The sequence below is a fragment of the Peromyscus eremicus genome, chromosome 1, assembly GCF_949786415.1.
Source record: "Peromyscus eremicus chromosome 1, PerEre_H2_v1, whole genome shotgun sequence".
In the NCBI taxonomy this organism is placed as follows: domain Eukaryota; kingdom Metazoa; phylum Chordata; class Mammalia; order Rodentia; family Cricetidae; genus Peromyscus; species Peromyscus eremicus.
This window is the reverse complement of record NC_081416.1, coordinates 74761068-74822449: the sequence shown is the minus strand read 5'-3', so window position 1 is coordinate 74822449 and position 61382 is coordinate 74761068. Positions and strand designations below refer to the sequence as shown.

Genomic DNA, 61382 nt, shown 5'->3' with positions numbered 1-61382 from the left:
CAAATGCTGGGATGGAGCTCGAACCTTCCAACTCCTCACTTAGGCTAGCACCACCATCCAGGAGCCCTGACACCAATAGAGAGGCAACGGTGAGCAGTTCAGAGCAGACGTGAGCCAAGTAGCTCAGGTGGACTCAGGTTACGAGACGGGCTAGAGCATAGGTCAGTGCTAGAGCGTTTGTCTAGCATGTGCAAAGTCCTGCCGTGTGAGATGTGGGATGTGTGTTCATCTGAGATTTCCTCCCCCAACTCTTTCCCAGTACTAGACGTGTACTCTCAGGCACGTTAGTTTCTCTGTACCTAAGCTTCCTCACCAGTATACAAATAATGGTAGTAACTATCTAATTAACTATTACAGGCTTTTAGTGCTTGGGATGTCAAGTCCTTAGTATACATTAGGACAAACAGAGAATCTTCTCCTGGCCCTTTGCAGGGGTTAAGACTGGCTTGGGATGCTAGGTGAGGTAGTTGCAGGGATTCAAGTTGGACTATAGAAGACGTTCCAAGCAAGTGTTCCAAGGGTGTGTGGCAGACCCTCCTACAACAGGACGTCTGATGCGTGGGCAGCAGACGTAAGCTTGTTTCCTGGACGTGGGGGCTGATGTGGCAGATTTTGCTGACTACACATGCTAGAGATGATGCAGCCGCCTCTCCCCACTGGCCTTCCATTCTCTGACTCATCTCAGTTCCAGAGAAGGCAATAATAGGGAAAGACCAACACCCCAAAGGGTCCCTGGCACACAGACGCTGCAAACTTGACCAACTCAGGAAAATTTATTGTTCAAAACCATTCTCTTTAGCCAAGAGCAGAAAGCAGCTCTTGGGGACAGAACTTAGAGGCACACGTGGTCATTGTCCTGGGCATGGTTATGGAGAGGACTGGAATGAAGAGTAGGGCCTTCTAGGGACCCACACATGACCCTCTTGGGCAAGGCTCATGTGCCAAGGCAAAGCAGGTTACGTTAGCCTGGCATGAGGTGGGACCTCAGTGCCTTTTGGCCTTGTGTTCTGGCACTTCCCGGAAGTTCAGCAACAACAAGCCCACATTGATGGCATAAGTGGTGATGCAGACGATACAGAAGTCATAGAGCACAAAGAAGAGAATCCAGGCCAGGTAGACAGAGCCAGCCAAGGACAGCAGGGAACTCAGGACTAGCAGGACAGAGGCCCAACGTCCCCTCAAGCAACCTGTAAAACAAGAGAGATCAGTAATGGCACATCCAGAACTCTGCCATGCCTCCCCAGTGACAGACAGCAGGTGCATCTAAGACAGGACCTGACGGCGGCCTTATCTGTCCAATAATGCTTGGGACCCGAGCAGTAAATTCTCCTGCTAAACTCTCTATGAGATGAAACACAAGTCACCTGTGATGTCCCTTCTAAAAGAATTTGTAAGCTAGATGTATTAACATATGCCTATAACCTCAGCACTTGGGAGACGGAGGCTCAGGAGTCCAAGGTCAACCTGGAATGCATGAGAACTTGTCTTAAAAAACAAAAACTGGCCGGGCGGTGGTGGCACACGCCTTTCATCCCAGCACTCGGGAGGCAGAGCCAGGCGGATCTCAGTAAGTTCGAGGCCAGCCTGGGCTACCAAGTGAGTTCCAGGAAAGGCGCAAAGCTACACAGAGAAACCCTGTCTCGAAAAACCAAAAAAAAAAAAAAAAAACCAAAAAAAAAAAAAAAAAAACTGGGGCTGGAGAGATGGCTCAGAGGTTAAGAGCACTGACTGCTCTTCCAGAGGTCCTGAGTTCAATTCCCAGCAACCACATGGTGGCTCACAACCACTTGTAATGAGATCTGGTGCCCTCTTCTGGCCTGCAGACATAACACTGTTATATATAATAAAAACCTTTAAAAAACAAAACAAAACAAAACTGCTGGGCGGTGGTGGCGCACACTTTTAATCCCTGCACTAGAGAGGCAGAGGCAGGCGGATCTCTGTGAGTTCGAGGCCAGCCTGGACTACAGAGTTCCAGGACAGCCAGAACTGTTAGGCAGAGAAACCCTGTCTCAAAAAACAAAACAAAACAAAACAAAAAACAAACATCAGGTGGTGGCGCACGCCTTTAATCCCAGCACTCAGGAGGCAGAGGCAGGCGGATCTCTGAGTTTGAGGTAGGCCTGATCTGGAGTTTCAGGACAGCCAAGACTACACAGAGAAACTCTGTCTTGACCAAAAAAGAAAAAAGAAAAACAAAACCAAATAAAAAGATAAAAAAGAATTGAGATCGTAGGAAATCTTTGAGGGCCCTTCAGCCTGTGGTTACCTAAACTACCATACTCCTGCTAGTGTTCTCCTTTCCCGTCTCCTCATGATGAGGCTGCTCAGTGGTTAGCAGCTGCCTGTCTGTCAACTGTCTGGGTCACCATGACGTGGGGTGAGTGAGGCTGATCTGGATTAGGGCAGACAGGCCATGGAGGGACAAAGCCACTCACCTAACAACAGCTGTATGGTGTAGAACATGCAACCAAATATGCTGTTGGATTGGTTGAGGACGCTGTCAGTTCCTAGCACCTGTTCCACCAGCCCAAAGCCCTGGCCCCACCTGGTGGGAGTGAAAGAACCCAGGTAAGTGTGGTCAGCCTAAGCCCCTTGGGCTTTATCCCGGAAAAGTGATTAGCAACACTCTCCACCCACCAAGAATCCAAAGGTCAGTGACCTTCTGGCGTGTCTGACAGACCATCAGTAACTTCGGGAGCTGGTGAAATGCCAAGCCTATCAACTGAGTTCGATCCCCAAGATCCACAAAGCAGAAGAGAACCACCTCCGACTTCCACATGCAAGTAGTGGCATGCACATGCCACCCTACAAGTGTAAAAGTTTTTAATTTTTTCAGCTTGGTCGCGCTTTATGGGGACCACACTGGGAAATCTGGAGCACAGTCTATCTGCTCTGGACCCTCACCACCCACTAACATCCGGTGCTCCAGCACCTTTGGCCCCTAGCACAGCAATGCTCCACCACCTCCTCCCACTTTGTGCCATTCCAAATCATCCTCAATCTCTATGTATTATTCTGCCCTGCCTCCTCCAGTTTTCCAATCACAGTTATTCACTGGCACCCTCAGAAAGCGATCAAACACAAGTATCTCTGAGTGGTCCAGCCCCTGTGCACGTCTGATTACCCACCAAAAACTCCTAGGCCAATCCGCTCTCAAAGTGTCCGTTCTGCGGACACTGCGATCCCAGACTCCAAAATCATCCGGCAACCTGGCCATCAGGTACACCTGGCCTTCAAGGACCCCATGCTTTCCATTTCTGCACGCACCGAGAGGAGAAGACGCGTGAACAGCTGATGGCCGTGCCCACGTCGCAGAACGCGCGGTAATCCTCGTCGCGGGCACGCGCCGCCTTCACGTGCAGCGCGTACAGTGAGAGCGCTAAGCCAGCGAGGCAGAGCGCAAACCGCACGCGTCCCGGGCTCCTCCAGGCAGTGCCCATGTCTACAGTCCAGACCCGGAGCAGGAGGGAAGAACCCGCCACGGGGCGGGGGCGGGGCCTGCGGTGGCCACGTCCCTCGACCCGCAGGTTGGCCCGCCTCGGTCGGCATTCTCCTATCCCATTGGTTGTTCTTAGGCACGACAGCTAGGAATGCTGGGCGAGTAAACTGGATTAAGGGACGTGGGGGAATCATTGGTACGGCAGCTGCCAGGCATGATGGGAATCGTAGTCGGAGAAGCTGCAAGACATCAAGGGAAATGGAGTCTCTAGAGTCGTAAAGCTACTATTAATGTGACGGTGCTTAGCGCGTTCTCTGTGCCAAGTCCTGTTTTATGCATTTCGCATGTCTAGAGATTAACGGACTAACGGAACCTAGCGAAAACTGTGATGCGATTCAGGAAGCATTTCCCTGAAATAGTTTCAGATGCCATTCGGCTATAACGTGAGCTTCCAGGTAGCCGCCAGCCATCCCTCCTGCCTATCTAGCGCCCCTTGTGGCGGAATGCGCCTCTCAAAATAAATTCCGTTATCTAGGCCACACTGCGACCGGTTTCCCAGACCTTGCTACTGTTGTGGTGCCCTCTTGGCAAAACCTGAGCCTGAATCAACCCATCAACCCCTCTCATATTATTTCCCTTTACAGATATCCCAGCTGTCGAGGACTGTCTATTCTACATTGTCCACCTCTCCATCCTTCCCACTTGCATGGAGTTCCTTCACCCAGCTCCCTCTACCTTTCTCTCCTACTGTCCTTAATCTAATCCCTTCACAGTCAAGTTTAGATTTTACATTCCCAGTCTCCTTTACTTCTTTCTTGCCACTCATATAATAAACTAGCTGCCCCTCAACATTCCCCTGACACCTAGTTGCAAGTAATAACCAGGGACGTTAGTCCAATGGTTTCTTGTAGACACTTATGTTTTGACCTCCAACTGGTACTAACTGCTGCTTTCAAGTAACTCTTTCTTTCTTGATGCTGCCCTCCCTCCTTGGCTGTTCCTTCTCAGATCTACTACTCTTATTTCAGAGAATGTGGTGGGTACAGCATCAGTTTCCAAAGATGCTTAGAACTCATGTCTACCTTAGGCTGTATGGCAAAAAGGAATTAATGTTGCATAGAATTAAAGTGGGCACCTGGTGTTTCATTTTACTCGTGTTGAGGCCAGCCTGGAGGAGGACAGTCAGGGCTGTTACACAGAGAAGCCCTGTCTTGAAAAATAAACAAACAAAAGTATTTATTTTATTATTCGTGTCATAGGACTTTTATTATTGTTTTAGGATTAGCATACAGAGTAATGGGTTTTTTTATGCAGGAATAGAAATCCACAAATACTGATAATGAATCTATTTATTAAGGGGTTGTATGGGGTATCAACTCACTGATACAGGATAAAGCAAATCCGTTGTAGAGTCCTGCAAGGCTGAAAGCTAGTCCCACACTGTTTCCCAATGCCTGAGTCAGTCTTCACTGTCCAAGAACAGGAGAGAGAGAAGGGACCCCGTGTACATGCTCTTCAGGTCTTAAGCTAGCCAAGAGGCCATGTCCTAGGGGCTGGTACCCCAAGGTCATAGGTGGAACAAATACCCACTACAGGTTTTATTGTGGCATCTCTGTACATATGTACTTATACTTCACTCTATTTATATCCCCATTTCTTCTTCCTGTCCCCCTCATGCCTCCCAAATAGTTCCCTTCTTCCCCCAGTCAGCCCCCTTTTCGCTTTCCTATTATATGTATTCTGTTTCCCTTTCTATTTCCCATCTCCCTTATTTAAGATCTCTTCCTTTTATTTTAGTAGATGGGGTCTGTCCTAGAACTCTCCACATAGATCAGCCTGCCCCTGCCTCCAGAGTGCTGAGATTAAAGGGATGCACCACTATGCCAGCTAAGATCTTTCCCTTTCTTTATCAAGATCTCCTTTCCAGTTATGACCTACAGAGAAACGAGCAAAAATAAATACATACAAGATAAGCTAGGCATGATGGTAGACTTGGGAGGTTGGAGGCAGAAAGATCAAGAATTCAAGGTTATCCTCAACAGGAACTACAAATAAATAATCCAGAGATACTACCCTGGATTATTGTGTGGGCCCAATAAAAAATGAGAGCTCACAGGAAAGAGTCACAGGGAAGTGACCACAGAAGCAACAGAGGGAGTCCTGAGCTAATAATGAATGTTAGTAACTTTGAAAAGGAGGGAAGGGCAAAGAAACAGAAACAGATCTTTCTTCCCTAGAGTTTCTAGAACAGCCTCTCCATACAGCCGTGGCTAACAAAACTTTCCCCAAGACTCCTACCTCAGCTTCCTGAACATTGGGGTTACAGACATGTGTCATCACGTTTGGCCAGAATTAACTAATTGATCAATTAGTACTGTGCTGTGGGGAGCCAAGGAAGCCTTGAATAAGTGTGTAAGGACTAGTTGAAGTCCTGAGTGAATGTGTATTGTTGGCATGGTCAAGGCCATCTCAAGGACCAATGCCCCAGACCCATGGGAATTTGGCAAAGCTTCCTCAGTCCTGGAGTGAGGCTCAGAAAGATGCCAAAGTCTTCCTCTGGTCCAAGTGAACATGCTGATAGTATGTATGTGCAAGTATGATTGTTTGAGAACAACTGACCAACGTGGGCAAAAAGTAGCAACTGTAGCTTCCACCTACCAGATGTTACAGAGACTGCTCACCTACAGATGCCTCCTACTGAGACTAGCTAACGCCTGTCCCTCTGCTGCACATAATAAACTCTCTGAGGTCTGAGGTTTTGGTATCGAAGGTGCACTCCGTCAGAGCAAGCCCAGTACCTGTGTTTGTGTGTCAATTCCTTCTTCCTTCCCTCACTGCCCCAGTCAGGTTTCTGGGAGAAAGCCATACAGGATTCAGTGATGTGGTATTGTGCCAACCAGTCTCATTCCTTTGACCCCCCTCAATTTTCTTGCCTCCAGTTCCCTAGTTACTAGGATCACACACCTGGATCACCAGACCCAAAAAGCTACTGATATTTTTCTTTTAGTCTAGTGACACCTATATTAGACTTCTGCACTAAAGAACAATTAGAAATATTTAGCTACATGAGATGGCTCAGCAGAAAAAGGGTTTCCTACTGCACAAATCTGATGACCTGAGTTTAATCCCCAGAACCCATGTGAAGGTGATGTGGGTTCCGAATAAACCTTGAACTCTGCAAGACCCTGACCGATGAACTTTCTGTTCCCCTAAGGCTTGCTGAAATCCCTGCCCTGTGCTGACACTCCAGCCTCTTCCCCATCACTGCCACTGCCTGACTCGATCACCCACCATCACCTGCCAGGCAAGGCAGTTTCTAAAGAAAAAAATGGCGTCATGTGCACAATGGACAGATGTAGCCCCTTGAAACTGCATTAACTTCCTCTTCCCAAACCTTTCACTTGCCTCCATTAAAGGCCCCAACCAACTTTCTCCTTTTGCAGACCCCCTTTCCCATGGGAGAGAGTCTGTTCTTTGATGTTTGACATAAACAATCCTGTCTGTTGAGGTCAAACTCTGGTCTCTTATTATGTCTTTTTACTCTGCACCCAAAATCTAACAGGTGGAACCAACTCCACAAAATTATCCTCCGATCTCCACATGCATGTGCACACTTGTACACACACACACACACACACACACACACACACACACACACCCTTTTTAAAAGAAAAAGAAAATTACTTTTTGATGTTGCTAACTACCAAACCTGTTGTAATTTGTTATAATAGCTCACGGGAATGAATATAAACAATAGGATTTAGGTCTTTTCTCAACTCCTGTTATCTACTGCTGACTTCTCCTAGATTAGAACGAGTGATATAAGTAGGAGAAAGACAGAAGCCACAGCTGAGCATGATGGTGTGTGCCTGTAATCCCGGCACGTGGGAAGCTGAAGTGTGATCCTAATTAGTCTTAACAATAAAAACCTAGAGTCAGATATCGAGGGTAAAAGCTGAAAGATCAGAGCAGCCAACTACCAGAGAGACTTCTTACCTCTAGGAATCCTCAGACAGAAAGGGCAAGATCCTGTCTCTACCAGTCCTCAGACTGAAATGGGCTGTCCTGTCTCAGACTGAATGGGGGAAATCCTGTCTCTACGAATCCCCAGATTGAATGGCGGCTGAGATCCTGTCTCCACCTCCCTAGTGCCGGGATTAAAGGCATGAGACCTCAAGTGCTGGGTTTAAAGGTGTGAGCCACCACCGACCGCCTGGCTCTGTTTCTCTTTTAGACTGGATCAATCTTGTGTAGCCCAGGGTGGCCTTGAAGTCCCAATCTTCCTGCTTCCTCCTCCCAAGTGCTGGGATTAAAGGTGTGTGCCAGCACCGCCTGGCCTCTATGGTTACCTAGTGGCTAGCTCTTCCCTCTGATCTCCAGGCAAGCTTTATTTGTCATAACACAAACAAAATGTCATACAACAGGAAGCAGAGCCAGGAGGATCACTGCAAATTTGAGTCTAGCCTGGTCTACAGAGTAAGTTTCAGGCTAGTCAGAGCTACATACTGAGACTCTGTCACTTAAAGTAAAACAACAACAAGGAAAGGTTGGAAGACACAGTTACTTTATGATTCAGCCTCACGGGCCAGTTCTATTCAGCATGGGAAGAGTTTACACAGCAGATAAGGTCGAGGACCTATCAGTACCTAGTAAATAACCACAAAACAGCAATAGCAACTTAACAATAATACGTTAAAGCAATAAGAAGTCATGTTGGGCCAGGCGGTGGTGGCGGTGCACGCCTTTAATCCCAGCACTCGGGAGGCAGAGGCAGGTGGATCTCTGTGAGTTTGAGGCCAGCCTGGTCTACAGAGCAAGATTCAGGACAGGCACCAAAACTACACAGAGAAACCCTGTCTCGAAAACAAAACAAAACAAAAATAATAAATAAATAAAATAAAGTGTGTGTGTGTGTGTGTGTGTGTGTGTGTGTGTGTGTGTGTGAGAGAGAGAGAGAGAGAGAGAGAGAGAGAGTTGGATTACTAGATTAGGGATGTGGCATAAAACAAGGTGTGCACACATTTTTGTTGTTTTGTTATGTTTTGACTTTATGTGTATGGGTGTTTATGTCTGCATGTATATCTGTGCACGGTGTGTACACAGTGCCCTCAGAGGCCAAAAGAGGGTGTCAGATCCCCTGGAACTGAAGTTATAGATGGTTGTTAATTGCCATGTGGGTGCTGGGATTCCAATCAGGGTCTCCTAACTGCTGAGCCGCCTTTCCAGCCCTGTCAAACAAATACATGCTGTCTTCTTGTATTGTTAAAATTAGGGAATTAGCAACTAGGAAATTTGGTGGCTGGAGGTGGAGATCAATTGTCTTGCCTAGTATGTATGAGATACTGGGTTTGATTCACTATATTTCCCACATGCACATGTATACACACGTGTGTGTGTGTGTGTGTGTGTGTGTGTGTGTGTGTGTGTATTTATAAAACCCTCAGTACTTTTGATATATATAATCTCCACAGTGTGTGTGTGTGTGTGTGTGTGTGTGTGTGTGTGTGTGTTAGTTATTAGGGAGAATGGTACAGACAAGAAATGGGTGATGGCTGGGTGGTGGTGGCACATGCCTTTAATCCCAGCACTTAGGAGGCAGAGGCAGGCGGATCTCTGTGAGTTCAAGGCCAGCCTGGTCTACAGAGCAAGATCCAGGACAGCCAAGGCTACACAGAGAAACCCTGACTCAAAAAACTAAAACTAAAACACAACCAAAAAAATGGGCAAGTACAGACAAGAAAAAGCAGAGTGAGGGAGGTGGAAGTAACCGCAGTTTTAATTAGGATGGACAGTGTGAGCTTCATCCAGTTGAGTAAAATCCCGGAGATGAGGAAACACATTATGAGGCTGTCTAAGGTAAGGGTGTTGCATGCAGAGAGAACAGCCAGTGAGAGATGGAATAAGCCCAGCATGTTTGGTGAACCACTGAGAGGCCACCAGTGTGGAACAGAACGAATGTGAGGAGGCGAAGACAGAGAAGGGAGGGAGACGAATCTTCTCATCTTTCTGTGTCCCGATTCTTGCATCTGTAATAGGAAGATGAAAACAGTGCCCACCTTATAGAACAGTTACAAAGATAAAAAATCAACACATATAAAGCAGTGCCGAACCACCTTTAAGCTACCTATGAGCTGGCAGCTTTGTGAACAAGAGCTAAGGACATGTGTGCTCAACCTAGGCAGCCGGCAGCTACAGCCAGTTCAGATGAAGCGCTAGTCAGGTTAAATGAGGTGAAGCGGTTGCCAGACGCCTCCGCCTACCGGCTGTCGGCTGTCGCAGTCGCCGCCTGGGGTGGCTCCCATCCACGCCGCAGCCACGTGAGCGGCAAGTCCAGGAACCTAACAGTCACTCAGAGTCCTTTGCTTGTGATGAAGGCTGTCACCCTTCTCTCCCTCTTCTTCCACGTGCTCAAGTTATGCCTGCCAGCCAGAGCTGAATGGCCTCCTGGCTTTGCACCAGGATGTTGCCAGGAAGTTGTAAAAAAAAGTGGGAGAGGGGGAGGATCGGAGTAGGGGAAGAATCAATTAGGTGACCCAGAGATTCTCTAAGTCTGGAAGGTGTCTCTGCAGACCTTCCCCCACTTCCTCAGGCAGGTCAGCCATGTGAGGGATTCCACCCCCAAGGCAGGACGTTTTCAAAGGAAACCACTGCCTTATTTAACATATAATCTTTAATTATTAAGAAATCAGTGGGCTGGAGAGATGGCTCAGTGGTTAAGGGCACTGGCTGTTCTTCCAGAGGTCCTGAGTTCAATTCCCAGCAACCACATGGTGTCTCACAGTCATCTATAATGGAATTTGATGTCCTCTTCTGGCCTGCAGATGTATATGCACGTAGAGCACCATATACATAAAATAAATAAATCTTAAAAAAAGAAAGAAAGAAAGAAATCAGTACACACATTCTGAAAAACTTCCCCTGATCATCTTTCTGCTTAATTGTCTTCTCCGTTCTTTTTGCCACCTGGTCCATGTTTCCATCACTACAGCCAGAGGGTTCTAAGGAGGAGGGGATAATTAAAACCCTTATTGAACCCAGGTGTGGTGGCACTTGCCGGTAAACTGAGGCTGAGGTAGGCAGGGCCAGATTCTCAGGCTTGAGGCAGGAGGATAGAAAATTCCAAGCCAGTCTGTCCACAATAGTGAGATTCACTATTTGAGATTGGTCTCAAAACACCAATCAAAACAACAAAAACAAAATCATTAGGCGGTTCCTAACTTCCAGCTGTTGGGCACTCCATGAATCCCCTCCCTCCGAGATTCTAAAGGGCTCCAGCCATACCTTCAAATCATCCAGGCTGTTCTTTATCCGGTCCCCAGTCTCCTTCCCTGGCCATGTTCTACTCGTATCCTACACCTGGATCTCTCACAAGCTCCTGTGCAGCCACTAGACAGCTGTCACACCGTTCTCCTCCTCAGAGCAGAGAGCTATTTATTTGAGACACCCTACCTCCCTTGTGCAGAAAAGTCACCCAGTCATGTAAACTTGCCGGCAGGTAGAAATAGTAACGCCCATGCTAATTCCACACCTACCACTGTTCTAGGCAGCTTAAATATATAAATTTATATAACCTACAGAGTTCCTGGTTTTGCCAATACCAAAATTAGAGTACTGAGAAATTAGCTTACTTTCCTCGGGTGTTAAGGAAGCTGAGCTGGAGTTTGAACCAAGCAGACCATGAGTGAGTTAGGAGCTTGAAGGATGGGACCCTGGGATCTAAGGATCTAAGGGTTTTTCCTGCTCTCAAAAACTTTGCTCCCAGGGAGCTCATTTTATTAAACAGAAGGTAGAGTCGATGATTGGCCACTGGTAACTTCGGGACCACCGGAGGGAACTAAACTACTTATCTGAAGTGGGTGGGGATAGCCCGATGGGCAGGAGCCCACGCAAGTCCTCGTGGCCAAACTACAACTCCCAGGAGGCACTGGGCACACACAGCCCGCGCGATGTTACATCGGAGGAGGGCGCAGGCGGGCTCGGCTAGCCGGGCGGGTCGACTGCTTCGGCGGTTCCGCTCGGACCCGGGCCCATCGTCTGGCTTCGCGGTAAGTGGTGTAACTCGCGCAGAACCCTTCGGTGGACGCTCGGCAGCGCAGGTCCTCAGTCTCCACCTCTGCGCGGGAGTGCGCATGGGCGGGGGCTGGCATCTACCATATGGGGGGACCCCGGCCGGACTAAGTGACCCAGCGAAGGGGGGATCTCCGATGGGGAACCCTGGGACCGCAGTTTTGCTGCATGCACCCTGTTCTCCCATACGCTATGCTTGTCGCACGGACGCAGGCCAGTCTTCAAGGGCTGGGGTCCCCTAATGCCGATTAGGGGTCAGATCCACCCCTGAATGGGGTTGTCCGGAACCTGAGGGAGCTGGGGTGAGGTTTTATGGCTAGAATGAACTGGAGATTACTCCACCCGCTTCCTTGAGCGCGCATACATACCCCCAGGTTGAGTTTCATGTAGAAGAGTACAACCCCCCGGAAAGTGTTGTCCAGTCTCGGCCTGAGTGTCTGGGGAGATGGTGGTTGTTAAGGGTTGGGCAAGGTTGTCCAGGTCTGAGGATACTGGTGTGCACTTGGAGAAATAGTGCAGACCATCTGGATTCGGATCCTTACAACTGTCTTGCACCACTCCGATAGATGGAAGCTGTTGTGCCTGCGCGGAGCATGTCAGCAGCGTTGAGGGACCCACATCCCTGAAATCCGAGAAAAGCCCTGCCTACTGCCTCTGCTCCGCTTTGGGGTCACCACTGCCTGTCGGGTCCTTAATCCTATAGTGGCAGCCTAGTCCAACAAAGAAACAGGACAATGATATTGACTTTGGTGCTGGGCAGCGGCCCTCGGAGAGGGCCTTCACTTCGGCCCCTCTTAGGGTCCTCACTGTCACTCCGGGCTCGATCAACATCAGCCACCGATACACACCATGTGGAGCTGGCCAGAGAACGCTCCAAGACTGTCACCTCCTTTTACAACCAGTCAGCCATTGACGTGGCAGCAGAGAAGGTAGGATGCTTGGGTGATTAGCAGAAGTCAAGTTGGAATAAGTCTTAAGGGAAAGGGCTGAGCTAATGTGGTGGGGTTGGTGGGATCTCGAATGTCTGGTGCTCAAAGTCCATCTTCCCTTTCAGCCCTCGGTCCGCCTCACTCCCACCATGATGCTCTATTCTGGCCGCTCACAGGATGGCAGCCACCTTCTGGTAAGGCTCTCTCTTTCCTTGCTGCTCCAGAGACTCTAGCCAGCTGCTTAGGCCCTCCCCTCTTTTTCTTATAGAAAAGTGGCCGCTACTTACAGCAGGAGTTACCAGTGAGGATCGCTCACCGCATCAAGGGCTTCCGTAGCCTTCCCTTCATCATTGGTTGCAATCCTACCATACTGCATGTGGTAAGTAGAGGGGACTTTCCTGTCAGCATGCACCCTGCCCAAGAGGCAAACGGGGGGAGCTCCGGCCTGCTGCAAGGTGTGAGGTCCAGACGGGACTGAGCCTCAGAACATCAGAGGCCACGACTGCCTATCAGTGGGAACTGGAAGGGTCTGTTGGGGCTTGGACCTTACTAATTGAGTCGGGTGGTGAGCCCTCTGGTGACTTCTCCTATTCGAGTGTCTGTGACAGCTCTGTGCATTCTCATACTTATTCCACGCAGCATGAGCTGTACATCCGGGCCTTCCAGAAGCTGACCGACTTCCCTCCGGTGAGGCTTGGCTGAGTAGGGTGAGGGGCCAAGGTCCGGTTGGACCACTGTGCTTATGACTCTGTGACCTGCAGATCAAGGACCAGGCCGACGAGGCCCAGTACTGCCAGCTGGTGCGACAGCTGCTGGATGACCACAAGGATGTGGTGACCCTGTTAGCTGAGGGTCTCCGCGAGAGCCGGAAACACATAGAGGTCAGCGGCAGTAGAGAATGGGGCCCGGCGAAGTAGGATGGTTGAGATGGGACACAGGATTTAGAGGCCGACTCTTTATAGGATGAAAAGCTGGTCCGGTACTTCTTGGACAAGACTCTGACTTCGAGACTTGGGATCCGCATGCTGGCCACTCACCATCTGGCATTGCATGAAGACAAGGTGGAGCCGACGGCCAGCACTGACTGACCTGGGAATGTTAAATGGGGACACATGAGCCACGAGCCCCCTCGGGGCTAGGGACGGACGGGCTTTGGGGCTGCTCTGGCATTCCAGAAACCCTGGGCATTTGGCAGCTGGGGTGGGTCTTGCTAGCTCCGACCTTCTTTCTTCCTGCCAGCCCGATTTTGTTGGCATTATCTGCACTCGTCTGTCACCCAAGAAGATTATTGAAAAGTGGGTGGATTTTGCCAGGTGAGACTAGCATGGAGCAGGGGGTTGATGTCCAGGGGCAGAGAGAGTGTCTGTCTGAGTCCTCGTGTGGTCCAGGGCAAGGGCTCTTTTTTGTTTTGCTTTTTTAAAAACAGTATTTTATGCGTATGGGTGTTTTGCCTGCACGTGTGTCTGTGTGCCATGTGGGCGCTGGGAACCAAACCTGTGTCCTCTGCAAGAACAGCAGATGCTCTCAACTACTAAGCCATCTCTCTGGCCAGTTTTGGTTTAAATTTTATTACATTTAATTATTTCTGAGGGTATTATAATAATAATGTGTGTATTCATGTGCCACAATTCTGTCAGAAGACAACGTGATGGGGTCAGTTTTCTCCTTCCACTGTGTGGGATCAGGGATTAAGCTCAGGTAGTCAGGCTTGGCAGCAAGTGCCTTTACTCATTAAGCCATTTCTTTCTTTTTTAATAATTTATTTATATTGTATTTTATGTACATTGGTGTTTGGCCTGCATGTATGTCTGTGTGAGGGTGCTGGGTCCCCTGGAAGAGGAGTTAGAGATAGTTGTGACCTGCCATGTGGGTGCTAGGAATCGAACCCAGGTCCTCTGCAAGAGCAGCCAGTGCTCTTAATCACTGAGCCGTCTTGCCAGCCCCTACAAAGCCATTTCTTCCTCTTTTTTTTTTTTGAGATCAGGTGTCACTAGGTAGCTCTAGCTGTCCTGGAACTCTCTTATGTAGACCAGGCTGGCCTTGAACTCAGAGATTCACCTGCCTCTTCCTCTCAAGTGCTGGATTAAAGGTGTGTGCCACCACTGCCAGGCTTGTGTCAGTCTTCCTTAGTGCTGGGATTACAGATGTATGTCACCGTGGGCAGTGTGGGCAGGGTTCTCAGTGGCACTGTTGACATCTCTGTAAGGATTTACTTGTTCTCTGTGTGCATGAGGGTTTGTCTCCATGGGTGGATGTGTGCCGTGTTTGTGCTGGGTGCCCACAGAGGTCCCCCTGGAACCAGAGTTATCGGCAGTTGTGAGCTGCCCAGCATAGGTGCTGGGAACTTGAATCCCCTGCTAGGATAAATGTTCTTAAGAACCAGTGAGGGGGGGCTGGAGAGATGGCTCAAAGGTTAAGAGCACTGACTGCTCTCCTAGAGGTCCTGAGTTCAATTCCCAGCAACCACATGGTGGCTCACAGCCATCTGTAATGAGATCTGGTGCCCTCATCTGGCCTGCAGTCATACATGCTGTATACATAATAAATAAATAAATCTAAAAAAAAAAAAAAAGAACCAGTGAGGGGTTGGGGATTTAGCTCAGTGGTAGAGTGCTTGCCTAGCAAGCGCAAGGCCCTGGCTTTGGTCCTCAGCTCTGGAAAAAGAACCAGTGAACCATCTCTCCAGCCCCATGACTGACATCTTAAGCTAGTGGAGGGCTTTTGTGCATTTGACATAGGCTGTTTAGTGCAACCTTTGATTTCTACTCATTTGACAGCAGGAATGCCCTTCCATGTGATGAGCAAAACTATCTGTGTGTTGCCCAATGCCCCTTGGGAAGAATTACCTCGGTTAGGAGCTACAGCTCTAGAAATACCTACCGGACCTTTGTATCCACAGACGCCTGTGTGAGCACAAGTATGGCAATGCCCCTCGAGTCCGCATCAACGGACACGTGGCTGCCCGTTTCCCCTTTATCCCCATGCCGCTGGACTACATCCTGCCTGAGCTGCTCAAGAATGCTATGAGGTAGGCAGGCTGGTTGTGTTGGGTGGGGGAAGACAAACTAGGGTGCCACCATCGACTGGTCTCTCTCTCCTGAACAGAGCCACAATGGAGAGTCACCTAGATACTCCCTACAATGTTCCAGATGTGGTCATCACCATCGCCAATAACGATATTGATCTCATCATCAGGTTTGCTCAAATTGAATTGGGCTGGGGTGGATGAAGATTCTGGGCGCTATTTCTAACTTGCTATAGGACCTCAAGCCAGAACCTACCCACCTCTGGGGCTTGGATCCTGAGATTGCCAGGACCTAGGCACTGTGGATTTGGGGCCAGCTGAGGAACCTGGAGTTGGGCAAATGGTGTTTGATAAGTGAGAGCAAATGTCAAATGGAATGATCGGGTGTAAGCAGTCTGTGGCCCAGGCAGAGGTGGTAAACGTAAAGGAAGCCACTTTCTACTTTCATGGAACAGGAAGTCATACTCAGCACTGTCTGCTTAGAGGGCTAGTGAGACCTCATCAGACCTGACCGAGTCTGTGTTGTCAACATCCTGCCAGGATTTCAGACCGGGGTGGAGGAATTGCTCACAAAGACCTGGATCGGGTCATGGACTACCACTTCACCACAGCTGAGGCCAGCACCCAGGACCCCCGAATCAGCCCCCTCTTCGGCCACCTGGATATGCACAGTGGCAGCCAGTCAGGACCTATGCATGGGTAAGGCCCCCTACCTGCCCAAGGTGGGGGGAAGGGTAGACCAGGACACTCAAGCTTCTGAAGCCCCGTATCCTGTCCACTGCCCCCAGCTTTGGCTTCGGGCTGCCCACGTCCAGGGCCTATGCGGAGTATCTCGGTGGCTCCCTGCAGCTACAGTCCCTCCAGGGCATTGGCACAGATGTCTACCTGCGGCTCCGCCACATTGATGGCCGGGAGGAAAGCTTCAGGATCTGACGGCAGATGTTGGCCTGCTAGCCTGCCACACTCCTCCTAGGACCTTCTGGGCCTGGCAGGGGGCCACTGTGCTCCACACACTGCTGCTTTGTGGAGCTTAGGGCCTCAGACAGACGGACTTACATGGAGCTGGGCACCACTCCTCCTCAGCAGGGCCCACTGCTTTCTACCTCCGAGTCTTGGAGGGAGGAAGTGGAAGCCCCTGAGGCCTCTCATACCAGTTCTGCTGTTCTCACTCTTGAGGAATCCTTATTTGACCTGCTGTTTATTAAAGTCTGCATTTTGAAGGCCCTCTTGGGCCCCAAATGTTGGGAGGGCAGGTGAGCTTTTGTTTCTGCCTCTTGGGTTCCCTGGGCCCTGGAAGTTAACGTGGGCCATGTCCCAGCCTCTAGCTGGCACCCTGGCAGGAGGAGGACTGGCCCAAAGGTTCTTGCCTATTTGACTTGGCAGGAGTAGGGGTGACTTTGGCAGCTTCTGCTTATTGGACAAATCTTTCTGGGCCCCAGATGATGTTAGAGGCCCAGATGGAGCTCTCCCCTTTCTGGCAGTCACGGAGTTTAGAGGTGAAGGTCACTAGACTGGGCAACCTTTTAGGCCACCTGATTCCTGAGCTTGAGTGAGGTTAAAAATACTGCCTGCCAACCGTGGCTGCTGTGGCTGCAAAAAGAAATGCCTAAGGTTATGCAGAGACCACTTCACACAGATAAAGAAGTCTTCTTAGGGAGGGCCTAGGACTTGGGGAAAAAGCACGAGGAGAACTGTGGTGGAACAGAACTTCTGATAGAATTTCAACTGACAGCATCTCTCCCCCTTGTTTAGGACCTAAGGGCTTGCCTGGTGGGACTGGATAGAAGAATCAGATCTTTCTGTTTGTTCTGCTTTGAGTCAGGGTATCCTATAGCCCAGGCTGGCTTGCCTTTGCTGTCAGTCAAGGTTGACCTTGAACTTCTGATCTCCATGGAAATACAGTCACCCGGTACCATACCTGTTTTTAGGCTGTGCTGGGGTCAGAACCAGACCTTCTTTCATGCTAGACAAACGGTCTTCCGAGCGAGTTACATCCCCAGACGTTCCTTTTTTGAGACTGCTTCTCTGTAGCCTTAGCTGGTTTGAAATTTGACTTATAGACCAGGCTGGCCTTAAACTGGCCTCAGTCTCTCCTGCCTCTGCCTTCTAAGTGCTGGGATAGACCCATCTCTTGATTTCATGTCTGACCCCCGTCAGATCTCTTTGTGAGGTTAGTTGTGGGCCAGTACCATCTCCTGCCTCTCCTGGACAGAACTGTTGGATTGAGGGGAAACAGGAAATTACCTGGGGACCAAATGGCAGGTAGGAAACTACAAAGGTTTGCCACACTGAAAATCCTGCTGGCTTGGAACTTGGGCCTTACCCTGAGGCAGCAGGGCTCTGTGGATGGGTTTTAAGATAAGAAGGGATGGTTCAGGTTGGAGTCTTTTTTTTTTTTTTTCATTTTTAAAGATTTATTTATTTATTATATAAGTATTAATTTACAATGTTCTGCCTGCATGTATGCCTGCACACCAGAAGAGGGCGCCAGATCTCAGTATAGATGGATGGCTGTGAGCCGCCGTGTGGTTAATCTCTGAGCCATCTCTCCAGCACCCCAGGCTGCATTCTTTAGGAGCTGGTCTTGAGGAAGATTTGTGTCCAAATAATTAGTTAAAGTGGTTCAGGGCGGGAGACTAATGTCCTCACTTCCATTGTGTGTGTGTGTGGGGGGGGGGGGTTACTTCCAACAGCGAGTAGGGGAAGCAAGAAAGGAAATGGGAGACGTCAATCAAGGGATCTTACTAAAAAGTCCAGAGCTAGCACACTATTCCTCAGAAGTAGTCATGAGCATAAGCTCCATGGTAATTCCCTGTTTGGGGACATAGAGATGGGAAGGTATTTAAATTCCTAGACTGAAAACTCTTAGCCAGAGGTGGTGGCCCACACCTTTAATCCCAGCACTTAACCCCAACATTTGGGAGGCAGAGGCAGGCAGATACCTGTGAATTTGAGGCCATCCTGGTCTACAAAGTGAGTTTCAGGAGCCAGAGCTGTTACACAGAGAAACCCTGTCTCAAACAACAACAACAAAACAAAACTCTTTAGCCTTTTCTGGCAGAATCAAATGTGATACACACCTGGGATCCTGGCACTTGGGACACTTAAACACAGGAGGATCGTGAGTTCAAGGCCTGTCTGGGCTGCTTGGCAAACCCTGTCTCAACAAATCCCTTAGGCAGCTGTCAGAGAAGAGTCTCTAGTCTTTGAAAGCACAGAGAGCTGAAGCACCCAGAGAAATAACACACATCTAATCATCAGCAACAAAAAGGATCTGGGCCCGGTGAGATGGTTCAGCAGGTAAAAGCACTTGACACTGAATTCTGCCCTTGGTTCATGACAGAAGGAAAACTGAATCCTGAAAAGTCCTTACCTGCATGCATGTACGTCTACACTCACACACACACACACACAATAATAATAATAAGGGGGTGGTCTGAGTGCAGTCCCTATACAGTTTTAGGAAGAACAGTTGGATTTGCATGTTAGAATCATGGTGGACATTGGCATGAAGGCAGCATGGGGGTGTGAGTGTGTGTTCACATCTGATCAAAGGATTTACTGTGCCTAGGCTAATCCTTACCTAGGAAGGACATCATCTGTAACTGAAGATGTCAGGTGAAGTATTAAGTGAGGTAACGGAAGCCTGAGCAAATGCAATCCTGAAAAGGGTTTTTTGGTTTTGTGTTTTTTACTCTTTGGGGTCCCACCATCCAGCTCCGAAATAAATACACAGAGACTTATTACTTATGAATGCCCGGCCTTAGCTTGGCTTGTTTCTAGCCAGCTTTTCTAACTTAAATTATCACATTTCTCTTTAACTACACTTTGCCTCTGGGCTTTTTTTATCTTTCTTTCCTTCTTAATCTGTGGGTGGCTGGCCCCTGGCGTCCTCTCTCCTCCTTTTCTCATTTCCCTCTTTTTCTTTTATTTATTCTCTCTGCCTGCCAGCCCTGCCTATCCTTTCTCCTGCCTTGCTATTGGCCGTTCAGCTCTTTATTAGACCATCAGTTGTTTTAGACAGGCTAAGTAACACAGCTTTAGAGTTAAGCAAATGCAACATAAAAGAATGCATCACATCTTTGCACCATTACACAAATATTCCACAGCATAAACGAATGTAACACATCTTTTTTTTTTTTTTTTCTTTTTTGGTTTTTCACGTATAAATCTTTTTTCTTTTTCTTTTCTTTTTTTTTCTCAGAGCTAAGGACCGAACCCAGGGCCTTGCACTTGCTAGGCAAGCACTCTACCACTGAGCTAAATCCCCCACATCTTAAACTATACTCCACAACAGGGTTGTAGTGGGAGAAGGTATCTTTTAGTTGTCTGTCTTTTCTGTCTTAGGATGCCAGATACCTGGTGCTGTCTGTCTTGCCCAACAGCAAAGCAACCAGTCTTTCCTAGTGCCCTCTCTTCCTTTCATGTGTGTCTGCCTGTGGGTTTGTGCATGTTACTGCAGGTGCCTGGAGTCCTGAAGAGAGTGTAGGATCCCCTGGGAGCTGAAGTTACAGAAGATAGTGAGCTGCCTGATGTGGAAACAGAACTCAGGTCCACAAGAGCACTACATGCTCTTAATCGCTGGGCCATCTCTCCAGCTCCCCACTCCCCAGAAAAGATTTTATTCCCAGTGCCATCTCTCATAGAGACCCAGTGGTCAGATATTTCTTGGGATACAGTTTCTGAATCCCAACCTCAAGCTGCATCTCTCTTAAGAACTATTGTGAAGACCGATAACCAAATTATGAGTCTAAGAACTTTCAAAGAATGTCTAAATGAGATGCTTACCAAGTTCCTACTCTGCCTTACACTGTGCTGTGTGCTGCTGTGGAAGTTACCAGTAGTGCTGGGTATGTTCATGCGGCACAAGCCAGTTAGTCTAAATGATTGGGAATGAGAAGAGGAACTTTATTCCAGTAAGCCAGCTGATGAGAAGCTGGATGCCAGGCATTATCCCTAGAAAAGCCATCTTGCAGGGCTAGAGAGATGGCTTAGAGGTTAAGAGCATTGGCTGCCCTTCCAGAGGTTCTGATTTCAATTCCCAGCAACCACATGGTGGTTCACAACCATCTATAATGAGACCTGGTACCATCTTCTGACATGCAGGCAGAACATTGTATGCATAATAAATAAATGAATCTGTTTTTTTTTTTTTAAAGCCATCTTGCTAGGAAGCTAATTTAATGACAGCTTGTATAAAGGTAATCGAAGACTGGTGGTGGGCACCATGTCACAGATGCACGCCAATTCCTAATCACTATGTGTTTCTCAGTTCTGCAAAGCTCAGGAACTACGGTGTTATATGACCAACAGTTATTCTTTTCATCTACTAGTTTTGCCTATGATACAGTTCCTAAAATACTTTGCACTGGGCAGGCTACTGCAAGTGTTAGGTGGCCTAGCAGTGATGAAGGTCAACGTACTTGATCATTGTGGGGAGGACGGTGAAAGGACACGTGTTGCTCCACTTCATCTACCAATAAGAAGTGTCGCTTGAATGCTGCTATATGGTTTACATAATTCTATGACTTGACCATATGGATATATGGCTTAACCTTTACTGAGTCTCGGTGAATTTGGTACACTACTCAGAAAAAGGTCACTACTCAAGATTCTTCAGTCACTGCCAAAATAGCTCTTTATTGTATCCCTGCTCAGGACCCCCTTTTTAAGAGCTGCCGTTCTGGCTGAAGATGTAGTTCAGTGGTAGTGTTTGCCTAGCATTGATGAAGCCTTAGGTACAATCCTTAGCAGTGCATGAACCTGGTGTGGTAACACACATCCTACCCTCAGCATTCAGGTGATGAGAGCCCAAGGTCACCTCTCGAGACATTACAGGTTTGAGCCCTGCTGGGACTACATGTGATTCTTTAAAAAAAAAAAAAAAAAAGTTTATTCTGAAGGTAGTTTATTTGGCACACCTGTTCTTTCCCTGTCTCAACTGTTTTTACTCCCACCCCGAACAAGAAGAAAACAAGGGGTAGGCGGTATGCATAAAGCCCTGGGCTTCAGTCCTCTGCATCCCATGTAATTGGCTATGACGGAGCACAACTGTAATCCCCAGAAAACTGCCACGAATTCTAAGAGTTTGAGGCCAGCCAGTGAAGAGCATTTCTCCAAAAAGGAGGTGGTGGTGCCAGTCTTTAATCCCAGCACTTGGGAACCTAAGGTGAGACGAGCAAGGCCAGCAAGTATGAAGCCAGCCTCAACTACATGGGACCATGTATCAAAACAAACAACAAAGCCTGGTGGTGGTGGCGCACGCCTTTAATTCCAGCAAACGGAGGCAAAGGCAGGCGGATCTCTGTTGAGTTCGAGACCAGCCTGAGTTCCAGGACAGCCAGAGCTACACAGAAAAACTCTGTCTCAAAAAAAAAAAAAAAGAAAGGAAAAACAAAGGACAAACAAACAAACCAAAACCTCAGATTGAGTCCGGGCGTGGTGGCGCACGTCTTTAAATCTGAGCACTCGATAGAGGCCAGTGGATTTCTTGTGCGTTCAAGGCCGGCCTGGTCTACATAGCGAATTCCAAGTCACTCAGGACTATATAATTAGACCGTCTCAGTAAAAGAAAGGGGGGAAAATCAGATTGACGGGTTTCTAGAGTATAACTACAAATAGCCTTAGGGGAAACCACCCCGAAACAGAAACCACATCACAGTCTCCCACCTCCAACACCGAGACTCCGCCCCCTCCCCCTGACCCGGAACTAAAAGCGTAAGGCTCTCCGGTCTCCCTCATCACTTCCGGTACCACAATGGCGGCACAGGCAGCGACAGCCGCAGTTGCTGCAACGACTTCGGGAATTGTGGGGGAGGGCGAGCCCGGGCCCGGGGAAAATGCAGCTGTCGAGGGGCCTGCCCGGTCCCCGGGCCGCGTCTCTCCGCCGACCCCGGCGCGTGGCGAACCAGAAGTCACCGTGGAAATCGGAGAAACGTACCTGTGCCGGCGGCCCGATAGCACCTGGCGTGAGGGCGGGGCCCAGGGCCTAGAGGCGGGGTTTAGGGATGGGCAGGGCTTAGGAATGGGTGTTCCATAGGGCGGAGTTTGGGGGCTAGGAGTCTTGGGGTGAGGGTGGTGACTCAGGTAAGGTAAGAACGCAGACTGTGGGGAGCTGAGGAACTCCCTCTGATGGGAGACTGTAGTCGGGGATTATGCTTGTTTTCTCTTGTAAAACCATCAGTAAGGTGATCACATTGTAAGCGTATGAGCACTCATTCTTGCCCGATTCCAAGCTTCATTTTTCTTGCTCTGTTCCTTCACTGGTGTTTTTTGTTTTGTTTTTTGTCTGTCTTTACATTTACATTTCTCTGGTCCTCTACATCGCCAGCAAAGAGGACACCCAGTTCATAAAAACACGTTTCCCCTTTACTTATGTTCCTTTTCCTTCCCCCTTCAAAATAAACCCAGGCTCCTAGCTTTGAAATAAACTCCAAGCTGAGATGGCTCAAAAGATAAAGGTGTTTGCCACCAATCTTGAGGATCTGAGTTGTAGCCCCAGAACCCATACAGTTGAAGGAAACAATGACTCAGTGGTTGTCCTCTGACCTTCACATGTGAGCGCCCTCCCCACTCCCCCTAATAAGATAAATGAATGTAATTTTAAAACTAGAATAACCGTGGGGCATGGTATGCACACCTTTAATCCCAGTACTGAGAAGGCATACCTGTGAGTTCAAGGCCTGCCTAACTTGCTTAGCAAGTTCCAGGAGAGCCAGGACTACATAGAGAGACCCTGTCTCAAAAACAAAACAAAACTCAGAGTATAGGTCATGTCTGAGACCTCTCCTGTTTCTAGGCACTCCTTGTAAAGGCTGTTACCAGACCGGGCCTTGCTCCGCTCTCCAAAGACTGCCTTTATAAGCCTTTTATCACTGTACTTTCTTCTTGGAATGCATTAGCCTTTCTCATGTTTGCCTATCTAGCTCTTAACTCACCTCTTAACTTTATCTCCCATGGTGATCCCATTCTTGAGCCCTTCAGGCAAAGTTAATTACTTATATGTTCTGTAGTATTTTTTCCGTACCTCAGCCATAATATATGCAACATGCTAAAATCATCTGCCTTCCTCTGTTAAATGGGGAGCTGCTAGAGAGCAAGTCCTCTTGTGATTCATTACTGTCTCCGCTTTCTCCATCCAGCAAGAGCAGAGCAGAAGGCCAGACAAGCATTTGTTTCTAGACAGATCTGCTGGGTGCCTGTCAGTGTGCTAAAAAATTTAAGTCATTCTTTTTCGGTTGTAGGTAGGCACTCTTCTTACTTTCCAGATGAAGAAACTAAGGTTCAGAAAGTCAAAGTAATGTGATCAGCTACATTCATTTAGGAAATGTGAAGGGAGAATCATATATAAGCTTCAACTGTCGTAATCCCCAGCCAGCTCCCATGTCTCCCAAATAACTGAATGACTGAAATGATCACTGACTTTGGAGCTGGACTTAAACACACATAAAAACACACATACCAGGTTTCCTCAGTTTTCAGATCTCTGGCCCTGGGTAAGCCTCACTGACTCACCCTGTCCCCAAAACTTCAGTCCTAACCTAGCTCACCTTTACAGGGTGAATAAGTGCCATAACGGGTATGTGAATCTGGAAATTATCCCTCAGTGCGTCAGATGCCTTTTTTTCCTTTACAGATTCAGCAGAAGTGATCCAGTCTAGAGTGAATGACCAGGAGGGCCGGGAAGAATTCTACGTACACTATGTGGGCTGTGAGTGTTTGGGGCCACTGGGCCTGGGTGGAAGGAAGAGGTAGCAGGGTCACTCCCTCATGGTCCATCTTAACAGTTAACAGGCGACTGGACGAATGGGTGGACAAGAACCGACTGGCATTGACCAAGACTGTGAAGGATGCCGTGCAAAAGAACTCTGAGAAATACCTGAGTGAGCTGGCGGAGCAGCCGGAGCGCAAGATCACTCGAAACCAAAAACGAAAGCATGATGAGATCAACCACGTACAGAAGGTCTTGGCCCCTCCCCTTTTCCATAGCACCTCCCACTTAAAATCTTGTGTGCCAGGGATTTTATCTCTCATTTATTCTTCATATGTTAAAAAACCTCAGCTTATAGAGAGAAGAGACTTGCTCTGTCACAGCAAGGAAATGGTATAGTTAGGACTGGAACTCTGGAACTTGAAGCCCAAAGGGAAGGAAAAGAAAACAAAATTACGTCAGTTACTTGTTTATCTAGCACCATGCTGAGTGCTGTAAAAAACTTATCCTCCCCAGTAGTCCATCACCACAGGGAAAATTTGTTCTTAGGCTCAGAGAACTTAGCATGTCAAAGTTAAACAGCTGCTTAAAAGGTGGGCAGGAGTTATGCCATACATTATGGTTTGTGAGCCAAAGTATTCGGTTAAATAGACTTCATTCCCTCTTTTCAGTGGGGCCTTTGCTGATCATCATTCTTAGTTTACAGAGGGAGCACAGATAGGTTTAGAAGTCTCATTAGGGGACGGGAGAGATGGTTCAGTGGTTAAGAGCACTGGCTGCTCTTCCAAAGTACCTGGGTTCAATTCCCAGTACCCACACGGCAGTTCACAACTGTCTGTAACTCCAGTTCCAGGGGATCTGGCATCCTCACACAGACATGCATGCAGGCAAAACACCAATATACATAAAAAATAAATAAATCTTCAAAAAAGAAAGAAATCTCATTAGGAAGTACATTGTCTTAGGGTCCAGACCCTAACCATGGTTTTGGATACATTTGTAGAATTATTCTTTAAAATGTGTGTGTGTGTGTGTGTGTGTGTGTCCCCATCTGTGTGTGTGTCTGTGTGTCTGTGCCAGGGTTGCGTGCTATGATTGGAGAATGTGGAGGCTAGAGAGCAACTTTGTGAAGTCAGTCCTCTCCTACCTTTAAGTAAGTTCCAGGGATCAAGCTTAGGTCTCTAGGCTTACACTGCACATGTCACCACCCACTGAGCCACCATAATGGCCCCTTTTTTTGGTTTTTCAAGTCAGTTTCTCTGTAGCTTTGTAGACCAGCTTGCTCAGAACCAGGCTGGCCTCGAACTCACAGAGATCCACCTGGCTGGGCCTCCCGAGTGCTGGGATTAAAGGCGTGCGCCACCGCTGCCTGGCCCCTCAATGGCTTTTTTTGTTTTTTGAGACTGTCTTATGTAGCCAGCCTGGCCTTAAGACTTCTACATAGCCAAGGCAGATCTTGACCTGATTCTCCTGTGCCTACTTCCCAAGTGCTAGGCTTACAGGAGTGAGTCATCATGCTTGGCTATCTTGGTTTCTTGTGACTGTGTAGCCCAGGCTGGCCTTTCCTGTTCCTGGGGATTATGTTCCGCCCACTCTGAACCTCCATTTCTTTTCTCTTTCCCTCCTTTCTTTCTGTTTTGGAAGTTTGACAGTTTTATTAGAAAAACCCCAAGGCAGGCAGGGTGTAAAGTTTAGGAAAAAAGAGTCATGCCATTTAAAATGGCATGAAGGTCAGATACATGGTGGATAGTCAGCCACATGTCAGGGAGCCAAGTTTTAGAGGAGTAAAGAAGCTAAAAATGTTGGAGGGAGGCCCAAAGTGTTAAGGAAAATATGCTTAGAGAAGAGATAGAAGGAAGAAAAGGAAAAGTTACATTTTTCTGAATAATTCCGAAAAGAGCAGACCTAGAGTCCTACATTGATTTCCAGGCTAAGGCACTGCAGCAGCTGTGAGCCTCAGCATCCTAGTTCTGCTTACACACTCTTGGTGAGCACAGTGCACAGTGCTTTTCACACTGTGGACACAGTGTGTTAACAAGTCCACAGGCTGGGAACTTGTTTGGTTGTGGCGTGTATAACATTTACATTTTGTAAAAGCAGCTTTTTAGATTTATGTGTATGAATGTGGCCTGCATGTGTACCACATGTACATCTGGTGCCCACAGAGTTCAGAAGAGGGTGTTGGATTCCTTGGAATTGCAGTTACAAAGGCTGTGAGCCACGATGCAGGTGCTGGGAACCGAACCCAGGTCTTCTGCAAGAGCAGCAAATACTCCTAACCCCTCAGCCATTTTTCCATCCCTTTAAAATTGTTTGAATGGAAGAAAGAAATAGGATAATGTAGACAATATTGGTGTTTTCCATGTTCTTAGGGGTAAGTACTATTTTGAGGTAGTTGTGTTTGACTTGTAATCCATACATGTATATATACACAGACATTTCAACTGGGTACAATGCCAACTATGCTTTAATAAGAAATGCTTTCAATACCCTAAGCTAGAAAGGCTCTCCAGGGTGAGGGTAGCACTGTCTAGTTGAATTGTTATAAATGGATTATGGGCTGTTCTAGCCAATACAGTAGCTCCTCTAGTCACCTGGGGCTTGTCAGTACTAATTTGTGCATGTCCAGTTTGACTAGAATTTTTTTTTTGGGGGGAAGGGTGAGATAGGGTTTCTCTAACAGTTCTGTGGAATTTTTTTAATTGTCATGAATTTGCATTTAAATAGTACTTGTGATTAATGGCTGTTCTCTTGGACAGCACAGGTTTAAAAGGCTGGCCTCTGATTTGAATAGAGTGACTCTCAGTCAGCAGGTAGATAATGGGTGGGCTGAGTAGTGATGGATGAGTGATAAAACTGTCAGCAAGGTTCTTTAGAAGCTACATAATTTTTGGAGATTTTTGCCTGTTCATTGGTTGGGTTTTTTGAGACATGGCCTCAAACTTGATATATTGCAAAGGATGACCTTGAACTGATTCCCCTGCCTCTACCTCTGAAGTGCTGGGATACAGGTGTGTACCACCATCCTATTCTAATTAATGTTTAATTCTAAATAAATTGCAACATTTAAGAAAAATAGTGGTTTTGTAATTCTTTAATGTATTTGCAGAAAAGAATTGTGCTTTGTGAAAATTGAGAAATACAGTTTAAAGAGATATTTGAAGAGAAAAATCTTTGTTCCTTTTGTTTTTCCTGTCTTTGTTGGAATTGGGCAGACCAAAGCTACTCTGTTCTGTGTACCAGTTCTGTGACCTTGGGCAAGTGACTTTGCTTCTTTGTACCTTAGGTTCCTCTTTTGTATAATGGGAATAACAAGTGCTCTTGTTTCAAAGATTCATTTAAAAGCTAAATGAAATAATATCTATAATATCTATAGAGTGCTTGGCAGTTGCTGGTACCCACAGGCAAGTGACCTCATCCCATTCTGTCTGTTTACTACTCTCTAAAATTGCAATAAGAATTCCCTGTCAAGGCCAGGTATGGTGGTACATACCTGTAGTCACAGCACTGGGGACCTGAGGTAGGAAGGATTGTTCAGCTGAGATAAGAATTTCCTGTAAGTTTCGAGTTCAAGGCCAGTCTAGGATACAGGGCAAATTCCAGACCATTGTGCTATACATCCTGAGACCCTATCTCAAAAACAACATAATTAGGGGCTGGAGAGATGGCTCAGAGGTTAAAAGCACTGGCTATTCTTCCAGAAGTCCTGAGTTCAATTCCCAGCAACCACATGGTGGCTCACAACTATCTGTAATGAGATCTGGTGCCCTCTTCTGGCCTGCAGGCAGAACAATGTATACATAATAAATAAATAAATCTTAAAAAAAAAAAATAATAAGCCGGGCGGTGGTGGCGCACGCCTTTAATCCCAGCACTCAGGAGGCAGAGGCAGGCGGATCTCTGTGAGTTCGAGGCCAGCCTGGTCTACAGAGCGAGATCCAGGAAAGGCACAAAGCTACACAGAGAAACCCTGTCTCGAAAAAACCAAAAAAAAAAAAAAAAAAAAAAAAAAAAATAATAATAATAATAATAATAATTAGGAACAACCCAACACAAAAGTGAATGAATTTAGTCAGATTTACTAGAAGATGCTTGGGAATGATGTTGGGCCTTGAACAGCCGGAAAGAGCAAAATTAATCATACATGATAGTTCACAGAGCTCTGTCATAGATTCACCTGACCCGTGCTCTGCCTCGGTGAGGTGAGCATATAGAGCATGAGGAGAAGGAAGGGCATTCTCAGAGTGGAAGTAACTACAGTGTAAAAGGTTGAAGGCTGGAAGAAACGTTTTGATAGCTGTGGATTTGAGGGGCTGAGATATAGCAGGGAGTTTAAGAAACCCTTGTCAGTTGTCCAGACCTAAAGTAGCAGTGATTGTTTGGAGTGCGTCAGAGAAAAGTTCTACTGGAACCGATTCCAGAGATGCCATGGAGATAAGAGCTGGCGTCCACTCAGTTGGCCACTGGTTAGGTCAGCCACCAGGGTGAGGAGTCTTAAGAGCAAGTCAGCCAGTGACAGGCAGTGATGTTTAAGAGAGGGCCCCAGAGGAAGAGGAGCCTGGAAGTCCTTTCTGGACACCTACTGTCTGACATGACAAGGCGGGGGGAACCCCATGGAGCGTCCTCAGGAGCTGCTGAGGTCTGGTGTTCAGGAGGGGGACCTGAGCCAGCAGCTGATCTTACTCTGGACGTGCATGGCCCAGTGTACAGCTGAAGCTCTTTGTTTGTTTGCTTGTTTTTGTTGTTGCTGTTGTTTGTGTGGAGACATGGTTTCTCTGTGTATCCCTGACTGTCCTGGAACTCATTCTGTACACCAGGCTGGCTTCAAACTCAGAGATCTGCCTATCTCTGCCTTTTGAGTGCTGGGATTTAAAAAAACGTGTGCCACCACACCCTGCCTCAATCTGATTATTGTTGTTGTTGTTGTTTGTTTTGACAAGGGTCCCACATAGTCCAGACTGGCTTCACACTTACTGATTTAACTTCTCCTACCTTAGGTTCCCAGGTGCTTGGATTCAAGGTGAGCTCTACCACTGCCAGGCTGAAGCTCTTAACCTAACCACAAACCAGGCCTGACCCCAGGCCCTGCTTATGTAGCTTAAGGTCCAGGCTGAGGCATCTGGATGTGTGGAGAGGTAGGCAGACAGGAGAGGAGCTCAGAAGAGCCAGCCTCCCAACAAAGTAAAACAGATGAGCTATTGGCGTGATTCCTTATTATTACTGTGAGGTCTTATTATTGTAGACGACAGTGGATAGCACTGAGTTCTAGGATGCAGGCCCGTCTAACCACGTCTGTTATTACTGTGAGGTCTTATTATTGTAGACGACAGTAGATAGCACTGAGTTCTAGGATGCGGGCCAGTCTAACCATGTCTGTTCATCTCTGTGCACTTCTTGCCCAGACCTATGCAGAGATGGACCCCACCACAGCAGCCTTGGAAAAGGAACATGAGGCGGTAAGAATAAGCAGGGTCTGGGGACCAGCTGGGGTCCTCCCTGCCCTCCTCGTTCCTGCTGAGCTCTGAGCTGTGCCTGCCCCCTGCTCTCCCTGTCTGCAGATCACCAAAGTGAAGTATGTAGACAAGATCCACATTGGGAACTATGAAATTGATGCCTGGTATTTCTCACCTTTCCCAGAAGACTATGGGAAGCAGCCCAAGCTTTGGCTCTGCGAGTACTGCCTCAAGTACATGAAGTACGAGAAGAGCTTCCGCTTCCACCTGGTGAGGCTGGGCCTGCAGCAGGGCGGTCGCCCACCCAGGGATGAGTCCAGAGAAGCTGGCAAAAAACCACCAAGGGACTAGAGACCTGGAGTCCTCTGGGTGTGGCGATATTTCCTCTATCCTGGTGTCTAGGGGATGGCCATAGGAAGATCAGAAGTTCAGGGTCATCCTCGGCTAGATAGTGAGTTCTAGGGTGGCTTGAACTGCATAAAGAAGGAAAGCGGGACTTGGAGAGATGGCTCAGGGGTCAAGAACATTGAATTCTCTTGCCGAGGACCCAAGTTCAGTTCGCAGCACCCATGTCAGGTACCTGTAACTCCAGCTCCAGGAGATCTAAAGCCCCCTCCTGTCCCTGCTGGAACATGCACTCAAGTACACACACACACACACACACACACACACACACACACACACACACACACACAGAGTTGTAAGCTGGCCTTAAACTCACAAAGATCCATCTGCCTCTGCTTCTGCCGCTACCTTCCGAGTTCTGGGACTGAAGATGTGCACCACCATGCCCTGCTAGAAAATAAAAGTGTTTTTGTTTTTTTTTTAAGTTAGTTTGAAGAAAAGAGGGAGAGATGAAAAGAGAAAATAGAGACAGCTTTCCCACTGCTGGTGGGGTAACTTTGCCCAGTTTACTCCACTCCTCAAGACCTCAGTTTCCTCTTCTACAGAGTGGGACCAAACTATTCAAGTTCCTTGCCCTTTACTATAAAGCCTGGTGTTGGGCTCCTCAGGACAAAAGAGAAAAGGGACAACAAAGAGCTCCTGAGCAATGATGTCAGCCGTAGGAAGGAGTGCTGTACTACAGCGGGCAGGAAGGGGGCGCTCTTCACTAGCACAGCAGGATGTCTCCCAAAGCGGGACCCAGGTGAACACATGAGGTTTAGGTCATGGCCACACCCAAAATCAGTTGATTGTGATGCTTGCAAGTTATTAGCCTCTTTGTGCCTTAGTTAGGAAATCGATTGTGTTCTGGTGAGGAAACGGTTACTGAACATAAAGCCGTGAATGTAAGCACATGGCAAAACGAGAGACTCGGCCACACAGTGCTGAGTGGAAGTCACTTAGCAGAGAGTAAAGGTCTGAAGCTTGTTCCCTCACCCTGCTCCCCAGGGCCAGTGTCAGTGGCGGCAGCCCCCAGGGAAGGAGATTTATCGAAAGAGCAACATCTCTGTGTATGAAGTGGACGGCAAAGACCATAAGGTGAGTGGTAGCCCAGGGCGTGTGGGGAACTGGCTATCTCCTGGGTAATTCTTTTTTTTGTTGTTGTTTTTTGAGACAGGGTTTCTCTGTATAGCTATGTCCTCTTGGCCAAGTGAGGTCTCATGTCCTTGGTGCTTGGCCTGTGTTGGTGCACAGTGAACATGGCCATGTGGTGTACCCCCTCAGGCCAGGGCTCCCCTCTCTTTCTGGGGACTCCCTTTCTAACAGGGTGGTTCTGGTTTGGCTAGTTCTGGAGCCTCAAGTGGAGACTGTCTTACCTGAGGCTGCTCTTAAACAGCTTCCTCTTTCTAAGTGGCCCAGAGATGTTTGCCTGGAAGGGGAAGTGCTTTTGTAAGAGATTTCCTATTCAGTTCTGAGGCTGCAGCTGAGTTCCTGCTTCCCAGAGGAATGCAGGGAGCAGGGATGGACTGTGGTGGCTTGCTTTGGCCTTGGCCTGCTGTGTAGGAGGGCTTTAGCAAGTGTTTTAGTCTCCCCTGAAGGGCCATGTAGTACAAGCTGAGGCGAGCAGGCTTCTTAGATGACCATGTCACTTCCTGGCTGGTCTCAGACTACTTACTTCACTTTGTTTTGTTCCTGTTTCCGCATCCATAAGTCAAGAGTCATAATTGTTTACCTCATCTGTTTGGTAGAACAAATGAGACCACAAATGTCAGGTATGTGGCACGTGCCTGGCATCTAGTAGGCTGTTGGTAAACATGGCCTTTGTTGTTATTGGAGACCTGTTGGGACTCAGGTGGCCTTGTGCTAGGGGAACACCGAGCCTGCTCCCTGCCAGCTACTCTGACTTCCTTTAGTTGAACTGGTAGAATGACAGAAGGGCCTCCCCTGGAAACAGGGTGGGGGTGGTGTTTACCAATTCCACCTTCTGCCAGTTTGGAAGCCTTAAATTAACACCGCACTCCCCACTCAGGCCCCTGAGTCACATCAGAGCAGCATGCTGGCCTCACACAGTATTAGATTGGATAAGGGAGTAGAAGAGGTCTACAAGCCAGACATGCAGTGTGTGCTGACTCACACCTATAATTCGAGCACCCAGGAGGCTGAGAAAGGAGGATTGCCACAAATTTGAGACCAACCTGAGCTGTAGGCTGTCTAAACTCTGTCTTGAAAATTAAAAGGGCTGGGTGTGATAGCACATGCCTTTATTCCCAGCACTTGGGAAGCAAAGGTAGGCAGGTCTCCAAGAGTTCAAGGCCAGTCTAGTCTATAAGCTAAAGTCTTACTATAAGGCCATAGTAAGACCCTTTCTCAAAAATAAAAATAAAAAAGTGAAAAACAGAAACCAAAAACAGAAACCTTTTAAATCTGTACTAGGAAGCCAGCTGCAAGGCACCATGGTCTCTCCTAATGCTGGCCTAGGCAGGCCTGTCTGCATCAGTTAGACTGAGGCCCAGCAACTGTGACCAGTTGGGCAGCAGACAGCTCAGGTTTTTGGTCTGGCTGCAGGCCTCTCCGGTTGGCAGTTACCAGCTTCTGCTTAGCAGCTTTTCATTGACTGTGAATGGGACAGAGCCTGGACCCAGCTGAGTTCTGCCCTGGCGTTCACCGGCCGTGGAACCTAAGCCACTCCTCTTTCTGGGCCTCAGTTTCCTGTTCTAAAACACAAGTTAGTGTCTGGAAAGGTTGAAGCCGATCATGCGTGTCAAACCCTACCCCTTCTTTGGCCCTCAAGAGTGGTCCCTTGACAGGGAAGGTGCTCACTGTGCAAGCCCGACAGCCTGAGTTTATCCTGGAGCCTTGCTCTCCAGCATTCACGTGTGTGCCCTAACGTGCGCGCGCGTGCGTGCCTGTGCGCGCCTCCTCCCCACTAACAAAGTGTCAGCGAGTTGGGCATGATGGCAGGGCATGATGGCACATACCTTTAGTTCCAGAATGCAGGAGGCAGAAGCAGGCAGATCTCTCTGTGTCTGATGGTCTGCAGAATAAATTCCAAGTCAGCCACGACTACATATTGAGACACTGTCTCAAAAACAAATAAATAATAAAGGAAGCAATGATCAGCTCTCCTGTTACTGTTAGCGCTAGTGGACTTCACTTTGGGTCTCCTTCCGTCCACTTCGCTGACTGCAAGACTCCTTTCTGCTTTGAATTCTGTTCCATCCTGAGGAGGTGCTTTCTCCCCTACCTGACCCTGGCTCCTCTGTGCAGCCTAGCACTTAAAGAGCTGCAGAGTGATGCCGGGCGGTGGTGGCGCACGCCTTTAATCCCAGCACTCGGGAGGCAGAGCCAGGCGGATCTCCGTGAGTTCGAGGCCAGCCTGGGCTACCAAGTGAGTCCCAGGAAAGGCGCAAAGCTACACAGAGAAACCCTGTCTCGAAAAACCAAAAAAAAAAAAAAAAAAAAAAAAAAGAGCTGCAGAGTGGCTGCTGGTCCCCAGACAGAGCGGAGGCATTGTACTGTTTGCTGAGCATGTTTCTACCTCTTGTCCCTAGATATATTGTCAGAACCTGTGTCTGCTGGCCAAGCTTTTCCTGGACCACAAGACCTTGTATTTTGATGTGGAACCCTTTGTCTTTTACATTTTGACAGAAGTAGATAGGCAAGGGGCCCACATCGTCGGCTACTTTTCTAAGGTACTGGTTCGGGGAGCCTGGGAAGGTGTTATAAACTAGATTGGGGGCTGGAACCTCCAAAGGGCCTGAGTACCCCATACTCCACAGGAGAAGGAATCTCCAGATGGAAACAACGTGGCCTGCATCCTGACACTGCCCCCCTACCAGCGGCGCGGCTATGGGAAGTTCCTCATTGCTTTCAGTAAGTAGCTGCTACAGTCTAGGAAGTGGGTGTAGTTGGGAATGCTGGGCTGGGGGCAGGGCAAGGCTGGATCTTTAAGTTCTTTCTGTCACTGCCAGGTTATGAGCTCTCCAAGCTGGAGAGTACTGTAGGCTCTCCAGAGAAGCCACTGAGTGACCTGGGCAAACTCAGCTACCGAAGCTACTGGTCATGGGTCTTGCTGGAGATCCTGCGAGACTTCCGGGGCACATTGTCTATCAAAGATCTTAGGTAAGAGCCTCGGTTTCCAGCCAGGTCCAGGATACACCGTCCATCAGGGACCCTGTGAATGGTCATCTTGGAATCCTGCGGGAGTGGGCTCTCCTAAGAGTGTCATGGGTCTTGTCTCTTTCCCTGTCTCCATGTATTCTATTCCTTCTCTACAGCCAGATGACCAGCATCACCCAGAATGACATCATCAGCACACTGCAGTCCCTCAACATGGTTAAGTACTGGAAGGGCCAGCACGTGATCTGTGTCACACCTAAGCTGGTAGAGGAACACCTCAAAAGTGCCCAGTATAAGAAACCGCCTATCACAGGTGTGTGGGGTGCTGCTGTGTGCAGTGTGTGTGTGTGTGTGTGTGTGTGTGTGTGTGTGTGTGCGCGCGCGCGCGCGCGCGCTCGAATGTTTGGCAGGGTGGGATAAGAGCCAAGGCTTCCCTTTTTTTTTTTTTTTTTTGGCTGTTACAAGATCCCAAACCAGTTGGACCAGCTTCCAGGACTGCGACCTAGAGCAGGTTACTCATTCCTGGGATTCCCTCCCCCTCCTCAGGACTGAGGTTGCCCTTTTGTTCTCACCCTGAGAAGGTGAAACCTGGCCTGGGCCCAGGAAGAGCAGCCAGCCAGGTGTAAGCAGGCTTGACCCACGGCCTCTCATACCTCTTTTCTCCCACAGTGGACTCTGTCTGCCTCAAGTGGGCACCCCCTAAGCACAAACAAGTCAAGCTTTCCAAGAAGTGAGTGGCCTGTTCCCAGCTTTGGACCTACATTTCCTGGCCTCTAACCTGTAAATATGTGTACAGACCTGTTTTGTGTCATTTTTTAATAAAGTAAATTCTGCTGGTGTGCAAAGGAGATACCAAAGGGTGATATTCTTCATTTCATTTCACATACAGCCAGTTGTGTTCAAAACATTTACTCCTTGCTCCTTTTATCCCTCACCCTGATCCAAGCCCCAGCCAGCTCCGGTGGGGGCTCAGTCCTCCGGAGTCCAGGAGTTGGGCTCAAAGCAGGCTTGGCAGCTAGTGGAGTAGGCTGAGGTCTTCCCTACCTGAAGGACAGACAAAGCCCAGGAGACAGGAAGAGGCCAAAGTAATGGGCTCATCAGGCAGAATGGGTAGGGCCCTGAAGCTGGTCTTCTGCAGCACGCAGCTAGGCAGCCGCGCTATGGACTAGACACAGGTGGAAATCAGGGCTCATTTTCCTGGTTGAGGCTTCTGGGAGTTCCATAGGAGCCTAACCAGTAAACTGCAGACAGTAGAGAAAGGGAGCTCGCATTTCCGGCCCATTCCACAGGCCGTAAACTTCTTGGCCCTTGATTATAATCCCAAAGAGCAATTGAAGAAGAATGGGCTCAAAGATAACGTTGGTGCACTGCCCTCCGGAACGGCACATGTCCTTGGGTGTGCTGTTGGTTTTGGAAGAATGGTCAGTTTTGAGGGTTAAGTAGCTTAATGTTCAAACCAAAGGCAGAGGAGGCCCAGGGCCAGGCCCAGTGGCAGGAAAAGTATGGGCCTTAATCCCTGGGCTGGAGCTGAGTTGAAGACAGGATGGTGGTTGCAGAGGTGGCCATCTGGCTGGGACTCCTGGGTTTGGGGAACCATACGAGGCTGGAGTTCTGCCACATTGTGGTGGATCCAGGAGGCATAGGTAGAAGTTAGAGTATACACTCCAGGCCTGTTGGGGGCTCCACAGGCATCACCCCAGCTCACAATGCCTGCCAAATACCAGAGGCCTTCTATGGGACAAGAGAGTGGGCCCCCAGAGTCACCCTAAGGAAAAAAAAGCTCTGTCAGGACATACGTCTGGCCAACAGTCATCCATACCCACTCCACCCAGCCCTCCACCTCTCAGGGTATACTTGTCTCTGGGCCCTGGGCCCTTGCCCTTACCTGACAAGCATCTTTGCCTCCCTTCACATAGCCAGCACACAGCATGTCCTGCTGGATAGTATGGGGTTCTTCAGGCACGGCATTGATATTGTATAGGCAGCCACAGGTTTCACGGCTGATTAGTGGTACCTCAAGTTGCTGCAGTGGCCTGGGCATCTGGAGGCTCACTGTGGGAACAAAATGTTTTTACTCAGGGTCCCCAACCCAATCAGCTTCCCCTTCCCTGTCCCTTGGCACCCAGTGCCTCGCCTCACCTGAAGGGGCCACATGCCCCCATCCTGTGACAGTACACTGGAGGCCGTTGGGAAAGGAGGCATTGGCTGCAGGGAGGCAGATGGGTTTGATGTAGCGGGAGAAGGTGACAGGGCTGCTGAGACGGACGAGTGCAATGTCACCCTGGGAGCCCTCTTCACGGTAGCTTGAGTGGGCGATGATCTGGGCCACTGTGCGGTCCACGGTCTCGTTGTTGTAGGAGTCCAGCTGGTGGGCCCCCATCTTCACCTCATACTGTTCCCTGGAGTGTTCTCTGCAGGCAGAGGCAAAGGGTAGGACCTGAGACACCTCTTCTTTCCCCTGACCCTTGGTGCCTTATGCTGTCCTAGCTCACATCCTGTATGGCACTGAGGACCTAGTTTTACCCATGCCCCTAACCGCACTTTGAACTTTTTCGTGTGTGTGTGTGTGTGTGTGTGTGTGTGTGTGTGTGTGTGTGATCTCATTATCCCTGGGCGTCCTGGAACTTTATGTATACTAGGCTGGCCTTGAACTCACAGAGATCCACCTGTCTTTGCCTCTTGAGTGCTGGGATTAAAAGCGTGACCACTAAGTGTGGCCCAAGACTACTGATACTCTTAAGCCCACACCAGGAACTAGTATGACCTATGGTCTGGACTGACCCATGGCATGCTTTTTTTTTTCTTTCTTTCTCTACCTACCTTTTTTTTTTGAGACAGGGTCCAATGTAAACAGGGTCAAGCTAGCCTTGAATTGACTATGCAGTAGCTGTGGATGACCTTGAACTTCTGATCCTATTTCCACCTCCCAAGCACTGGGATTTCAGGCCTGTCACCCAAATGCTGTTTCCAACCCACTTTTGACCCTCCCTCCACCCCTCCACTGGCTGGTACCTGGGGAAGCAGTGAGCAGCTGACACCACCCATTGATTGGACACCAGTGACCCTCCACACACATGGACGCCATCGTAGGTGATGCTGACCTGCCAGGGCCACTGGCCAGGCTTGGCTTTGCTACCGCCTGTGATGCGTGGCTGCATGACTGCACCACACGGGGCTGTCCAGGGAAGAAGGGAAGGTGAAGGCCGGCCTTTCTGTGCACGACCCCCTCCCCCGCCCCCCACAGCAGCCCTTAGCCCTGCCACCCCACCACCCCCACACACTGAGACTGGGTTCAGAGCCTGGGAAGTGCATTCATATCAAGCTGCCTTCCCACCCTCTGGCTCAATAGCTGTGAGAAGTTCACTGCCTGGTGCTCTCCTACTCAAGTGTCATGGCAGCCCCTTCCTCCCAAGTCTTCTTGCTCTCTATCCAGTCTACCCCTTACATATCTGAGTATCTTTATAAACCACAAATTTGACCAAGTCATGGTCTTGCTAAGCTCTTCCATGGCTCCAACTGACCTTAAGATACATTCCAGGTGCTGGAGAGATGGCTCAGCTGTTAAGAGCACTTGTTACTCTTGCAGAGGCCTAGGTGTGGTTTCCAGCACCCACATGGCAGCTCACAATGCTCCTAAATTCTAGTTCCAGGGGATCTGATACCTCTGACCTCCAAAGGCACCAGACACTCATGTGACACACATACATCCATACAGGCAAAATAAAAAGATACGTTCCAGATGCACCTGACACTGTGTCCTCTGACTATTGCCCTAGACACCTCCTGTCACATACACTGGGCCATGCACTGCTCACCTCTGGACCTTTGTTAATACCAGGCACTCTATGAATGCCTTTCCCACCCTTTCTCTGCTAGGTTGGAGAGCCTTCCTAAGTGCGGCCCCTCCACAGCCTGCTCTGATCCAGCTGGCTGAGTCACAGGTGGTGTTCTCAGCTTCCAGGGCCCTCTCTGTCCACTGTCCAGGCTGACAACCGTTCTCATGCCTATGGCTGTTCCAACTGTATCAACCTGTGCGTTGCCTAGGGACACCCCTCTTTCCACCCTATCCCCACACAGAGCACACAGAGGTATGGATGTGGTTTAACATTGAAACAATTGGATACTCGGTGATGTGGCCCAGCCTCCACTGAGCTGGCAGGGGAGTGGGGTGAAAACTGCCTTTCACGGCTTCCTCAAGCAGAGAAAACAGCCATCCAGACTCCATTCCCTCATAATCATGACAATGGCTACCACTTAGCCTGTTGTGGCACGTCTGGGCCCAAAGGGGCCCTAGAACAGAGCTGACAGCTTTTAGGGCAAAGAAACTGGAGCTTGGAAAGATAAGGAGACAAGGCCACTAAACAGTTAAGCTCTGACTGAAAACCAGTCTGCCTAGGAGCTGGTCTGTGTAGTTTCCCTCGGAACCACCTCCGGTACCCACACTAGAGTCAGACTTCGAGCATGCCCTTGGACAACTCATTGCTTCTCTTCACCTCGGTTTCCTCATAAAACAAGAGCCATGATTCCATACTCACAGAGCTGTTGGGACACTTAGTGTGGCTAGGTGAGCAAGCTCAGCAGGGTGACAAGAGCCCCTAAAACCCACCAGGGGACCCCGAACTTCCCTTCTCCCAGTTCCCCAGAAAGCCTCACCTTCAGCCCCGTCAGCTCCTGGAGGGAAAGAAAGAGGGAGGAGTAAGCAAGGCGGCCTGAGTTCCAGACCCCTAATACCCACCACTTTCCCAGAGGGCAACTCCTGGCTTAGGGGGCCGACACGACACACAGAGACTCAGGAACCCGGGAGGGGAGCTGTGTTCTACGCGGGGTTCTCTCTGCCTGCTCTCGCAACTGCCCTCTCTCCAACCCTCCCTCCCCGGTGATCCACACTTACCCATTCTTGACTGGAGCAATCCGAGAAGAAGCAGAATGGCCACAGCTTCCAGCTGCCCAGGTCCCAGGCCCACCCTTAGGGCCATGGCCCAGGACGAGGACCCCCGGGGGAGACTGTTGGTAGAGAAGGAAGGAAGGAAGGCTGGTTTTGAAAGGCAGGATTTAGATGTGGGCTCAGAAGTGAGGAATCCCAGGAAGGTGAAGCCAGTGAACGGCGGGCTTCTTGGCAGGAAATGGCCACGGGGGGGTGAAGACACGCCTTTAGTCTCTCTGCGGTGACCAGTGTGGACCTATTCCGCCTTACAGCCTGGCCACCGCACACACAGACCTCTCCAGGCACCTCGGCAGAAGCACCTACCTGTGGGCTCCTCCCTCAGCCACGCCCTCCTGGCTGAAAGCAGTGGGATTTTTTTTTTTTTTTTTTTTTTTTCCTGCTTCTGACCTCTGTAGCCCTTTCAGACTCCTTGGGTAGTAGGGGCGGTTTTGGTAAGAGGAAAACTGATCCTGGCCAGTCAGAAAGCAGTCTAAGGCAGGGCTGGAAACCCCGAGGGCCAGCCAACCGTCCCAGGTCTTCCTGGTGCTCAGTTAGTACCCCCACCCCCACCCCCACCCCTCACACAGCAGCCTGGCCCAGACTGGATTATTGTAGGGTTACAGCCACTGCTCACTTCTTCCCTCCTTCCTCAGGCCAGGTATCTAAGACTAGGACATGGGGGACGCCCCAGGCCGGGGCCACTCCTGGCAGTCTCACTCTGAAGCTTGCAGTCTCCTTGCAGGTGTTGAGTATGTCTGGCTGTGGACAATCATCCAACAAGTATTTGCTGAGTACCTACTATGGCCCCAGGCACAAGTGGCCAACTATCCCATCCATGACCTCCTTGAGATTATGATGAAGGAGGGATGTCAGACTTGAATCAAATAATAAAAGGCAAATTATTGAATTAATTTCAAACCAGGAGCTGTGATAGACAAAATGAGTGGGGGGCTTTTAATTGCTGGAGAGGTCCTGGAGGAAGAACACTGAGAACCAAACCCCAAGAGAGTATGGGAAGATGCTAATGAAACAAAACTGGCAAAGCCGGGCTGGGTGAGGTGGCACATGCCTTGAAATCGTCCCGTCCTGTCCCCCCCACCAAAGGCAGGAGGATCTCTGTGATTTGTGGCCAGCCTGGACTACATAGCAAGTTCCAGAACAGCTAGGGCTACATTGAGAACCCCCTCCCTCAAAAAAAAAAAAAAAAAGCTGTGGTGTAGTAAAGCAGGAGAATACCTGTAGTGTAGGGGGCTGGGTAGAAGTTCAGGGAGGGGGGCTGGGGAGATGGCTCGGTGGCTAAGACCCTGGCTATGCAAGCATAAGGCCTGAGTTCAGATCCTCAGCACCTATGTCAGAGCTGGGTGTGGTGGCTCAGCTTTGTAAGTCCCGTACAGCACTGGGTGGGAGACAGTGGAGACAGCAGGTCCTGGGGCTTTGCTAGCCAGCCAGTCTGGATGAAATAGCAAGTTCCAGGATCAGTGAGACCCTGTCTCAAAAACAAGGCGGAGAGCAGTAGGCTCAGAACTGGCTTGTATGGGTGCATGCATGCATGCATACACACAAGTCCATGCCCACGGGAAGAGTTCAGGGAAAGGCAGCCGTGTGCCTGCTGTCAGTGTAGCATGGGGATATGGCTTCGGCTTAAGCTTGAGGAAAAATAGACCCTTACATCCTCTACTCTCTTCCTGGAAGCCTGGGCGTCTGGACTCCAGCCCAGCCTGGTGGCCAGAGAATTCCTGGAGGGGGTGAAGGGGAGAGGTGGACTTTGGAGGGAGGGATAAGACTTTGGGAGTCAGGGTGTGTTTGGGAACCAATGAGGCATGATCCATGTGAGGGTAGCTGGCTTGGTCGGAGAGCAGGTGGAGCATGCACTTCCTGAGGGCCTGAACAGTCATGTGGTATCTAGAAATGAAGGAGAAGCCCTTAACAACCTCTACCCTTCTCAGCCTCCCAGGACCACCTTCTGCTGACTTCTAGTCCTCCCTTCCCTGCTCCCTGCCTGTATAACAGACTGCGACCCCAGCTTCAGAAGTGACCCTCCGCTTACCCCTGAAGACTTCCGCCCTTCCCTCAGGTCTGTTTGCTGTCTGTATGTACTCAAACCTCATTTCCTCTCTGACTATTTCTTGATCCCTAGTCAAGGAGTAGCCACGTGTTTCCCACTTGACAGGGAGCACATGGTGAACTTATTTTTCAGACGCCAATTGTCATGCCTTGCCAGTTAGCAGGTGGTATGGATTGAATTAACAGATGAGTGGTGGGTACAGAGGTAGGGTATGCATACATGTGGCCCAAATCCTGGGGGCATTGGTTAGGACGGTCAAGTGGGAGTTTCTTGAAGGGTGCCAAGGTTCACATGCTAGAGACTCTAGGAATGTACATTAGGGTGTATATTTAGGGCTGGCTTTGCCATCCCAAATCTCCCTAGTCTAGTGGGTGCAGAGCCAGGGCTGAGGTATGCTGCAGGTGCTGGGGACACTAATTCCAATGGAGAGGTGACACACAGCCAGCTGTCCACCTAGCCTCCCCCGCCCAGAGGCAGGAATGAGGGAACAGCTGCCACGTTATAGGGGACGTATTTCCTGGGATCCCAAGGCCTGACTCACCACCAAGAGGGAGGAGCCCTGTCCTTGGGGCTCTCCCCTTAGCTCTGAGGTGTTCCTCAGCCACGTAAGAGATGCCACAAGGCCACGTGTTTGTATTTACATCTTTATTATCTCTTCCTCCCCCACCCCCAAGGATTCTTAGGTCCAAAGTAGCCAGCACTGAGGTCCAATTATCTGAAAGCTGATAGGTGGAAGAGGTCCTCTCCAGGCCTGGGAGCTGGCCGGTTGGGCCGCATTCCAGCCCTGATGGGTGGTGTGAAGAGGAGCCGGACTCAGCCCTGGATCTGCAGAGCCAGGAGAAGCAGAAGCAGAGCAGCAGCAACCTTAGGGGAGCTGGCAGTTCCTGCCAAGTCTGGGGGGCAGAGGTCACTGTCTTCAGGAGGCCAGTAGGGGGAGCCGCTAGGATGAAGAAAATGGGCTTCTCCCACTGTTTGCGATATCCAGGTAGCTTCAGGATCAATGGCCGCAAACAGCTCTTGGCTACCTCGAACGGCCATGCCCATGAGAACCCAGGGGCCTCCCTCAGTCTGGCACAGGAGGGGAGGTGCTGAGGTCACCTGCGAAGTTGGAGCCAAGGCCAAATGGGTCTGTTACCCTTGTATCTGGTTCTCTTAACTTCCCCAGGGTCCAGTCACAAAGCGCTGCACGTCTACACCCTTAGGTATCCTGGTTCCTGGTCTCTCTAAGGTTAGGCCAGAAATGTCACTTGTTCCTATCTGGAGCCCAGTACTAAGAAATTCCAATCTGAATAGGTTTGGTCGCCCAGAACTACCTTTCCCCTCCCTGGTCGGAGATGCCTAGGCCCCTGTACCTCACATCTATCCTCCTGCCCCTCGGCATAGAGGACACAGAAGGTTCCCGGCGTCAGAATGCCCTGATAGAGGCAGCGACAGAGTCGCGGTGTCAAGATGGAGACAGCAGCAGCTACAGGAACTAGAGAGAAGGAAGAGACAGCTGTACAGGGTTCTGGTCTGAAGTCACTCCTCATTCCCATGACCCAAGGGCTCTCACCTCTGTCCTGGGGGTCCTTCCAGCCCAGCACCCAGCAGCTGGCCCCTGGGGGAATACCCCCTGGGTGTAGGCAGATGGGCAGAACCGATGGGGAAGGCTCCACCCGAGAGTTCAGCTCCAGGAGGGCCAGGGGGGGTCTAAGTCCTAAATGCCTGGGCAGGCGGATGCTGACGACAGAGCGGGATACCTGGTAGCCCTGTGGGAGGGAGCTGGCCCCTGCCTGGCCCAGATACACTTCAATGTAAGGCACTGCTGTAGAGCCCAGCCTGTGGGAACAGGAAACAGAATCGTCTCCTATTTCCTCCACAACTCATCAAGTCCTTCCCAGCAGAAGAAAAGGACGTAACAAGTCTCTAGGACCATCCACCAACTGCTTTGTGATTTCTCTGCTGTCTCAAAAGATCTTACCCTCCCCACCCCCCAAATCCAACAAAACCAAAAAATCCCAGCAAAAACACCCCAAGTGCTTCCCTGTACTACAAAAACCCCCGAAGTGACAATGTCCTACTGCTGAGAGTCCTTGATTTATCACCCAATTTTTCTCTCGTTGCCTGTGGCTAGGAGAGACCCACCTGAGAATACAGTGAGTGGCTGCTAGGACCCAGCCTGGGGCAACCAGAATCCCAGTGCAGACTCGATTACCAGTCACATGCACCTCTGTCAGCCAGGGCCACAACACACCAGCTGGAGTGGCCTTTGGCCTTAGGCCACAGGCTAGAAAGAAGAGGTGGCCATCTCAGCGGGAGTCCCAAAGCTGCCCCCAGGAAGCCTCGCCATGATTTAAATATTCCCAGGAACTCCTAAAGGCCCCTGCTCACCACCGTGCTCAGTGTGGGGGGGACAAATCTGATCCTCAGTCTCCTCCCCCTCAGGGCCCCAGTCCCAGGTTAGCTGATCCTCCAAGTAAGCTCCCTGAGTCACATGACTGATCCATGGACCATGAATCTGCAGTGGGGAGAAGGCTCGGGGCCGGAGACAACCACTTGAGAGGGTTCTGTATCCAGCCAGGAACCACGTCCCCTCCTCACGACACAGAAGGCTCCAACCGGAATCGTTCTGTAGCAAAACAGTATTATCACTAGCGTGAGTGCAGGCTGCAGGTGTACAGAGATCCTTAGCCTTTTCTGGGCTTTCCTGGGACCCTGGTTCTCCTTTCGTGGACTAATCAAACATCCTTCCTGCCAAGTTCCAACACTAATTTGCATAAAAATCTAGCCCTCACTTAACAAACTCCAACACCTTCTCATTCCTCCCTCCTCTTTTTTGGAGACAGGGTTTCCCTGTGTAGCCCCGGCTGCCCTGGAACTCAAAGGTGTGCGCCACCAACGACGGCTTCAGGCCTCTCTTAAAATTAAAATTGCCAAACTCGGGCTGAGGAGATAAAGAACAGGCTCAGTCGGTAAAGAAGTCTCAGGCTTGGATCTCCAACACTCATGCCTTTAAAAGGAAGGAATAAGCCGGGCGTGGTGGCGGATGCCTAGGCAGGTCTCTGAGTTCGAGGCCAGCCTGGTCCACAGTGTGCGTTCCAAGACAGCCAGGGATACACAGGGAAACCCTGTCTCGGAAAAACAAAACAAGGAATAATCGAGTTTTGGCGCCACAGGCACGAGGCCCGGAGCGCCCCGCCCCCGTCCCTAGCTCCTCCCGCCTCCAGCTGAGTCCCGGTCCGGACCGGATTTTCGCAGCGGGTTCCTGCCACTCACCCAGCATCGCCCCGCCTCTTCCTCCTCCTGGTAGGCGGGGCAAAGCAGGCGCGGCGGTTCTCCTGGCGGTGGCACCGACTCCCCCTGGCGTCCGTACAGGCAGTGACACCACCAGCTGTTCAACAGCTGCGCCTCCAGCTGCGCGCTGGAGCCGGGGGCGGGTTCTGGGAGAAAGAGCGGCGAGCGGGTGCTTCGGCCGCGTGCTCCCGGCCCCGCCCACCCCACCCAGTCCGTGTCCCCGCGCGGCCCCGCGCACCCCCGCGGCCCCAGCGAGCCAGGTGGCAGCGGCTCCCGGGCAGGAAGAAGTGTTCGGGATGGGGCAGGCACACGGCACTCGGGGCGGCGGTCAGGTTCACGCGCGTCCTCAGCTGCAGCAGCGCCAGGTCCGAGGCCGAGTCCCTGGAAGCGTTCTTGTGCGGCACGAGGCGCGCCACCCTCTCCTCCCCCGGATGCGAGGGCAGCAGCACCCGCCAGGCCTCAAGGTCGCGGGGTGGGCTGTCAGAGGTGCGGGGCTGCTGGATGGGGAAGCTGAGGACGCGTGTGCGTCTAGCACACACGCTGCAAACCTAGCTTCCCAGGCGTAGACCGCATCTCCGGGTTGGGATGCTTCGGCCAACGCTGGAACCACCCCCACGCCCACCCCCCCACTAATGCTATTCGGGCTCTTGCGTTTTGGACCGAGCCTCCTACCCACCCTCGCCAGACTCCCTTGCTTTGTGCTGGGTTCTATACTCTCCAGACTGAGGTACAACTCCCACCCCAGAGGAAGGGCTGAGCTAGTCTCTCAGACTGATGTGGGAAGGGGCAAGAGTGCCTGATGCGTGGATTCTCACTCACTCCAGAAAGCAGCTGGCGGGTGCCAAGACCCAGCTGTCAGACACCAGCGCTCCATAGCAGGGTCTGAAACCTGGCACCATCACCTGGGCCTCCCAGGGCCAGGTCCCTGGCTGCGAAGTCTTCCCGCACTCTGAGAGATGAGAGGCCTGGGTCAGGGGGTCTGCAGAAATCCTTAACCCTGCAAGCCTCCAACCGAGTTCGAATCTGCCCAGTCCAGCTCAGTCAGGTTCAGTGCATCTGCTCTTCACCTGGTTGGGCAAAGGTACAGTTTTCTTCTCTGGGATCCCAAGGTCCTGACTGGGGCTTCTGAAGCTGGCTGGGAAAGGCAGGCCCAGGCTCTGTGCCCATCACGTGTTCCCGTATCCAAGACTCATAGGGAGCCACTGCAGTGAACACCCCAGGGCGGTTCCTCCGTCCACAGCCAAAGCCAAAGCTGGTGATTCCCGCCAGGAACCAGCGGCCGCCATCCTCACAGACCAGCGGTCCCCCAGAGTCACCCTAATGATAGATGACTCAAGTCAGAGATCAGTTCAAGAATCTACACCCCGTTTTGACCTAACATACAACCACCTTCTAGAAACCTTCCCCTCAGTATTATCTACAGTCCTAATCAGAAGAAAGCCTGGAAAAGCAGAACCACTGAGTAGCCAAAGCCAAGAGCATCCAGACAGAGCATCAATGACCTTTCAAGAAAACCCTGTGGTCTCATTCAGAGCTGAATGATTCTTGTAATTAGTTCACCCCAAAACTGTCTCTGATTTCTCAGGTTTCTAAGTCACACCCCCTGAAGTTTTGTTTTGGGCTGGGCTTGAACCCAGGGTCTCACAAATGCTGGGCTCCACCCCTCAGCCATGTCTTTAAAAAGTAAATCAAGGACTTAGCGGGGGTTGCTCAGCTTGGAAAATGCTTGCCTTGTAAGCTTAAGGAACTGAATTCCATCTCCAGGACCCATGTGAAAATGTGGTGACCTGAGCTGCTAGGGAGGCGGAGACAGGAGCATCCTCTGCATTGGTGGAGCTCGAGGCCAATGACAGACCCTGTCTTAAAGGAGGTGGACTGTATTTCTGAAGATGACAGCCCAGGTTGTCCTCTGCCTGCACGCCTGCACACATATGTACACCCCTGCACACATGCACACAATCACAAAGAGAAAGAAAAGAAATCAAAACCAAGCTTGGTGCTACATACCTATAGTCCCAACACTTGGGAGGTGAAAGGATCAAGACTCAGTGACATAGCTATTTTTAGGCTAGCCTGAGCTACATGAGACTGTCTTCAAACAAATAAACAAAAAGATGGGCCAGGGAGGTGGCCTAGTGGCTAAAGGCACTTGTTGCTAAGCCTGATCACTTGTTCAATTTCCAGGACTACATGGTGGAAGGTGAGAACTAATTCCCACAAGCTCTCATTTGATGTCCACATGTAACACACACACACACACACACACACACACACACACACACACACACACACTAAATAAATTAGAGATACTAGCCAAAGAAGAAGCTGCTAGAGCTAGGCAGTATAAGAGGAACAAGAGCAGGTATGGTGCCCATGTCTGTAGTCCCTGCTAGTTCAGAGGCTGAGGCTGGAGGATCACTTAAATCCAAGAGTTGAAGACCACTCTGGGCAACATAGTAAGATCCTGCCTGTGAATAAAGGAACAAATTCATTAAGAAGGGAGCTGGGCGGGTGGTGGCACACATCCTTAATCCCAGCACTCGGGAGGCAGAGCCAGGTGGATCTCCGTGAGTTCGAGGCCAACCTGGTCTGCAGAGTGAGTTCCAGGACAGCCAGGGCTGCATAGAGTCTCAAAGGGGGTGTGTGTGTGTGTACAAAATTAAATGAGGAGGAAGACCTAAAATCAGCAGACACAGAAACAGTGGGAATGAGGCATTGCTCTTAAGGAGTCTCTAACGCAGCTCAGAAATCTTGGTGACCTGAGAAGTATCACAAAGAAGTCTTGGGGCTGGAGAGATGGTTAAGAGCACTGGCTGCTCTTCCCAGAGGACCCAGGGTCAACTCCCTGCACCCACATGGTGGCTCACAACCATCTGTAACTGCAGTTCCAGGGAATCTGATGTCCTCTTCTGACCTCCTCAGGCACCAGCCATGCACATGGTACACATTCATACATACAGTCAAAACACTGATACATATAAAATAAATTTTTTTTTTTTGGTTTTTCACTCTGTAGACCAGGCTGGCCTCGAACTCACAAAGATCCACCTGCCTCTGCCTCCAGAGTGCTGGGATTAAAGGCGTGCGCCACCACTGTCCAGCCATAAAATAAATTTTAAAAAATGTTTAAAATGGACTGAAGAGATGGCTCATCAGTTAAGAGCACTGTCTACTCTTCCGGAGGACCCAGGTTCAATACCCAGTACCCACATGGCAGTTCACAACTGTAAGTCTAGTTACAGTGGATCTGACACCCTCACACAGACATACTTTCAGGCAAAACACCAATGCACATAAAATAAGTAAGTAAGTAAATAAATAAATATGTTTTTTTTAAAAAAGAAGGCTCAACTTTTTTTTACTTGTTTGTTTTTGTTTTTTTGAGACAGGGTTTCTCTGTGTAGCCCTGGCTGTCCTGGAACACACTCTGTAGCCCAGGATGGCCTTGAACTCACAGAGATCTGCCTGCCTCTGCCTCCTGAGTGCTGGGATTAAAGGTGTGCAAGACCACCGCCCAGCCCGGCTCAACATTTTGTAGAGTTATGCTACCCAGAATAGTAGCTAACAGACCAGAGCAACTATATTTTTTAAGATTGGTTTTAGTGTTTTATGTGTATGACTGTTTTGCCTGCATGTATGTTTGGGCACCACATGTGTGTCTGGTGCCTGTGGAGGTCAGAAGAGGGTGTTGGATCTCCTGGAACAGGAGTTACAGAGGTTGTAAAGGTGCTGGGAATTGAACCCCGGGCCTCTGCAGGAGCAGCAAGTGCTTTTAACCAGAGTCAACTTTCCAGCTCTGATTATTTAAATTTAAATACAGTTTTGGTTTCTTAGCCCCTCTAGAGTACTCCCCCCCGTTTTGTTTTTGTTGAGATAAGGTCAAATGAAGCCCAGGCTGGCCTCGAATTCACTGCGTAGCTGAAACTGGCCCTGACTTATGATTTTTCTGCTTCTATCACCTCACGAGTTCTGAGATTATAGGCGTGCACCATGGCTCTCCACTTCTGTGGTGTTGAGGGGCAAATTCAGGGCTAGCTACAGCACACACACAGAAATTAGAGAATGGCTGGAGGGTTGTTCTCTCCCGCCACCTCCAGTTCCAGGGATAGGGCTCAGGTCGCCAGGCTTTGGAGTAAGTCCTTACTGGCTGAGTACCTGTCTTCCTCCCTCCCTCCCCTGCAACCCTCTAGCTAGGTCTTGCTATATATTTCAGGCTGGCCTTCAGGCCCCTGCTTAGCTTCCAAGATCTGAATTTGTGATCTCATGCCTCAGTCTTCCATGTGTTACACGGAATTACAGGCCTGGAACACATGTGTTGCTTTACATTTCCTTTTGTTCCTTTTCAACAACGCATTTCAGGAATTCAGTGGCCACATGTGACTAGCAGCCAACGAGCTAGATAAGCAACATTTTCCATAGTTAAGGAATTTTTTTTTCTTTGAGACTATGTAGCCCTGGCTGACCTTGAACTCTGAGATCTGCCTGCCCCTGCCTCCTGAGTGCTGGGATTACAGGCATGTGCCACAATGCCCAGCCTTTCTGTTTTTACAATTACATTTATTTATTTATTGTGTGTGCACACTCAAGTACCATGGCCAAAATGTCGAGGTCAAAGAACAACTCTCAGGACTCAGTTCTCTCTCTCCTTCCACCATGTGGGTCCTGGGGATGGAACTCAGGCTGTCAAGCTGGACAGTGAGACATGTACTTGCTGAGCCATGTTCCCAAGCTCAGGAAGTTCAATGACCACTACAGTGTGGGATATTCAAAGAACTCAAGAAATTAAACACAAGGAAATCAAGCAACCCAATAAAAAAATGGGTCATGAACTGAATAGGGAGTTCTCAAGAGAAGACATACAAAAACCCTACTAAACATTTCTAAAGTGTTCAACACCATTAGCCATCAGGGAAATGCAAATTAAAACTACTGAGTGTTGCAGATGTGAAGAAAGAGGAGCCCTTATTCACTGCCTGTGGGAGGCACAAATTAATATAGCCGTTACGGAAGCCAGTTGGGAGGTTCCTCAAAAACACAAAACAAAAACAGAACCACCATATAATTAATCTCAGCCAATCCTGGGCATGTACACAGAGAATGCCATACTCTGCCGTAGAGATATTTGCATTCTCATGTGTATTGCTGCTGTATTCACTATAGCAAGGCAACGGAACCAATCTAACTGCCCACCACAGATAATGGATGAAAACCTGGTACACGGATAATATGGGATATTTCTCAACTCTGAACAAAAATGAAATCACAAAATCTGCTGGAAAATCACAGAATCTGCTGGAAAATGGATGGAGTTAGAATGTATAATACTGAGGTAATACATCTTGAAGGGAAAATGCATAGCCTCACTTATGTGCCTCCTAACCTATAATAAGTATGTATGTATATAAAAAATGTACATGTGGCTACAATATAACATGTAGAATGAACAAGAAAGAGCTGAACATTAGGACATGAGGAAGGACTGAATGCAGGTACGGGACATGAGTTACGAGTGTAAAGCTAATGTTTTTTCTAGTTTTAACTCTGTCATGGATTTTCAGTTTTGTTTTGCTTTGGTTTTGATGGAGTTGTGCATAAAAACATAATTGATATTAAAAGTGTGAAACCTGATGTGAAGCTCTGTAGTTTCAGAACGGCTGTTCTAACTGAGTAGGGGTTCTTTCAGATGTATAACTTCGGGTCTGGGTACTCTCAGAGCATGATGGTTTCCCCTGAGTTCTTTACAATAAAGTTTTAATTAATAAGATAAAAAACTACTTTGAGATTCCATCTAACCCCACTTAGAATGGCTATTTCTTCCTTCCTTCCTTTCTTCCTTCCTTCCTTTCTTTCCTCTTGGAGCTGAGGACCGAACCCAGGGCCTTGCACTTGCTAGGCAAGCACTCTACCACTGAGCTAAATCCTCAACTCCTCTTTCTTTTTTTTTCTTAAAAGGGGCTTTAAAATTTTTTTTATTTATGTATTTTTTTTTAGGTATGAATGCTCTGTCTGTATGTATGCCTGCAGCCCAGAAAAGGGCATCAGATCTCATTATAGATGGTTGTGAGCCACCACATGGTTGCTGGGATTTGAACTCAGAACCTCTGGAAGAGCATCCAGTGCTCTTAACCACTGAACCATCTCTCCAGCCCCAGAATGGCTATTTTCAAAAAATAAAAAATAAAAATAAATGACAACAAGTGAGGATGCGGGGAAAGGGAAACATTAATCCATTATTGGTAGGAGTGTAAATTCCAGCATCCGTTATAGAGGTCAGTGTGGAGGCTCCTCAAAAAGCTAGATTCTTTTACAGAGAAACCTGCCCATACATGTTCACTGTTGCTCTGTTCACAGTAGCTAGAAAATGAAATCAGCCTAGACGTCCCTCAGCTGATTAATGACTATGAAAATGCAGTGACTACACACAATAGAATTTTATTCAGCTGTAAAAAAAAAAATGAAATTTACAGGAAAGTGGGTGGAACTGAAAAATACTATATTAAGTGAGGTGATCCAAGCCCAGAAAAGGTAAATGCTACATACTCTCTCTCATCTGTAGATCTTAGCTCTAAGTGTCTAGATTTTTGTATGTTTAATGTATAGTGGCTGCAGCGGTCAGGAAGCTAGAAGGGGCTCATGAGAGGGGAAAGGGAAGAAGCCCAGGGGCGGAACACGTGATATAAGGGGGGTGGATACTGGGATAGGGATGGCTGGATAGGAGAGAGGAGAGCTGGATAAGTTAACCAAAACCTAAAGATTTATGGAAAACCGTTATGGAAACCCAGTAGTTTGGGTGAAAATATAATTAACAGCTTGCTCTACAAAGAGTGTCCTAGGCAGCCAAGAATACACAGTCAGACCCTGTCAAAAATAAATGTAATTATATATACATATAGTTTTAAAAGGAGTTTGAACACAAGTACGCTGTATTTGTGGACAGCTTCCCCAAGAAGCCACAGGTTACTAAAAGAAAGTCTCAGTGTCAGGGTGGGATCCCTCCCTATGAGTTGTTGGTCAGGGAGGCCCCAGAGGCTCCCAAGACAACACAGAGTATTGTTATTGCTCTTGATTGCCCACCATAGATGGTAAGACTCTACTGTAGACAACGGTACACTCCGGTTGCAGTACACAGAGAAACAAACCTGAAACTGACCAGAACACTTCTTCCCTGCTGGCTAGCTTTCATAGTGCTGGGAAGTGCTGGGAAAGCTGGTGGAGAATTCAAGTCATCAATAGTACTTCCCAGCGGTGAACACCGAATCCTACAATACCCACCTGACAAGCAAGATGTGTCCATTGATGAACCAGTGGTACGAAGGTCATGGAGGTAACCACCTGCTTTCTGATTGGTTTTGAAGCCCTGCAGGGAGGATTCTTCCCCGGGTACTGTAAACCACGGGGCCAATGGGTCCTAGCGGGAAATCCACTACTATTGTTTTGCTGGATGCACGTTGTCAAACTGCCTTCTAAATATTTATGTTTACATCCATAGATCAACGCGGCTCTCAACCTTGATCGGGAAGCTCCTCTCTGCAGTGGGCATCCGTTAATGCAGAGACCCCTAACTGGTCAGAGTGCTGAGAACAAGTGACCACTGAGCGCTCACCACTAGGTGGAACACCTGTGTCAACACCCTGTGACTATTCTCCAGGGAACAGGGCAGAGTCGGAGCTGGAAGAACCTAGGAGCTGGAGGAGCAATGGGAAACGCTGTCTTCAGTCATAAGACGAGCACTGCCCCCAGAAACTCACTGCAGCTTACCTGCGCATGCTCAGACTAAGGAAGCCAGCCAACACTCCAGCAGGCAGCGCTAACGGGACTCAAGCGAGATGCAAAAATGGAGGTGGAGGTGGGAGGGGTGTTGGGGGTATCTGATGGGAGAAGGAGGGGAGTTCAGGGTGGATATGACCAATGGACATTGTATACAGGTGTGAAATTGTCTAAAAGTGAATAAAAGATATCCAGGGTGAGGGAAAGCAAGGGACCAGAGCTGGAGAGAGGGCTCAGTGGTTATAAGAGCATTTGTTGCTCTTGGGAAGGACCCAGGTTTGGTTTCCAACACTCACATGCTGGCTGATTAACTATCTGAAGCTACAGTTCTAGGGGATCTTGTGCCCTCCTCTGGCCTCTGCAGGCACTACACCCATGTAGCACACATATATACATGTAGGCAAGACACTCATACACATAAAATAAAAATAAATAAATCTAAATTTAAAAAAAAAGAAAGAAACTGGGCCAGGTGGTGGTGAAACACGCCTTTAATCCCAGCACTCGGGAGGCAGAGCCAGGCAGATCTCTGAGTTTGAGGCCAGGACAGGTACCAAAACTACAGAGAAACCCTGTCTCAAAAAAACCTAGCTAACTAACTAATGAAAGAAAAGGAAAGAAAAGAAAAGAAAGAAACTGATTATGTCTATGGGTCCTGGAAGCTCAGAACCATCCATACCACTACCATCAATGCTGGGTTTCATTTCTCAAAAAAGTTATTTCAAATATATTGTTTTGGACACTAGCCAATCATCTGGAAAATTCCCTTCGTGGAGAATTAATTCATTTTTTTCTCATTAACTATTTGATAGGTACCTACTAAGCAACAAGTGCTATGTTATAGGCTGGGCTTTGGAAAAAAATAATAGCTAACGCTTTTTTACAACAATACTTTGACGTAGGTAACACAATTATTGTCACTTCAGACGTGAAGTGTGAACATCTGGGCAAAGCTGCACAGCTCAGAGCTGGTGGTGCTGGATTTGTGAAGGATGGAGAAAGCCCTGAGCGAGGGAAGTCCTGAGTGAATGTGTATTGTTGACATGAGCAAGGCCATGTCAAGGACTCCAAAGCCTTGGACCCATGAGATATTGGCAAAGCCGCTTCCTCATATGGACCATGCTCAAGATGGGTGGCAAAGCTCAACCCAGGAGTCCAAAACAATTATCAGTGGGTGCAAAGACTAGCAACTGCAGCTTCCCCTGGGGAGTTTACAGCCTGAGATTGCTGGTCTAAGACCTCCTACCGAGACCAGCTACCCCTGCCCCTGTGCTGTGCCTAATAAACACCCCAAGGTCCCCAATGGTGGGAGTCTGATCCCAGCTCTGCCGTGTGCACGTCTGTCCTTTTTCATTCTCCCCATCCCTAACCCATGCCTCATGGGATACAGGGGCAGGTGGAACAGTAACTAACTCTAGAGTCTGATGCTTTGTTGCATTATGCTCCCATGGGTACCAGGTACATGTGTTGAAGCCTGGCTTTCATTCACCTATAATCTTTATGTCAGTCCTACTCATTGATGATCCTTTTGTTTTGTTTTGAGATAGGGTCTCATGTAGCCTAGGCTGACCTCTATGTAGCTCAGACAGGCCCTGAGCTGATCCTCTGGCCTCTACTTTCCAAGTGCTGAGATTACAAGTGTGCCCTGCTATGCCAGGCTCCATGGACTGTCTTTGGGTTTTTGTTTGCTTTGTTGCCAGAGATTAAACTCAGAGCCTCCTAGGTTCTAGGCATATACTGTACCCCTGAGCCATACTCCCCAGAGCAGATTCCACTGAAGACGAGGCTCAAATATTTGTCTACTCCTTAGCTGCTTTCTCTGGATTAGGAGAACTCTCCTCACCTGGCAGGTGTCCCTGCGTCCCTCTGGATAGCCAGCACACAGCATCCCTGGCAACAGCTGGAATGTCAGGTTGAAAGGGCCAGGCCGGCTGTAGAGACACTGACAGGCAGCCTCTCCCAGCAACCTTAGCTCCACTTCCTGTAGCACCCACGGGAAAGGCAGAGGGTCTGAGGGCAGAACCAGAGAACAGATACTGTGAGTCAGGTGTGATACACTCATCTCCCCAGGCCTCAGCTTTGCCCCTGCTGGATAGCCCCATCAACACGCGCGCCCTGGGCGGGAGTGGGGCTGTGTTGATGGTCTGGGTCTCAGTTGGTAGACAGCTTGCTAACATGCATAAAGGCCCGTGTTCGGTCCCCGGAACTGAACAATCCAGGTGTGGTGGCACATGGCTGTAATCCCAGAACTGGGGAAGGGGAAGTGGAGAATCAGACACTCAAGGTCATCCTCAGCTACATAGCACGTTTGACGCCATCTTGGGCGATGTGAGACCCTGCCTTAGGGAAAACAAAGATGGTACCGGGCCACCATTTCATCACATCATCTGCTGCTCGTATCTTCTCTCTGAGTCCTTTGCTTAGGTTTGGCCCCTGCAAGCGGCCAGTGAGAGCTGTCACAGATGATGATACAGGAGGTGTATGATACAAGGTCCCCAGACAGTAATGTACATATGGAGGAGCCAAAATCATGAAGCTCTCAACCCTGATGCTGCATTTGTCCAAAAAAAAAAAAAAAAAAAAAGAGCATGCTTTTCACAAAGATATCATGTGTATTAGATACAGTGTTATATCCATTTGCCAAACACAGAAACTGGACTTTAGGATAAGTGTTATACCACATGCCTTTAACTCCAGCACTTGGGAGGCAGAGGCAGACAAATCTCTGAGTTTGAGTTCATCCTAGTCTACAGAACGAATTCCAGGACAGTCAGGGCTACACAGAGAAACCCTGTCTCAAAAAACAAAACAACATAAAAAAGAATCTGGGTGTCATCCCTGTCCCCCTTTTATTTTATTGGTTTTTTGAGACAGAGTTTCTCTGTGTAGCCCTGGCTGTTCTGAAACTCGCTCTATAGTCCAGGCTGGCCTCGAACTCAGAGATTCACTTGTCTCTGACTCTCAAGTGCTGGGACCAAAGGTGTGTGCCACTACCGCCCGGCCCCTCTCCCCCTTTTAAAAGATTATTTTATGCATATGAGGGTTTTGCCTGATTGTATGCATATCACTTGTGTGCCTGGTACCCACAAAGGTCAGAAAAGGGCACAGGATATCCTGGAACTGGAGGTATCTGGAATTACATTTGGTTGTGAACTACCATGTGAGTGCTGGGAAGCAAACCTGGGTTCTGTCTGAGCAGCAATGCTTTATAACCGCTGAGCCTTAACTCACCTTCCCCAGTTAGTTCCCAAGCTACTTGGGACATCACTGTGTTCCACTGTAACTCACCAGTGCAGCCAGCATAACCCTGGGCCTGAATGAGCAACTCACACCTCCTGACTGGCCGGCTTCCTAATTCACTCTGTGCCTGCTCCTTCCAGGAAAAATGTTTCTATAGCTCAGCTCTGAGTTTTTACCAAGAACAATAAATGGATGCTCCAGGCTCAACCTGGGGTCCCCGGAGCTGACCTTCTGGGATTCCAGGTATATATAACCACTACCAGCTGCTACTTTTTTTTTTTTTTTTTTTTTTTTTTTGAGACAGGGTCTCACTATGCAACTCTAGCTGTTCTGGAACCCACTGTGTAGAACATTCTGACCCTGAACTCACAGAGATCCATCTGCCTCTGCCTTAAAGGTGTGTGCCACTACACTCAGCCCAGCTGCTACTTCTGATGAAAAGTCTCAGGAGCCAGAGAGGGGTAGGGAAGGCAAAGAGGTCTTTTCAGTCTCGCCCAGAATCCCAAGAGGCCAGGCTATGGCTGAGCCTGTCCTTGAAGCTCAGCTAAGGGGGTCTGGGGGTGGTTGGGGGACCCCTGAGTTCATAGCTACTCTGTCCCTCAGTCTCTTAGACTGACCTTTAGATCTTCCAGATCCAGCCTTGGCATCCTCGTGAGCTTTGCCCTGGCACTCAGTCTAGCATCCTGGCTTTTCTCTGGGGCCCTCAGGACGGCCTCCAACTAGCACATCCTCTCTTCACACCTTCTCCCCGGAAATCTCCTGTTCTGAAGGCCCATGTCAGGATGCTCTCTTTCCACAAAGACTTCCCAGGTACTTATGATTACTGTTCCCTGACATCTCCCGACCGCATGGCACCCCTGCAAGCAGCACCTGGGGCATCTCCTCCACAAAGCTCCTCTCGAAGTCCCCAGTCCTGGCGAAGTCTGACCAAAGCGGACGTGGAATAGCTAGGGGTATGTTTGCTAGTGGCAAAGTAACACCGAGTAATAGGGGTGATTGAAAATGGAAAAGTAGAGGCAGAGCCAGGCGGATCTCTGTGAGTTCAAGGCCAGCCTGGGCTACCAAGTGAGTTCCAGGAAAGGCGCAAAGCTACACAGAGAAACCCTGTCTCGAAAAACCAAAAAAAAAAAAAAAAAAAAAAAAGAAAATGGAAAAGTAGCCTCCCCACACACACACACACACACCTTCCGACACAGCATCTACTTATTAACTGACTTCGTGGTTTGCCTCCCAGCATGATCTCTGAGAAGGTATGAGTTTTGCCTGTTATGTTCACTGGAGCATCTCTTTTCAGTGCTTGTCTCACACAGGGTCTGGCACATAGAGACATCTTCAGCAGAAGAGTGAGTGAGTGAGTGTATGTCCTGAGTAGGGAGCCGCGAAGTGGGGAATGGACTGAGGCAGGATAGAGAGGACGGAAGGGAGGAAGAACGGAAGAACCAGAGGTGCTAAGTGTCAGTACTTGAAGAGCTATTACAGAAGGCAACCACAGCCCATTAAGTACGGCTGTGCTAGCCGCTGGGCAATAGGCTTCTCTTGGGTTTTCCCGTCTGAACCACCCAACACCCCTGGGAGTGGTTTTTCTCCTTTCGCAGGAGGAAACGTGCAGGGGGAATGCTTTGTCTGAAAGCCGGGACGGAACCCGAGTCCGGCCTAAATCCAGAAGAGAAAAGAAAAGGAAGAACAAAAACAAAAACTGGGAGAAAAGGTGAGGCCAGACAGAGGTGAGGCGACCTCTGGGGCAGAGGAGGGTACATAGAGGGAGGTTAGGAATTTTCCGTGGATCAGAACCAAGTCTCCCAAGCTCCGCCTGGGTCCCTCCCTTTAGGCCGGCTTCTGAGGGGCCACCCACCGGAGGACCCAGCTTTTAGGGCGCCCCGGGACCCGCATCTGCAGGTGCGGTCGCTCATCTCACTCACCAGCCTCCTGGACGTCTCCCCAGCCAGTGGCCCAGCAGGCGGTGCCGTGAGCAAAGCGGTGTGAGGCACGGGGCAGGCAGACCGGCCGCACCCAGGGGCTCAGCCTGGCGGGCGAGGCCAGGCGCAGCAGAGCCAAGTCGGCGCCCAGTTCCACACTGCTGTAGTTGTGCGGCACCAGGATGGCGGCCACTGAGCGCAAGTGCGCGCCGTCCAGGGGCCCGTCCTGGGAGTGCACGCCCAGCAGGACTGACCATTCGTCCGCAGGCTCCAAGGTCCCATTCCTGTTCACGGAGTCAACAGATCACCTTGGGGCTGAAGACTCAGAGCCGAGGGGGGAGATAGGGTCAGCAGGAACCCAGGGACTGAGCAGTCAGATCCAGATTTGGGGCTGAGACAGTGGAGGTTGAAAGGGTCAAATAGGACTGGGAGATGACAATGGAGGCGTTGGAAAGACAATTCCTATTCCTATTCAGTATGGCATCGCTGGGCAGGTAGGATAAGCAGGGAAGGTCGAGCTGCAGGGCGAGGTTAGCCTTTGAAGGAGAGCTGGACAAAGACTGTACTCACGTCACGAAACAGTGAGCAGCGGAGAGGACCCAGGAAGGGGCGATGAGCGAGCCCCCGCAGATGTGGGCCCCACCTTGATGCAGGCTCACCTGCCATGGCCAAGTGCCCGGATGTGCGTCGGAGCCCCCCACGATGCGGGAAGAGGGCTCAGGGCGGCCGCAGTCTAGAATGGAGAACCCTGGAAGTCAAAACCCCTCCCCCTCCGACCCTCGTACTCCAGAGACCCTGGTAAAAAGCCTGAACCTCCATCCACCCATTCCTTCACTTTGCCCTTCTGAACATGACCAAGGCACGGCTGAGTTCCTGGGCACTTCCAATTCACTCATGACCTAGCCAGCTTGAAACTTCTTTAAGAATCACGCCTTTAGTCCCAGCACTCAGGAGGCAGAGGCAGGCAGATCTCTGAGAGTGTGAAGCCAGTCTGGTCTACAGAGTGAGTTCCAGGACAGCCAGGACTATATAGAGAGACCCTGTCTCAAAACAACAAAAACAAACAAACAAAAACAAAACAAAGCCGGGCAGTGATTTGGCCCACGCCTTTAGTCCCAGCACTCAGGAGGCAGAGGCAGGTGGATCTCTGTGAGTTTGAGGCCAGCCTGGACTACAGAGTGAGTTCCAGGACAGCCAGGGCTACAGAGAAACCCTGTCTCGAAAAACAACAAAATAACGACACCCCCCCGGGGGGGGGGGAACCAAACAAACCAACCGACAAAAACCCCTAGGATCTAAGGCAACTCATGCCTCTCTCACCTAAGTCTTCAAACTCTCCTTGGGTAGGACTGACGGCTGGAAGACAGAAGGTAGAGAAAGATGCTTGTTACTGCAACTCCGACCTTGCCCAGCCCCCACCTTCCCGCTCTGACTCCACCTTTGCCTCCCCATTGCTGTTGTTTCAGCTCCTTGACCTGCCTGCACCAGGCTGCTGCACCTGACTTTCCCCTGTCTAGCAGTCTCACCTGAGTCCTGGAAGGCTCCTGGGATGGGGCTGGCCACTGGGAAGACAAGAGGGAGGCAGGGGAAGGCTGGAGAGATGATGCACTTAGCTGTAGCTCTTCCTCTCTCCACCCAGGTTTACAGTGTTCCATCTCCCCAGGACACCCGGGCCTCCCTTCCCCCTTTCCCTTCCACACAGTCCCCCAGGCTCCTGATGCGACCCTTCCCTCCTTTTTCCACCCTCCCCCTCTTCCTCTTGACACTCGACTTCTCTGCCTCTTTTGACATCTCACTGCCTAGAAAGGATGCAGGACATCCACCCTGCTTTCCGGCTCTCTGGGTGCTGGTAGCCGGGCTTCCAGAAGCCCTGTCCTCTAAACTTACCCATTATTACAACTGGGAGGAACAGGTGTTGGGACATGGTCCACTAGGGTTGGCTGGAGGCACAGAGACAGGTGAAAGCCTGCTTCCTGCCACCACACTGTCCCTGACTATGTGCGGCTGGTTCCTCCTGATGGTCCCAGGAGAAGCCCCACCCTTCCTGGCTAGAGCCCATTTGTGGGAATCTGAGAGGATCTGGGGCTGAAAGAGGAAAATAGGGAGTTCAAAGGCCCCACCCAGAACTCTGGTGCATCTCACGTATCTGGAGGCTCAGGATGGAAGCAGGGGAGGTGTCCTAGCTCCAGGATACCTGTTGGATGTGAGAGAGGTGAGCAGAGAACTCTGTGTGTTAAAAACTAAGTAGGATGACAGCAGTGGGGGTGTGGTGCTGGGTCCTTGGAAGAGCAGGGCCAAGCCAAGCAGTAGCCCTTGGCACGACTCACCTGAGACCTCACCTTTGATTGGGGTGTGGCTTCCCCAGTGGCTTGGCCTTTTCTTCTCACACAGCTCTGGTTACTGGAGTTACTGGCCAGGGCTGGGACAGAAGCTCCAGGGAATTCAATTCCATCCTAACAAAGGGATCACAGATTCTGACCTGTTGAGCAAGGCCTAGGGGTACTGGAAAGGACTGAGCAGCCTGGCCAAGCTGAAATCTTCTGCTGACCTCTGTGCTAGGGTGGTAGACTCTCAGTACTGTCAATTGCTCTTCATGGGACTTAGGAAAACCACTCAGCCTTTTGGTATTCTGTTTATCATTAGGAGTCGTTTAAGAGATGCAAGGTGCTGGGTGTGGTGGGTACCCACTTGTGATTCCCACCACTGTGAAGGCTGAAGGCATTCCAGTCCACTTATCCCAGACTACAGAGTGAGACCCTGTCTTAGCAAAGGAGAATGAGGTGCGTGAGGTATAGGACTCAGGTCCTAAGCAAAACAAAGGGTTTTGTGGAGGAGTGACCAATTCTTTCAGGGGCTGTGGATGTAGCTCAGTGCAATGCTTGGCTCCCGTGTGCAATGCCATGGGTTTGGTGGGTTTAATCCTCATCATTTCCTGTACTTGGGAGGTACAGGAAGGAGGCTCAGGAGTTTAAAGTTATCCTCAGCTGTAGATAAATGGGTCTCAACCTGTGAGTCTCAACCCCTCCACAGGGGTTGCCCAAGACTATCTGAAACACAGATCATTACGATTCATAACAATAGCAAAATTACAGTTATGAAGTAGCAACAAAATTAATTTTATGGTTGGAGGTCACCACAACACGAGCAACCGTATTAAAGGATCAGAGCATTAGAAAGTTGAGAACCACTGCTGCAGAGCAAGTTTGAGGCCAGTCTGGGCTACATGAGACCTTGTCACAAGACACAATGTACCATCATAACAGCTTTATTTACAAGAGCCAGAGCCAAAGAACTTAAAGTCTAGTAACCAGGAAAACTGACAAACTATGATGTATTTATACAATAGAATACTTTGCATCAATGAAAAGAATGAATTACTCTTGGGACATGGTGGCATCTAGCTGTCATCCTAACTGCTCAGCAGGCTAAGACAAAAGGATCATTTGATCTCAGGGCTTCAAGGCAAGCCCCAGTAACATAGGAAAGACTCACTTCCAAAAAAGAATTACTATGTGTACAGCAATACAAAGGAACCTCGTAGAAATTATTTTCAGTGAATATGTGTCACACTCTATGATTTATATTATATATAACCTTTTTTATTTTCCTTTTCCTGTCTCATCTCTGTAGCTCAAATTCTTTTTTTTTTTTTTTCTTTTTTCTTTTTTTTTTTTTTCAAGACAGGGTTTCTCTGTGTAGCTTTGGAGCCTTTCCTGGAACTTACTCTGAAGCCCAGGCTGGCCTCGAACTCACAGAGATCCTCCTGCCTCTGCCTCCCAAGTGCTGGGATTAAAGATGTTCACCCCCACCGCCCAGCGTTGTAGCTCAAATTCTAATTGGTCTTAATAATAAAACCCCAGAGTCAGATATCAGGGTGAAAACTGAAAGATCAGAGCAGGCGAGCAGCAGCCACTAGAAAGACTTCTTACCTCTAGGAATCCTCAAATTGAAAGGGGTCAAGCTCCTGTCTCCACCCTGCATTATCACTTCCTCTCTTCACCCAGCCATATCACTTCCTGTTTCCTCTTCCCAGGTGCTGAGATTAAAGGCATGTGCCACTACTGCCTG

The 61382-nt window shown here is 49.4% G+C and overlaps 4 protein-coding genes across 6 annotated transcripts; 2 read left to right on the top strand and 2 right to left on the bottom strand.

The window, feature by feature from the left end:
- Positions 1-754: 754 nt before the first annotated feature.
- Vkorc1 (vitamin K epoxide reductase complex subunit 1) lies at positions 755-3567 on the bottom strand. 3 transcript variants are annotated; one of them, XM_059250809.1, is made up of 3 exons: positions 3271-3548; positions 2439-2548; positions 755-1187 (listed from the first exon to the last, which is right to left on the bottom strand). In XM_059250809.1, exons 1-3 carry the CDS (start codon positions 3441-3443, stop codon positions 985-987), a joined length of 486 nt encoding a protein of 161 aa, XP_059106792.1. In that variant the 5' UTR covers positions 3444-3548; the 3' UTR covers positions 755-984. The 3 variants fall into 3 exon arrangements, with proteins under 3 accessions (XP_059106792.1, XP_059106799.1, XP_059106806.1); XM_059250816.1 differs by lacking the exon at positions 3271-3548 and adding an exon at positions 3132-3263; XM_059250823.1 differs by lacking the exon at positions 2439-2548 and having other exon boundaries at positions 969-1187; positions 3271-3567.
- A 7787-nt stretch (positions 3568-11354) lies between these two features.
- Bckdk (branched chain keto acid dehydrogenase kinase) lies at positions 11355-16408 on the top strand. The gene is made up of 12 exons (XM_059250801.1): positions 11355-11487; positions 12076-12438; positions 12564-12632; positions 12707-12817; positions 13078-13125; positions 13200-13319; positions 13401-13499; positions 13678-13751; positions 15338-15466; positions 15544-15633; positions 16004-16162; positions 16252-16408. The coding sequence occupies exons 2-12, from the start codon at positions 12244-12246 to the stop codon at positions 16394-16396; spliced, it is 1239 nt and encodes a 412-aa protein (XP_059106784.1). The 5' UTR covers positions 11355-11487; positions 12076-12243; the 3' UTR covers positions 16397-16408.
- A 5786-nt stretch (positions 16409-22194) lies between these two features.
- Kat8 (lysine acetyltransferase 8) lies at positions 22195-34977 on the top strand. The gene is made up of 11 exons (XM_059266173.1): positions 22195-22431; positions 24099-24173; positions 24250-24425; positions 29576-29629; positions 29732-29896; positions 31019-31108; positions 33562-33702; positions 33790-33883; positions 33982-34132; positions 34288-34442; positions 34799-34977. Exons 1-11 carry the CDS (start codon positions 22221-22223, stop codon positions 34861-34863), a joined length of 1377 nt encoding a protein of 458 aa, XP_059122156.1. The 5' UTR covers positions 22195-22220; the 3' UTR covers positions 34864-34977.
- Positions 34926-59238, bottom strand: Prss36 (serine protease 36). The gene is made up of 22 exons (XM_059257233.1): positions 59202-59238; positions 58841-58876; positions 58635-58670; positions 57885-58047; positions 57318-57598; positions 54002-54168; positions 45459-45708; positions 45211-45340; positions 44630-44901; positions 44374-44537; positions 43489-43726; positions 43243-43384; positions 42671-42936; positions 42471-42592; positions 41937-42216; positions 40446-40449; positions 39021-39289; positions 38783-38800; positions 37142-37304; positions 36269-36540; positions 36015-36181; positions 34926-35894 (listed from the first exon to the last, which is right to left on the bottom strand). Exons 1-22 carry the CDS (start codon positions 59236-59238, stop codon positions 35574-35576), a joined length of 3798 nt encoding a protein of 1265 aa, XP_059113216.1. The 3' UTR covers positions 34926-35573.
- Between the last annotated feature and the right edge of the window lie 2144 nt (positions 59239-61382).

Coding starts and splice junctions, on each gene's coding strand:
- Vkorc1 (XM_059250809.1), bottom strand. CDS start 3,443: ATGGGCACTGCCTGGAGGAGCCCGGGACGCGTGCGGTTTGCGCTCTGC. Junction 2,549..3,270: donor TCACGCGTCTTCTCCTCTCG/GTGCGTGCAGAA, acceptor CACTCCCACCAG/GTGGGGCCAGGGCTTTGGGC. Junction 1,188..2,438: donor CACCATACAGCTGTTGTTAG/GTGAGTGGCTTT, acceptor CTTGTTTTACAG/GTTGCTTGAGGGGACGTTGG.
- Bckdk (XM_059250801.1), top strand. CDS start 12,244: ATGATATTGACTTTGGTGCTGGGCAGCGGCCCTCGGAGAGGGCCTTCA. Junction 12,818..13,077: donor ATCCTACCATACTGCATGTG/GTAAGTAGAGGG, acceptor TATTCCACGCAG/CATGAGCTGTACATCCGGGC. Junction 15,467..15,543: donor CTGCTCAAGAATGCTATGAG/GTAGGCAGGCTG, acceptor TCTCCTGAACAG/AGCCACAATGGAGAGTCACC.
- Kat8 (XM_059266173.1), top strand. CDS start 22,221: ATGGCGGCACAGGCAGCGACAGCCGCAGTTGCTGCAACGACTTCGGGA. Junction 31,109..33,561: donor TGGACGGCAAAGACCATAAG/GTGAGTGGTAGC, acceptor TCTTGTCCCTAG/ATATATTGTCAGAACCTGTG. Junction 33,884..33,981: donor GAAGTTCCTCATTGCTTTCA/GTAAGTAGCTGC, acceptor TGTCACTGCCAG/GTTATGAGCTCTCCAAGCTG.
- Prss36 (XM_059257233.1), bottom strand. CDS start 59,238: ATGTCCCAACACCTGTTCCTCCCAGTTGTAATAATGG. Junction 45,709..54,001: donor GACGCAGGGACACCTGCCAG/GTGAGGAGAGTT, acceptor ATCTATCATTAG/GGTGACTCTGGGGGACCGCT. Junction 45,341..45,458: donor CTGTACCTTTGCCCAACCAG/GTGAAGAGCAGA, acceptor CTCATCTCTCAG/AGTGCGGGAAGACTTCGCAG.